This window comes from Hyperolius riggenbachi, chromosome 5 (genome assembly GCF_040937935.1).
Source record: "Hyperolius riggenbachi isolate aHypRig1 chromosome 5, aHypRig1.pri, whole genome shotgun sequence".
Classification (NCBI taxonomy): Eukaryota; Metazoa; Chordata; class Amphibia; order Anura; family Hyperoliidae; genus Hyperolius; species Hyperolius riggenbachi.
Genome location: NC_090650.1, coordinates 345,370,638 through 345,442,726, shown reverse-complemented (window position 1 = coordinate 345,442,726; position 72,089 = coordinate 345,370,638). Strand labels below are relative to the sequence as shown.

At 45.1% G+C, this 72,089-nt stretch overlaps 1 protein-coding gene and 1 long non-coding RNA gene across 4 annotated transcripts in view; both read right to left on the bottom strand.

Annotated features, from left to right (window-relative positions):
- The window catches only part of LOC137517750 (uncharacterized), a 7,472-nt gene extending 1,814 nt beyond the window's left edge, over positions 1-5,658 (bottom strand). Inside the window, exons 1-3 of one of the 3 annotated variants that reach the window (XR_011020648.1) lie at positions 5,443-5,658; positions 1,168-1,272; positions 800-908 (exon numbers count right to left, since the gene is read on the bottom strand). This is a non-coding gene — a long non-coding RNA (uncharacterized lncRNA). The remainder of the gene's footprint in view (positions 1-799; positions 909-1,167; positions 1,273-5,442) is intronic. The other 2 variants (XR_011020649.1, XR_011020650.1) reach the window with 2 other exon arrangements.
- Positions 5,659-27,263: 21,605 nt separating this feature from the next.
- Positions 27,264-29,639, bottom strand: LOC137517748 (uncharacterized). Its single transcript, XM_068234781.1, has 2 exons — positions 27,604-29,639; positions 27,264-27,366 (listed from the first exon to the last, which is right to left on the bottom strand). Exon 1 carries the CDS (start codon positions 29,511-29,513, stop codon positions 27,891-27,893), a length of 1,623 nt encoding a protein of 540 aa, XP_068090882.1. The 5' UTR covers positions 29,514-29,639; the 3' UTR covers positions 27,264-27,366; positions 27,604-27,890.
- Positions 29,640-72,089: the final 42,450 nt, after the last annotated feature.

Below are 72,089 nucleotides of genomic sequence, written 5' to 3'. Positions count from 1 at the left end.
GATATGGCTGCTGTACAAACTATGTAGATGAATTTAACCCCTGAATATGAAAATAAGAATAAGAGACACCAGGAAAGTTCTGTTTACCATTACTACCACACATCCAGTTAATTAACTAGAATTAAGAAAGTGTGGACTGATGTCAATATCAGTAGTGGGAAATATTATCAAACATAAATTGAACAGCACTTTAAAAGTATAGATGCCCTTCCCCACTTCTGAACAAAAGTAACTAATTGTATTTGAATCACACAATAATAAACAAGATATTTCAATTAATAGGATCATAAATATACGAAATCTAAAAAACTAAAAATACAAACAATACAAGCTCTGTCACTTATTCCAGTTCCTGGAGTATTGCAAAGTCCTATCTAGGAAAAACCTATCTAGGACAATAAATTGTATAGGGAGGTAGCTATATAGCATCAAGATGACTGCCAACACTGTTCAATACAATACGCTGGTGCTAGTATTAGACTGTCAAGATAGTCTCAGTCACGGGCCTATCACAGCCTGAGTAGTCTAAAGCACTGCAGATCTGTAAAGCACTCCAGATTGTGGCCTACTGTATGATTTCATGGTGACAGAATGAAAACAGACGTGTATATTATTATATTGTATATATGTACAGTGCTGTGGGTTTGGGGACACTCCACTCGCTTTTTGGAATCTGGAGAGTTGTTGCGGCTGCTGCATAAATGATCATTATGTGACAGCTACCAGAACCCTCCACATTGTGGAAAGCAAGTGAAATGACTTCCCAGCATAAACATTTTGCAATATGCTTCTTACTTACTTGTCTTGATGAGTAGCTTGGTTTGGTCTAGAAAAGTTGACTCTGTTATGGAGCATTAAAGGTTTATTAAGAAAGTTCCAGCCTTCTCATTGAATTTCTAAAAACACAACTGGTATAAGAAAATACTGTAAAACAAAACTTCAAAACTTTCAAGAAAAAAATGAAAAAAAAAATCTACATTATGGCTTTAATATATTATTTACTACTTAAAAGCAAGTTTACGTTCTTTATTTATGTGGGTCATTGCAGAATGTTAAAACGTCAGTTGCCTTATGATTCAACAACGTTTAATAGATGTATTCAACAGTGAGCATTTAGCAGGGCTTTTCAATATTTTAACAATCTTGCCATGTTTTCTTGCCACTTACAAACTTCAGTTTTTTGTTTTGCTCTTTGTTAACTTTAGAATTTTCTAATTTCCAAAGCATAAACCAGCTACTGCTACAGAAGACATCGGGCAGATTTGAGAAAACCTGGAAAGAAATAGAGGGGCGTAATTAGTCCAAAAGTGAAGTACTGATAGATGTCAGTATCAATAACTGTTTCCCCTTTGCTCCAGTATTACTCCAGTATTCATTGCATTGGTTTCATTATATCTGCCCCGCCCCAATGTTTTTTTAGTATTACATAAAAGGGGTCTTTAAAGGGGAACAGAAGTAAGAGGTATACGGAGGCTGCCATATTTATTTCCTTTTAATCAATGCCAGTTGCCTGGCAGCCCTGCTGGTCTATTTCTCTGCAGTAGTTTTTGAATAACACCAGAAACAAGCATGCAGCTAGTCTTGTCATATCTGACTTTAAAGTCTGAAACACCTGATCTGCTGCATGCTTGTTCAGGGGCTATGGCTAATAGTATAAGAGGCAGAGGATCAGCAGGGCTGCCAGGCAACTGGTATTGCTTGCTTAAAAGGAAATAAACATGGCAGCCTCCATATACCTCTCGCTTCAGTTCCCCTTTAAAATGACCGTTTAGTGAGAGAGAATAGGGAGGCTGCCATGTCTACTTCCATTTATAAAAGTGCCACTTGTTCAGACATCTGGCTGTACTGCAGAAAAGCAGAAAACCTTTGATCACTGTCAGACTCCACAAAAAAAGAATCATCCCTATTTACATGTCAAAAGGAAATAACTTCAAAAGTGATTAAGAATTCTTTAGTATTCCAAACTGTGTAATTGCCTGTGAACATGAACATTTAGTAATTCAGTAATCCCCAATTCTGTTTTTTTTTTCAGCCTGAGAGCCCTTAAAGTGAACCTAAAGTCACCCCAAAAAAATGAGATGAACTCACCTGGGGCTTCCCTCAGCCCCCTGCAGACGATCGGTGCCCTCGCAGCCCTGCTCCGATGGCCCAGGACCCGCCGGCGAGCACTTCCGGTTTGGCCGTCACCGGCCGACAGGCATGGGAACGCGAGTGATTGTTTGCATTCCCAGCCTGTATATCGCCCCCTATGCTGCTATTGCGGCCTCCTGGTTTCATGTCACAGTTATGTCTCAGCTCCTGCTCCAGCATGCAACTATGCTCCATTCCCTAGAACTCAACAGACCAATGTGAGAGCCTCAGTCACCATTAAAGGAGTTGGTATTGGGATTGTTGTCAGGATTCTCACTTCTGACAGATGGCAGAGGCTCAAGGAATCTAAGTGTTCCCCGGTTTTTACCAGAGCACACCATAAGGGATGATGGGCTGTTAACGTTCATGGCTACTAGACTACTTTTCATCAGAGAATCAGGAGGTAGCCAATCCAATAGGTATGGCAGAGGCTTAGAAAACTTCAATAGGGAGACAACTTGAAGCCTAGAACCCACCAGACATTGATGCAGTGCTTTAAAATCGCCATGGTCATAGGTGCTTCTTTGGGACCAATCAGAGAAGCGCTTGTGATCTCTTCTGCTAGGGGGTGGGGTTATGGACCGAACCTGGAAATACGGACACCCAGTAAGTATAAATAACTGTTTAAATTTTTAATTGCACCCCCAAATCACTGCAGAATCGCTTTTCAAATCGATTTTGCAGCTCTACTATACCTAGCATTTAGCGCGCCACTCACTTTCATTGGGAAACCATTTTTGGGAGTCACCCAGCGATTGTCGGCGATCCCAAAACGCTGCCAAAAAAACGCTCTAGTGTAGCCCAGCCCTGACTGAGTGGTCGAAGACTGAGTGGAATAAGAGGAAGGCAGCAAGCAACAGGCAGTCAAGTTCAAGCTGTGGTCAACCTTGGGGCTGGTTTACACCACCAGCACTTTTTAAAAGACAGTGATGTGAAAATCTCTTGCTAAAGCAATGCTATCAGTGGTTTTTATAAAATCGCATTGCTCAAGTGAGAACACACATAGCATTGCATTAGCAAGAGCTTTTAAAATCACAAGCACTTACGCCTGGAACCCACTAGGAGCGCTTTTCTGAGCGCTTTGTGATTAAAAAGCTCTTGCTAATGTAATGCTATGAGTGTCATCGCACTAGAGGTATGCGATTTTATAAAAATCCCCCATAGCATTGCATTAGCAAGAGCTTTTTCAAATCACTAGCGCTTAGAAAAGGTTTCTGGCCTTAGGAAGATTAGTTATTTATCATTGCTAAATGATATAAAATAAAAACAGTGGCCCGTATGCAATTCACTTTTTCTCCTGAGTTATCTTTCTAGGAGATAATTTTACTCCTTTAATTAATTTAAATTAACTTTTTAGCACCCTGCAATGGAAAAAGTAATAAAAAGTAGGTGAAAAAATTATGTCAAAATTATTTTGAGTATTTGTTTGCCGGCTGGTGGTGTAAAAGCCATTTTATTTACAAGTTGTGAAAATTATCACCTAGGAGAAAACTCAGGTGAAAAAGTGAATTGCCTATGGGCCAATGTCTCTTGGTCTTGCCATGGATTGTTGAATAGTTGAATAGCAGAAGCAGCCTGAACGGAAATAGAAAGAAAAAGATTTTGAGACTTGGGATGAAAAGGTTGTCAGGGAATTACTGTGGCAAATGCAGCTCTGTGTTTCTGCGCAGCTGGTTGAGCATATGTTAGACACCAGCCTTACTGGACAGACTACCACTTTTTGCATTGTTTGATTTGCTGAGTGCAGTGGCACAGGGGCATTCTGCTGGTGGTTCCCCTCATGGTAAAGTCAGTTATGCTGCGCTCTCCAATTCATGCAACCTATATAACGAGATGCAACTCCACATAGCGTTCAGGGCCGGTTTTAGCTACAAAGGGGCCCTGGGGCAAAAGTAACTTGAGGGCCCCCTTAGCAATGTCCCCCCTCCCCCCCCACAGCCTCCGAGCTGACTCCCAGGGGCCATCCCACCACACTCCTAGGCACACAAAATCATTAGGGGCTTGATTCACAAAGCGGTGCTAACTGTTAGCACGCCTGTGAAAACCCCCTTAGCACGTCTAAACAAGCTTTTCGCGCATAAAAATTTACGCGCGCAAAACTTTATGCGCGTAAAACTTTACGCGCGTACTGCACAGAGCGCAGGGCGCACCGCGCGAAGTGCCCATTAAAGCCTATGGGACTTAGCGCGCATAAAACTTTGCGCGCGTAAAACTTTACGCGCGCAAAGTTAGCGCGCGATCTGATTGAGAAATCCGGTGCTAACCTACTTAGCACCCTGGTTAGCGCGTCTAAAGATTTTAGACGTGCTAAGTAGGTTAGCACTGCTTTGTGAATCAAGCCCTAGGTGTCCATCATATGTCCCCAAAAGCATTGTTGAGGACACCAATATTCCCAATTGTCCTTTCCCTTCTCCAAATTCAGAGTGTACACACAATGGGCTTGATTCACAAAAGAGTGCTAACTGATAGCACGGCCGTTTTCGCGCGCATCTTCGCGGTGCGTGCGATCGCAAATTTTCACACGAAACGATGCCGGTTTTCGTGCACAAACGCGATTTTTCATGCAAAACCAATATCGTTTGTGTGCAAAAACGTTATCATTTCGTGAGAAAATTTGCGATCGCGCGCACAGCAAAAATTCGCACGAAAACGGCCGTGTTATCAGTTAGCACTCTTTTGTGAATCAAGCCCAATGTACCTAATCCAGGCAGGACACGGGAGGCAGCACTATGCTCCGGACTTCTCTTCCTCATTCCCTGCAGGCATATATGGGGTCACCATAGCTGCAGGGGAGGGGACACACACTTTGGGGGCCCCTACAGGCTCTGGGTCCCTGGGTAATTGCCCCCTTTGCCTCTATGGAAGTGCCGGCCCTGTTGCCACATACAAATGCAGTAATGTAGTCAAGAAAGTCAAAAGAAATAACCAAAAATCAATGCAATTGGCATAGTTTGAAGAAAAATATGTGTTGAGGAAAAAAAAAAAGCAAAAAAAAGTAGAATACAGTTTTGCTATAGATGCAGGATGCAGCGGATTGTGATGTCATCTGGAGAGAAAGCCTCTGGCTCATTCACAGCAGTGGCTCATTCACAGCAGTGGCTCATGCACAGCAGAGGCTCATGCACAGCATTGGCTTATGCACAGCAGAGGCTCATGCACAGCAGAGGCTTATGCACAGCATTAGCTCATGCACAGCATTGGCTCATGCACAGCAGTTACAGCCGTCGACTGAGAAAGACCTGTCTCTTGCTTACATTTGGTAAGTAGGCCTATTTTTCATGTAAAATGTGTATATATATTGAGGAAACTCACCATAATTGGTAGTATTAGTTGATCTGCTAGGCTTAATCCGGTTTCGGCTGGAGATTTTGGCTGGGAGAGATGTTAGGGCCGTCCGATGGCTGCAGATCAGGTTGGTGACATAAACAGGGCAGGAAATAATGAGAAATATTGTAGCAAATTGTAGAAATGCTGTTTTCTCATCATGTCCTGACTCTGTAAGTGAAATACAAACTGTTCCAAACTGATTTCAACTGATACCAGGGGCGGATGGCACAGGGATGACCAGTACTGGTTTATATAGGGCTACTGGGTTACATTATGAAAGGCATAGGAGTAGGTTTTTTTGTTTAAGCAAAATCATGTATATAGTTGATAAAGACAGCGATGAACCATATTTTATTAATAAATGGGTGTTAAATATCAGAATTTCAGCATGTTATGATATCAGGAGTAGCTGGTGGTATAGCTGCAGTCTGCTAGACTCTCCTATATCAGTTATATACACTGCTCTAAGTAACATTAGAGTGGATGCACAAAGTTGTAGTAATATTGTTGTGCACAGAGAGCGCACTGCAATATTACCATTACTACCAGCAGCTATTAGCACTACCCGCCATACTCTAGTACCGCGAGTGTTGCTATGGTAACACGCGTTAGTAATGTTAGTAACCTGCCTCTGGTAGTAATAGTAATATTGCTATGCGCTGTCTACGCACTGCAGGGGTGTCAAACTCAAATACAACGTGAGCCGAAATTGTACACTGGGACATAGTGGTGGGCCAACCCCAATGTCTACTGGCCACCTTCCTCTCTTATAAAATTCCCAGGGGTCTAATGGCCTCCCTTCAACCCATATACAATTCCCTGGTGTCTAGTGGTCCTCCCTCCCCTATACAGTTCCCTGGTGTCCAGTGGTCCTCCCTCCCCTATACAGTTACCTGGTGTCTAGAGGCCCCTACCCTTCCCTATATATACCTGTTCCATAGTGTTAAGTTATTTCGCCTATCTCTCTCATATGGCTTCCCTGGTGTAGTAGGGATTCACCTCCAATATAACTTTCCTAGGGGTCTAGAGTGGGCCAAACATAATGCAAAGTAAAGGACCCCTTGAGTGCCAAATTTGAGGGCTCAGAGGGCCAGATTTGGACTGCTGGCCGAAGTTTAACATGTATGACGTACAGCAATATTACAAGGGCTCAACAATATTACCAAAGCTTCATGCATCAGCTCCATTGTATTTTGCCTTCATTACTATTTACAAATATACACTATATTTCAATTAAATTTGTGATACTCACCACTCTGCCCTGGGTTCCGCCCCACATCCCATTTCCATATCCTTGGCACCACAACTGTGTTCCCTCCCCAGTTGTTCTCCCTTTTTAAGAATAGCATGGCTGTCAGGCTCCAGTTCCTCCTCTTCCAGTCTGCCACAGGACTAATGGGCAGATCTCTGCTTTCCACCTAACTCTGCTCTGCTGTCTGCCTGGCAATGTCTCTGCTTTCCACCTGACCTGCTCTGCTATCCATCAGTTCCTATCTCAGCTTTCAACCTAACCCTTTAGGGCAGCATGGTTGCAGAGTGGTTAGTGCTCTTGCCTTGCAGCGCTGGGTCCCCAGTTCAAATCCCAGCCAGGTCAACATCTGCAATGAGTTTGTATGTTCTCCCTTGGTCTGCATGGGTTTCCTCTGGGCACTCTGGTTTCCAGATAATTTAATTGGCTTTCCCCGTAAATAGACTATGATACATGCACTACATGATACATACATAGACATATGATTATGGTAGGGACTAGATTGTGAGGGACAGTTTGTGACAAGACAATCTACTTTGTACAGCTCTGTGTAATATGTTGGTGCTTTATAAATCCTTACATAAATAAAAAAAAAAACTACCCTCTGCTCATTTTTCACCCTCCTGTTCTTATTGTGTCTGGGGGAGGAGGGGAGTAACCCTAGAGGTAGCTAATGAATCTGCATCGATGTGGCAGGGATAGAACAATGTCATGTTAATTTGGACTGGGATTGTATCTAATAATTTTTCATTCACATTATTTACACATATTGGTCTCAGTTCACTAAGGGCAGTTTGGTAAAATAATTTACTTTTTTCCTGAATTCACTAAGATCTCCTGCATGCGGTATAAGTTTGGTAATTTACAAACATGCTTCAATCCACCAAGCCCTGCTGGTAAGTCTCACTCACCAGCTGTGGAGTAGGTCAGGCAGGAAGCTGTGAGTCTATGTGCATCAGTCAGGGTTTTTCTGTCCAGAGTATCTCTGGCATCCCTTTAGATGCACTGCAGCCACCTGAGGGAGCTCTTCTGTATTCCAGTATACAGATATTCACATCTAAAGGGACACGGAAAAGCCTTCTAAAATGTCTCCTTCCCCTGCTCTTTGTTCTGGAGCCCCTCCCCCTTCAGAGTATTAGACCAAATGGGGTGAGAAGTAGGGCTTTGTAGGGCTCTCCCTATTGGCTGCCTGGCTCTCCATATTAGCTGTCTGCTATATTATATATTAAAATTAATACAATATATTAATATTATATATTATTGTTTTTGCATGGAGAGTGTGAGTTAACGGCTGGTCAGATCTGGAGGTAAACAATGAACACTTTTACTTGATTTACAGAATGCTTTAATCTTTGTGAATTGCAAGTTCTTGACATTTCCTGGGGTATTTATCCCCTAGTGAGTAATTTACCTCCGAAGCCGGAAATTTGAGTTCACACATTACATTGGAAAAAGGGTAGTTAATGGCAATAAACAATTTGAGTTGCATGGTACCTTTTTAGTGGCTTGCGGTTTCCAAATAATGGTTTATATTTCATTTTGTGATTGACATTTCCCCACAACATCTCCCGTTAACACCATTTAGTGGCAAAACTCCCAACATACCATTTTCGGCGGGTAGCAGAGAAATTTGGGCGCCACTGACAGCGGTAAGCAAGCCTTCAGTTCTCAGTGATCAGCACCCCCCTCATAGCTGTGAAGTATTTGTGGAAAGCTTGTCCCCTAACAGGGGCAAACGCAGGATTTTTAAGGGGGGGGTTCCTGAAAGGTCCAGAAGCACGTATGTCCCGAGTGCTTCCGAATACAGGTGGCTCCCTACTGCCCATGCACAAAAGTGCGCTGGCGTATTACGGAGCTGCCTATCTTTGGAAGTACTCAAGGACACAAGTGTTTCTGAGGGCTTCTGGTAGCAGCAAATGTGAACGGGGGACAGCGCTGGAACAACTCCCCAAGAGAGGAACAGGAGATAGACTTAGTTTGGACAATTCAGTGGAATATGCTACATAGTTTCACATAGCGCAAGCGATACCCATATGATGCAGGGATATATGCATCTGCGGAAGATGTCGGCGCTACATAAATACTAAATAATATTATTTTGCCTCACCAGGATTGCACTTTTATTTAGCTTTCCTGTAAGACAAGAACACACAGTCAGCCAGCCAGCACTAGGGGAAGAGGGAAACAAAGGTGAATGAGGGAGGGCTGGTGCACACCACTGTTGATTTGAAAAACGCTCAGAAGCACTCTTGATTTGAAAAGCGCTTGGCTAATGTTACCCTATGTGGGTGTTCCCACAGCAGCGTTGTGATTTTTTCAAAATCGCAGGTATACTGCATGTAGCATGTTTTTGAGCAATTCATTCAAAAATCGCTCTGAAAATTACTTCACAAAATCACACTCACAAATTGCTAGCGATTGCTATTGTCATTTTGGCGTGCACTAGCCCAGAGAGAGGAGTGGAGAAATTGAGAATAGCCCCGGAGATGGAGCAGAGAACTTATCTGTATTGAAGTCCCACATCACACAGGCTACTTGCCTGTAATCGGACTCCTGTCCCTGTCAGTCTCTCACACAAGTCAGAAAGAAGCCCTCCTGGAGTCTAGGGACTGTCAAAAACTTTTCAGCTTGTTATCCACACCTTATCCACACATGCAGTCATTATAACAATGGGGAGAGACCAGACAGATGTTTGCCCACAGACCCTGAGTCCAGGCAAGCTCTGCATCATGCTGTGCATATTTACCAGCTTGCCTGCACTCTAATTTCATCATGTCTGACACTTCTGTGCTGTGGAGAGTCCAGGACTCCATAATCAACATTCTCTCACTGTAGGCTGCATCTTCTTGTGAGGGTTGTGAGGGAAGCTCGGCTGCCTCTCTCATTCTATTAGCTGGAGGGAAGCACCAGAAGTAAGAAAGGAGGGAGAATGAGGCTGTTTATATTATGCAGGCTTCCCTGGCTGAATACACAGCTCAGTGCAGGGGGGAGGTTCCAGACACCCGGAACAGCCCCCTGAGTTCGCCAGTGCCTAATAAGCCGAATGCAGTGAAGGCTCCCTTCCTGCTGTCAGTGGCGTCCACATTTCTCTGCTGGTATTAACCACGTTTCCAGATATGACCCAGGCACAAACATATTTCTCTATAATAGTAACCCTTAATTTACTGTTGAAACTACAAAGTAGATTTCTATTCCCCCTTTAGCTTCATACTGCCAGGGCCGGATTTGTACTCTTTACCACCCTAGGCCACTGTCACCCACCCGACCCCTTCAGTACCCCTTCCCTCTAGTAAAGGTAGCCTGATGACCCCCCAGTATAGGTAGTCAGATGACTCCTCCCTTCTTTCCCTCCAGTATAGGTAGCCAGATGCCCCCCTCCCCCTTCCCTCTAGTATAGGTAGCCAGATGACTCCCTTAATCCCTCCTTTTTTCCACCACCCATCTTTCAGTATACATAGCCAGCTCGCCTTCACACCTCGTCTCCACTGAAGAAGCTTCTTCTTCCTTTCCATCTCCAATGCTGCCCAAGTGCATAGCCACCGTCCACAATGCAAACATGCTCAGAGAGCAATGTGGCCGCTGTACAGGCAGCTAGCAGCAGAGTTCTGTGGTCAGGCACTCGCCTGATCTCCCTGTATTGCAGCATTTGCAAGTTTGCAAATGCTGCACCAGTTTAGCCTGCTGCTTTGGTGCCCTTCCTGCTGTGGTGCCCTAGGCCATGGCCTAGGTGGCCTTGGCCTAAATCCGGCCCTGCATACTGCACTGATGCTACGCACAACTCACATTATTAATAAGAAATGCTGTTAAATAAAGATCCTTTTCTAAAGAGGAAGTGTCCTTCGTTATACTCCGCTGCGCGCTGCCCATAAACTACATTCATTTTTGTACAAGTAGATTAAATACATCAAAAACAAGCAATGATGAAATGAATAACAAAAATGGAGAGCCACAATGATTGGCTGGAACAAAAAATCCATAGATACGTGGATAACAAAAGAACTCAACGCTACAGTGGAAAAACCACGAGGCATACCGTTAACTTTGTGGAAAGTTCTGATATGGACAGTATCCTGCACCGTTTTTCCCAGGCGCCTTTATTTCATGTATGCATTTACCTCACTAGTCAGTGATGTTACTTCTCAGTGCGGTAATAGGTTTAGTTCATCGGCATTTGGCAAGGTGATCGGTAAAATCAGCTGTTTTCTGCATTGCCAATTGCAGTAATGCTTAGGCTTTGTTCACATTAGCAAACGCGGATGGCTGTGCGTTCGGAACACAACTTGTACAAACGTATGCCATCCGCGTTTGTATGCGTTGTGTGGCTGATCCCATTCACTGAAAGTGAATGGGACAGCCGCGTGTTTTGTGAAAATATGCGTGCAGCGTGTGTTCCAGGACTGCACAGGTCCGTTCTGCTCGCAGTGTGAACATCAGACAGTGCACTCTATGCACTGTCTGATGTCGTGCGTGTCGGCCTCCTGCACACGTTCCCAAAATGCGGATGAGAACGCGTGCAGTGTTAACAGGGCCTTAGTGAATTGAGGCCATTTTCCTCAAAGTTCTGAAAGAAGCTGTTTTATTGTATTACTTTTAGTAGAACAGCAAAATTAGAATAGAATTGCTTGATGTGGACAACACCTATATTTTCCCCTTTCTCAAATGTGTGAATTTCCAAAACCTATATGTTATTGAGGCTGATTCACAAAGCTTTTTTGTTGAATTATCTCACCTGCTTATTAACTCACAATTCCTTATCTAACAACTCACAATTTATCTCTCATTATTTAACTTAACTCATTATTTATCTCTCTTTAAACTGACTCATTTCATGATTGATCTTTCCTTATCTCTTTATCTCATGAATGACTTCTCCTTGGAGCTGATGCACATGACAGCGGTAATACTGTTGTGTACTCTTCCTCGGCCTGCAGTACCGTGAGTTATGCTATTAGCCCGGATTGCGGTGCTTGAGTAGAGTGATCGTTGCTATGGTAACACATGTTACTACCAGTAGAGCTCGCTAGTAACACGTGTTGCAATAGCCACCGTTATACTACTTAAGTACTGTGAGTCGCACTAATAGCATAACTCACAGGACTGCAGGCAGAAGGAAGGGTAATATTGCAGTGAGCTGTGTGTGTATAGCAGTATTACCGCTGTTATGTGCATCAACCCCTTTATTTATCTCACCCATTAGCTCTCCTGTCACAGGTAAGCTGAAAAATAAGTAAGCTTTGGGAATCAACCACATTCTGATGTATCCTCATATTAATACATTATCTTTCTCATATATCTACAGTGACAAAGTCTAAAGTGAACAGAGAAAAATATGGCAGCTTGGAGGACCGACAGCAGGATGTGCAGCCAAGGCACCACCGAGATGGGCCTGCATGGACATGGACAGACGTAAGTACATCATTTTCCATTCTTCCTAAACTGAAGCCTCACTCTGTAAAATTGTTCCTTAATCCTATGACCCCTCTAACACACTAAGCATATCACCATCACTTCTCTACACAAACCTGTAAATACCATACAGAAGAAATCGAAGTATTAAATAAACATATTTACCAAGTTACATCAGTTATTGCAATTCATTTTTATTCATTTTTGTATGCTTATAACATGTATTTAAGATTATTTAAAGAAAAACCTAAACTGAGAAGGATATGGATTTTTCCTTTTAAAATAATACCAGTTGCCTGACTCTCCTGCTGATCCTGTGTCTTTATTACTTTTAGCCACAGCCCATCAACAAGCATGCAGATCAGGTGCTCTGACTGAAGTCAGACTGGATTAGTGGCATGCTTGTTTCAGGTGTGTGATTCAGCCACTACTGCAGCCAAAGAGTTCAGCAGGACTGCCAAGCAACGCAAGCAATAGCAGGAAGCTATCGCAGAGATTGACACGTACATTTTTACGCATTAAAAATGTATGCATTGCAACTCCAACGCGTAAAAGTGTATGTGTTAATCTCCGCGATAGCTTCGTGCACTAGCGAGAATGCGTGAAAAGGTACGCATGGCGGCCCGCCGACTCTGACGGCAGGGGATGAGAGCAGCAGTGAGTGACTGCGGGGGCACAGGATGGCTGCAGGGGGCTGGAATTCATTTTCTTTTTTAGGGTTAAGGTTCCCTTTAAATGTGCTTTATGTGTCCATGAAAACATACTGGCTGAAGCACAAAGCTTATCTTACCTTACTTATTATCTCATGATTTATCTCTCCTTAAATGACTTAACCTTTTGGGGACCAAGTACGTTGAATCAACATCCAGCAGGTGGTGCTACCGTTCTGACTGGACGTTGATTCAACGTCCGCACTAACGAACTGTTCCGACACGACCGTGCGCACTGGAGAGGGGAGATTAAGCTGTCATATGACAGCTGGCATCTCCCCTCAGTGATCAGCAGCCACTGATCATGTGATCACTACGATCGCCGGCGGATTTGACAGCTGCGGCGGTAGGGGGGAAAGAAGAGGATCCACTCACCTCCCTGCCGTTCCGGCGACAATCAGCTCCCCCCGCCGCTCTTGCCGGCATTTCTGCTCCTTCTGACGTCAGCACCGGGTCCCGGCTTGATGATGTCATCAAGCCGCGACCCAGGACTGAGCGGCAGTAGGAGCTGAGATGCTGGCCGAAGCAGAGGGATCCGCTGCGGCTCATCGCTGGAGCCTGGAAGGTGAGTGATTGCTGCTGACAAGGGGGGACACCTGGCCACACAGGGGGGAGGCAGCCCAGCCAGACCCTGCAGGGATCCGGCTGCCAGACCCCCCAAACGCGCCCCTCCCTTCTGCAAAAATGCCTGGTCCTGGAGGGGGGTTAGGCGGCTGGTCCCGAAAGGGTTAAGGTGCACATAGACCTGATGATTATGGGCAGATTCGACAAAGAGACAAATTTATCTCTAATCGAATCTAATTAGAGATAAAAGTGTCTCTTGTTGAAACTGCTCATACACTACAGGCCGATTCCCGTCTGATTTGAGCATGAAATCTTCAGGGAATCGGCTGAGCCCGCCACGTCCGCACCGCCGCTTCCCCAATGTATAAATTTGCACCCCCAGTGTGTGCATTTATATATTACCTGTCCTGTAGCAGCCTCTGCGCACTGATCATCCATGCCGGGTAACAGCTGCATACACACGTACACGCTAACAGTACATAGCGTCTTGGCGGCACCGATTTTCATCCAATTCCATTATAATAATTGAATTTGATGCCAAGTCAGCTGCCAAGTCGCCTGATGTATGGTCACCTTAAGCCCATGATTTATCTCTCCTTAAATGATTTAACCCATGCTTTAACTTGGTGGTAATGAGGAGCTCAGCTTGTCCATTACCGCCGCGGTGGATTTCTCAGGCCCTGGAGGGTCTTTTTTTTTTACCATATTTTCAGAGGGGGTGTAGCTAGCACGTGGCTAGCTACATCACCTCTCTGATCGCCGCCACCCACTCTAATCCCCCAATCGCTGCTGTTTTATACATACCCCCCGAGCCCGCGCCGCCCCAGCCTCTACATAGCCTCCAGGGGCCGCTACGGCGGCGATCGTAACTGTGCATGACGTCGATGACGTCAGACGTCATGCCCAATTGTCACCATAGCAACGCCTGAAGCTAAGTCTCAGAGGGTGGGGGAACAGTGCCGGGGGACTTAGGGGGAAAGTGTAGTTAGCCTAGCGCTAGCTACAATAATTTAAACCAATTTTTTTATTAAAAAAGCCACCCATGGCCGCTCGACCGCTATAAATAGAACGCCAGGGTGGTTAAATGATTAAACCGTGCTTTATCTCTCCTTAAATGATTAACCCATGCTTTATCTCTCCTTAAATGGCTTAGCCCATGATTTATCTCTCCTTATTTGATTTAACTGCTGATTATCTCTCCATGGGTCCATATGCAGTAATTGATTTCTCCTAAGTTTTCTTCTAAGAGATGATTTTTCATCTTCTTTTTAAAATAATTTTTCAGCACTTTGCAACTGACAAGGTACCAAACATAGGTGAAAAAGTACTATCATAATTATTATTATTATTGCCGCCAAGTGCATGCCCGACCCACGATGCGACCAATATCGGGCGCGTCGCATCTGTGTAAAAGGCCCCATAGACTTACATTGACGTAGCTCTGGCCTGCTGTAAAACAGGCCAATGCACCGTGCCAGTGTGAAAGGGGCCGCAAAATCATCATATTTATAAAGATGGACAGATGTAAGGAATTATTAAACTAAAAGAGTAAATATAAGTGATTTTATTTTGGAGAAAGAAAGAAAATAACCCCATGCAGCTGTCTCTAGTGCTACACTTACCACTGAGTTTCTACTGAAAATGTATTCAGGATCTTGAGTCCTGCAAGTGATTTCTTTTATTTGCACTAACAGTATGTTTCTTTGAATAGGCCCATCCGGAGAGTGTGGCAGGACCACCCAGAGCTCCTGGACATGCACAGATCACCCATCTACGTGTGAGTACAAGATTTGGGATGCATAAGAACAGAATGTGTCTATTGTTTGTAGAGGCCGCAGACAGGTCATGTATAGAGTGCACTGGGCACCGGGGGGGCACAATAAACATTAGGGGGGTACAGCATCGGGGTTTTGTCATGTTCATCCCTCCTCCCGATATCACTCACCATTACCGCCATGCACCTGAGCAAGTTGGTCCTACATCTTGCAGCATGTCCAACCGATTAATGCAACCAATTTCGTTCAGTAATTGTTCTCATTGTCAGTCTGGTATGCACTTGAAGGCACTGATTAAAAAAATTTAATTGGATGGTCGATTGGTCACCAAGTTGCCTGATGTATGGCCACCTTAAGAGTCACTGCCTCAGCAAAGATGGAGATATATGAAATCTTTGAGGGAAAAAAACATCACAGAACCCTTCTGTACTCAGGGGTTTCATGTCATCTGCACATTTGTAATGCAAATTTAAGCAGCTTAAAAAAAAGACCTGTTTGTTATTTTTCTGTTTTAGGATGCGTGAGATGTGTATCCAGGACCTTCTGGACGAGTGGGGAGTGTGGATTCCACCCGACATCTCCCTTGAGGACTTCCTGGACCTGCAGAGAGCGTGGCTTCCATCCAGTGGCGTAGCTAAGGAGCTGTGGGCCCCGATGCAGGTTTTACAATGGGGCCCCCCAAGCACTCTATACATAACAACTGATACGGCACACCAAAACCTGCCAATGGCAACTACAGTGTCAGAGGTGCAAGAAGGGGATGGGGAATGGTTTGTTAATGATTACTGCTATCCATAGCACCTATAGAAGTGATTATTATGAGCACATGACCAATAGAGAGCTAATACTGTAGTTGAGGGAGGGCCCCTCTGGCCCAAGGGCCCCGATGCGGTCGCTACCGCTGCACCCCCTATTGCTACGCCCCTGCTTCCATCCCACCCAACGGAGCAGCAGCTCCAAGGTAAGTGTCCCGCTCACGGAAATCTTCCCTGTTGGGTACACAGACAACAATAAGAACCTGACATATGTTTTAACCATTCCGTTTCTTTTTAAATAAATATAAATATTTTGCTAGACTTACTTTAACAGCTGATGTGTTCTCAGCAATATAGGCCTTTGTCTAATGGAGTGTTTATTGTCTGTTGTTCTGTTAGCAGACTCTGATGACAGCAGCCGCCGCCGCCGCCGATCCTGGGCTTCCCGCATCTGGAGCCTCCTCAGCTGCTGCTGGTGCAGCAAGGTAAGTGATGATGAATAAACATAGAGCTGTGTGGCCGCTGCGAGGGCCAGAGACATCCTGGGAGTGAAGCAGGCAATTTGGGTGCTGCATAGACTTCAATGTCAGATGCAGTTACAACAGCTTTCTGGCAATTTGAGCTCTAGAAGTGCTGGAGTTCGGCAAAGATCTTCGGTACCAGCAAGTGCCTCATGGAGTTTGGCTACTATGTAGCTTAACTCCAGGTAGCATCAAACATAGCAGTGGGGTGCACAGTACATGGTAGCCAATCTCCAAATTGCAGTAAAGGGGATTAGTGTAGGTAGGGTGGGGGGTTCCTGTTAGGCCTAGGTAGGGGGAATGCGGAGATTAGTGTAGGTAGGGCGGGGCAGTTAGTGATAGGCCTAGTTAGAGGACATGAGGGGATTAATGAAGGTAGAGGGTGGGGGTTCCTGTTAGGCCTCGGTAGGGGGGATGCAGAGATTAGTGTAGGTAGGGCGGGGCAGTTAGTGTTAGGTCTAGGTAGGTGGCATGAGGGAATTAGTGTGGGTAGAGGGTGGGGGGTTAGTGTTAGGCATAGGTAAGGTGGTAGGGTTAGTGTTAGGCGTAGGTACGGGATAGGGGTTTACTGTTGGGTGTAGGTGGGGGGATTAGGCTTAGGTAGGTGTGGGTTAGTGTTAGGGAAAGGTGGGAGGGAGGATTAGCGGGAGAGTTAGGTTAGGTAAAGCGATGATGGAATATCGGTAATATTAATAATATTCTATTTGCATTATCCAGTGCCGCAATAGTAGAATAATAGTAATGTTACCAAGAGTCTACTAGAGGCTTCATCCCAAATTGCCAGGCGCCTTTTTTGCATGTATGCTCTTGTTACTGCTCTCGCAGCTTTAATTCCAACAGGTCCACAAAAACCACCGGCTATGGCTTTACCCACCAATTATGACACCGAATGGATCTTCCGATGGAGGTGATGTGACCGATGCACGAAGACGTAGGGGCGCTTCCTGGATTAGGGCAGATGGCGAAACATCCACCCATACCGAGTGCATCTGGATTTCCCTCCTTGGATTTGCCATTCACAACCGGACATGACAATTTTTTACCGAATGGTCACGAGTGGCTTTCTAGCCCCGTGGCAGACATATTGTGGGGCTCAGACCCCCCTTGCATAGATCAGACCAGAATGTTCTGATCAGACAATATGAAGTCATTGGGATATTTTGTTGCTGCGGCTGCAGCTGCAAACGTTGCTTCTTTCACCTCAAAGAGCAATGCCCCGTGTGACGGTATGAGTGCTTCCTCCAATGAAGATGGCGTTCCAGCCACTCATACACAGTCCACACAATGACTTCATCACCGGACTTGGCATTTTACCCGTAGAGTCATGGCTGGCCATCCGGCCCCGTGGCAGACACATTGTGCAGCTTGTACCCCTAGGTGCAGCTGCACATATCTTTACTACAACATCCGACCGCCGTGGAAGACTGAAGAGATGAAAGCAGTATCACAGCAAAGCAACACCAGCATCATCTTCCACCGCCAGAAAGAGGAGCATCTACAAGGCTACAAGACCGCCTTTATACCTGATACACATAATGCAATTTTCCCAACAGATCAATGAGCATGTCGGATCTACTCTCAATCAAGAAAAGGATCAATTTTGTGCAGTACTGATCTGAAAATCGATCCATTTCTCAATCAGGAGCAGATTAAAAATGCCAAACATTGTCGATAGACCCATTGATCTGAAAATTGAATTGTGTGTATCAGCCTTTATGCCCGGAGAGGTGGGGCAGTGCACTAGCCATGGGCCCTCCAGAGGTTTCCTCCACAGGGGGTTTTTCCTCTCCTGCGTGCTACGTGCCATATTGGTGGCTCCTCTCCAACACAGGAGCACCACCAGCTCTGATAGCTTTATGTAACATCTTCAATAAAGCTCAGAAACCATCTACTCCACTGCATCTCTTTACTTTAGCTTTATGATATTACTTTAATGTGTGTTGTGATGTTTCTCACTGTGGGGGACTATTTTAGTCACTTTTCAGGTTGTAAAACAATTTGGCTTGGTGAAATTGGGTGTAATCTGCCCATTGATCGCCAAAACAGTAGTGGCATCTGGGCAAATTTTGGAGGGATTTATTCTTGTTTTTTTTATATTATGACCTAGTTTGTGAGCTTTGCAGTATTTGGCATCAATAATTTCTATTGAAATTAAACAAATCTGATTGGCTTTGGCTCCACCCCTTTTCTGAATTTCAACCCCAGTCACCCAGTGACCAGCTGTACCAGGTTTGAGGCTTGTGTCAATAACAGTGCAAGAATGATAGCAATTAAATAGTCCCCTTGAGAATCAATAGGTGAATTTTGATTGGCTTTTGTAGGCTCCACCCACTTTTCTGAATTTTAATCCCAGTCACCAACTGTACAAAGTTTGAGAACCCTACCATTAACAGTGTAAAAATAGCTGCAGTTTACATTTTCCCAGTGAAATTTGTCTCCGTCCACTTTTTGGTTATGGGGATAAACAGTATCCTATATGTTATTCCAATGAATGTGCTATGTGTGTGCCAAATTTCATTCAAATTCGTTCAGCCATTGTTGCGTGATTGAGTAACAAACATCCAAACATATAAACTTTTATGCTTATAATATTAGTCAGTTAAGCTCTACAGGGTTGAAAAATTAAAGCTGGAAAGAGGATGAAACTAAAAGGTAATTCACAGTAAATTAAGAAACAAACAGCAGTAAATACAGAAAAATAGCCTGGGGTAGAAGTCGAGGTTACAGGTAGTAGGAGGAAATGTTTGTACATGGATAGAAAATTAGCTATAGGACAGGAGGCAAAGAGTATTGGTAACCTGATTGTAATTAAAATGGGAAACTGTTAGCAGTGGAGTCCCTCAAGGCTCTGTACTAGGTCCAATTCTTTTTAATGTATTTGTTAATGACCCAGTGGAAGGAATACAAAGTAATATTGCTATCTATACAGATGATACAAAATTATCACCACTAAGCAGCATAGTGACATTACAGCAGGATCCTGACAGTATGGCTGTATGGACAGGTATATGGAAGATTACATTTTATGTTGTTAAATGTAAGGTCATACATCTTGGGAGTGGCAATGGCATAATTTCATATAAACGAAATGGCATACAGAAAATCAGGTGTGGGCAATATTGATCAATAAGGTAAGGAATCATATTCATTACCAAACAGCAGCAGCTAAATCAAATTAAATCCTCTGTAGAAATAGGCCAACAGTTCCTGGCGAATTGCGAACATTTGGAATGTTCGACCCGCCCCCTACACATCATGATTGAGCTAAACTTTGACCCCGTACCTCACATTCAGCAGACTCACGTGGCAGCCAATCAGCTAGCACACCTTCCTGGACCCCCCACCACCATATCAAAAAGCAGTTGCGGTGGCCATATTGGATCAGTTCTCTACTGGCTGCTGACTGTTAGTGAGAGCAGGGACAGACTTGCTGCAGATAGGTAGGAAAAGCATTAGCTAGGCCTGTGTTCTTATTCCTCACTTGCTGTGAAAGCACTTCAAACAGCAAACTCACATGGCTAGCACATCGGTCTCCTGTGGGTTTTTTTTGTGTGTGACACTCCACAGCCCACTAACACCCAGAGCTGTGTGCACACTACTGCTGTTGTCTCATTAAGTTATAGACACAGAACCACTCCAGTGCATTATTATTTCACTGTATTTTGATAGTACTATTGCATTGCTTTGTTTGTGACACTCCACAGCTCACTGAGTCTGACACCCAGAGCTGTGCATAATGTGATTTCTGGGGATTAAAACCCGACTTTGCATCATTTCTGTAATTCTTGGTTAGACTTTTAGCAGCCTGGCAATTTGCATTGTTTAAAATGAAATATAGATGTCAGCTTCCATATCCCTCTCACTTCAGGTGTGCTTTAAATATTTCTTTCTCAGTTATGCCATTTTATGTTCCACACAAATAAATCACGTCTATTGATCTGCATGCACCATCCAATATTCACTCCTGATATGGATTTTCCATGATATCCACTAAAATGAATAGACATAGATGCACTGATGTCCATGCCTGCATCATATCGGAAGGAGGAGCCCCGCTACGGCTGGCTGGTGGCATAGCATGTTGTAATGATCAGTGGCATATCTGATGATCAAAACATGCTCTAACAGAACGGTAGTCAGTATTTTATTCAGAGTGTGATCACACGTGATTAGTGCACAGTATAACACAGGAGTACTCCTATGTGATAGCCCTTAACAGCAGGGACTATCACTAACAGTAGATTGGTCGTACAGGCAATGTCGGTAACAGGTTGGTCAGGTGCGGTACAAGAACGTTAGGCAAAATCGTAGTGAGTAACAGGCCGGGGTCGTTAACAATTCAGATAGGCGAAAGTACAGAATCAGGAGGCTAAATCAGAGTAGAGGTCGGGCCGAGGTCGGCAGCAGATCAGATTGGCAAGGTACAGAATCGAAAGGCAGAGAGAGTAATCAGAGACAAAGGCAAAGAGTCATACACAGTAAATCAATAACAATGATATGTTTTTTCCTAAGCTAAGTGTGAATCCCCGGGGTCCTGCCGGATCAAACACACACAGATCTGACTAAGGTCTGAGAGCTTTCCCTGCAAAGTTTCAGCAACAGCAGACAATGAGCCACTGACAGCTCAGAACTTAAATACAGACAGGCAATTCCAAATCACCCGCCCAGCGAACCTCGACCAATCAGTGACAAGAGGTAAAACACAGCTGTCAGCTGACCAGCAGGTCAGCTGACCCGCCTCCTCAAAGCATAAAGGTCCTGTCTCCTAGTGCGCGTGTGCGCTAGCCTGCTAGTGTGTAAACTGGAGAGACCTGACCTGCCAGGAGGAGATGGCTGAGAGGACGCGGCGAGCTCTGCGCTGCCGCTCTCCGCTGCCGAGGTAACAGACTCACTCCTAACACATGTATGCAGCAGCGAGCCAGGAAAGGAACCATGGAGACCAGGATGCCACCACCACCAGGAGGAATCAGATGGTACGTATGATCCCAGTCTCTCCCTCCCTGGCTCAATCTCATCACCGCCCGCACTGGCACACAGTCAGACCACACACATCGAGCAGGCGGCAGCTTCCAAGGCATCCAGCGGCTGCCACTGCTGAGTCAGACAGGTAGACATTTTTTTGGGCTGGCAAAGGGGGGCCCCCAGGGACTCTGGGGCCCTTTGACTTACTTGTAGCTCCCGGCCCTGATAGCGTTATACTGTTTAGATTATTCAGAGCTTCCAAAGTGTCCCCCTGTGCTGTAAACAACCACACTTGGTGACCAGTGCGTGACCACACTCCCTCGTCCGTACAATAAAACTGCTCACCAAATCCACTCCACCATAGACTATTGGTGGGGTATACGCTTTGATCATACACTCTTCTCTTCAAACAGGCACGGCGTCCAGCTTTCCACAGTAACATTTTACTCTATCCAGAAAATATAAGACCATAAAAACATCATGGCACAGTATGCATTTAACACACAAGCCTTTGCCTGTGATTTAAAGAGGAACTCCAGTGAAAATAATGTAATAAAAAGAAATATTTTACAATAATTATGTATAAATGATTTAGTCAGTGTTTGCCCAATGTAAAATATTTTAAATCCCTGATTTACATTCTGACATTTATTACATGGTGACATTTTTACTGTTGGCAGGTGATGTAGCTGCTGCATGCTTTTTTGGCAGTTGGAAACAGCTGTAAACAGCTATTTCCCACAATGCACCAAAGTTCACACACAGGAAACTGCCAGGAGTACCACAGTCCTCAGAGTATCTTGTGGGAGTGGTTTCACCACAATATCAATCATACAGCGACCCCTGATGGGCTGTTTGTGGAAATGAATAGATTTCTTATGTAAAAGGGGGTATCAGCTACTGATTGGGATAAAGTTCAATTCTTGGTCGGAGTTTCTCTTTAAGTTACGCTTCCACAGCCCAGGGCTTGTAACGATACTGTGGCCTGGCTGGCTAGTGACATGGTAGGGGAATGTTAGCAAGTGGGTCTTGTGCTGGGCCCATGTCTATGAATGGCTAGTCTATACATCAGTTAACATGTAACGTAGCACCAGCAATGTTTCCATCACATATTCAGAAATACCTCACTCAGCTATTTTAGCATTGAAAATGCCAGCTGCAGTTGATTTGAACATTTCTAAATGTTTCTGAGGCTATTCTAATAACTAATGTCAAGTCCAGCATTTTATATGGATTTAAAATATAATATGCAATACATTGAATCAGCCCAAACACTGAACAGGAAGTTCTATGACTATGAGAAGGATTGTGTCTCTCTAGCTCCCGGCAAGTCTCACTCCAATGAAAAAATAGCACCATAAAGGAGAGTAGTAGACCAAACCTATCTACATCCAGGAGTAACGTCACAGCCACTTGGTTCTTAAATGTAAAATACTTTCAGGCGGTTAAACCAGGCCTGAATTACATTTATTTTAATCTTCTTGGTAAAGTGGGATTTCCTAAGCCGCTTTATTATAGTTTTGAAGAATGCTCAGCTTTAGGCTATTTCTGCGAATATTTGCCTCCGTTAATTTACTTCTGCATTTTAACAACAATAGAGCAGAATAATCACTATCAGCTCCCCAGCCTTATAAAGTCCTGCAGACGCTGTCCATTTTCATCTGCCACATTGTATGCGCCAATGACTGACTCATCCGAGTGCCTAAACATGTGACAGGACCAAATGATTCAGAAATGAATTATTTTAAAAAAATACATTTTAATATTTGAATTTCATTTTACAGTGCTACTTTGAAGTAATTCCAGGTTCCATTCTGTATGTATGTGTGTCACAGCTAGACTTAGGTTCCTATGTCAGTAATTTCAGTAATTTGTAGCATCCCCATCCCTGGGTCTGCTTCATACAATATGTTCAGAAATAATGTAATGTATGCCTTATTCCTGAACATACTAAGGGCCATAAGCAATTCTCCTTTTCACCTGTGTTTTCTCCTAGGAGATAATTTTTTATCTTCGATTTTAAATAACTTTACAGCAATTTTATACAGTACATTTTATTGAATGATAAAGTTTAAAGCTAATTTGAATTGAAAATTAAAAGTCGAAATGAACATACACACATCATACTTACCTCCCGTGTTGTCTACTCATCAATCTCTTTCCCCTGTCCCGCTTCCTGTTTGCCCACTGTGGTCAATGGAGTTCTCCAACCTCCATATTGAAAATGGCCATTACCCCATAACAGCTTCCTGGTCAGCACACTGTTAAACTGTAATATCGTCCACTTGAGCCATAGCGAAACATGAACATTACTTTACTCAGCAGTTGTCCTTTCAGTTATTACTGACAGCATCTGATACATTTCAGTTCTGACAAAGTCTTGTCAGAACTAGAAGGAATTGTTGTATGAAGAAAATCATGAGCTTCTGCGAGGTTTTGATGGCAAGGTAAGTATGTAATATTCATTAGCAGGTACATACTACACAATTTTACTTACGTATATCAAAACAATAAAATAGTAGTTATAACCTAGTGACTGTCCAGGCATCCTGTCTAGAGAACCATGCAACCTGCACAACATAACATTCTGTTCTAGTTGATCTGCGTCTCACCTCCTCTTCACCTTAGCCATGAGACACCCTGTCCATCCCCCCCCCCCCCTCAACCTACACGAGGAGGTGTGTTCCTGGTTCCACTTCCACTTTAGAAAAATTCTCCTTTTAGCAGATGTAGAAATTGTGGTGATAATGGCTTGTTTGGGGGTCTTGTTATTAACCACTAAAATTGTCACGAAATTGTGCAAAAATGCAAAATGATGGTTCCCAATTACAGTAACAAATGTAATACATTTTTCCCAAAACTATTTCCCCAAAATTTCCCACTACGATTTCACATCATATTTGTGAATTATAATGCAAAAATACGATTATGCAAAATTCGTAGTAATCACTAGGGTGTACCATGCCTTCGGTCTAACAGATGTAGGTTTGAGGCTGCACCATAAAACAGTAGTTGTAACCTAGTAACTGTCCAGGCCGCCTGTCTGGAACTGCAACTTGCATAGCATAACACAGCATTACATTCTAAAAGACAAAGACAAACACTTATATAGCGCTTTTCTCCTGGCGGACTCAAAGCGCCAGAGCTGCAGCCACTAGGACACGCTCTATAGGCAGTAGCAGTGTTAGGGAGACTTGCCTAAGGTCTCCTGCTGAATAGATGCTGGCTTACTGAACAGGCAGAGTCAAGATTTGAACTCAGGTCGCCTGTGTCAGAAGCAGAGCCCTTAACCATTACACTATCCAGCCACTATTCTAGTACAGGCATGGGCAAACTTGGCCCTCCAGCTGTTAAGAAACTACAAATCCCCCAGGCATTTGCCTTTATGAGTCATGACTGTGGCTGTCAGACTTCTGCAATGCATTGTGGAACTTGTAGTTCCTTAACAGCTGGAGGGCCAAGTTTGCCCATGCCTGTTCTAGTAGGTCAGCAGCATCTTGCCTCCTCTTCGCCTGAGCCATCCTGCTTCTCCCCTCCCCCCTCAGTCCATATTCAACCTAGTGGACTCCCATAAAGGTCTTTATTCATTCAGCTTGAGTTGATAATGAAAGATCCAAGAGTACCACACTATTTTAAATGTCCTTTAGCTCTTTGCACCCTGGTATGTCTATCACTTAATATAAGTCAGATCTTTATGGATACAGTATAATTAACCCAATTATTGCATGTGGAGGTGTGTACCTGGTTCCACTTCTTAACCACCAACATATAAGATTCTATTCATGTGGGTGGCAAACTATCAGACCTAATAAGCAGATACCTGTGGAGGAAGAGGTGATGGAATTTGTCAGAGGCATATTTAAGGAATGGCAGACATGGCACATACCCTGGGTACCATATGTGTCATACTACTAGGGACTAAGCTGTCACTTCTGAGATAGAGTGTAAAGGGGCCCAGGGACTGGAAGCTGTAATGTTTGCCATGAGGGGCTATCTGTTATTGAGGTCTGTACCATGGATGTAGCAATCACCCCTGAAACCCCTGCCATCGCAGGGGGGCCCAGAGGCTTGGTGCCCCTAAACCTCCATCTCCCCAACTGCAAGTTCTGCCAATTAGCAAATAAACCTCCCCCTTCACAAACAAAAACTGCATGCAGGAGAGTGTGTCATTTTTTCCTGCTTCCAGAGGCTGCTTCACAGCAAACCAGTCCCTGCTGCCATTCGCCGGCTCCTAATCCTGTGGGGTGTGGGGACAATGGGGGCAACATGAATTTTAGCAGGGGGGCCCTATTATGTCTCGTTACGCCCTTGGACTGTAGTCTTTTATTAGGAACATTCTGACCTATTATGTTATTTGGGGTGCTAATTTTATTTGGGGAGGTATACCAGTTTATAGTTATTTGTGGGAACTAGTAACTGCTGACCTGTCACTGTTTGTCTGACCTATTTTCCTTCCTTATTCTTGCTGACCTGCTCCTTCCTTATTCTTACTGGCCTGATCTTAGCCATGCCCACGTCAAAGCCCCAACATTTACACACATTGCCCATTTATACTTTGTGTGCCCCTAGGCCTATGTTGTGCCCCCCCTTTCATGTGCATCAGCTCCCATCCCATTCCATGTGTATGCCCCTCTTCCATGTGTGTCATCCACGTACTGTAGCCCCTCTCTTTCACAAACAGCTTCCTTGGGCATCAATTTCCCCTTTTCATGTGTTTCTCTCAAATTTCATCTTCCACCTTCATATGAAGCAACCTCTCAGTCATGTTCAGGTGCCCCCTCAGGCTGCAATCGCCCAAGGCCCGGGCCTTTGTGGCCTTCCCAGAAATCCGCCCTGCCCTTTCAGTTCTTGCCATAAGTGCTATTTTCCCTAGATACACCTCTGTGCTGGCTTTTGCTATTTAGCCTCTACCCTCTCTACCACAGATACATAACAAATTCCCATGTTTGGGACTAATCCAAATGATTTCATAATCATTTTTCAATGCAGACATTTTGCTTAGTGCCGTAAAACATACATTTAGCAGCTTTTATTTCCATTACTTTTTCCCTGCAGAATAGTACACAGTGAATGCAGATAATAGTTTGTTACACTCAACTGCTAGATTGACAAGCAGTGATTGATAAAGATTAGAAAACATAACAGCTCAGCCTGTGATCATACAGCATTAACATCTAGAGGAGCTTTATAGAACTATTGACTTTTCAGTTTCATTTCAGCTCTCAGGGGTAGAATTTCCACCCCATAAAACCATTGTTATTTCTGGATTAACCGAGTCTTGCTGATCGAAATAGGAACTGAAAACCAGCCTATGTATTTTCTATAAAGACAAATTGCCTTAGTGCCAAATGAGCACAAACAAATAATCTTTAATTTATAATATAATAGTTAGAATTGTATTAGCTATTATGATTCAACTGTCAAAATGGATAGATTACTTTTGATTACAATTGTGATTTCTGGATTCTTGTGAATTTCATGGTGTGGTCCATTTTTAGTCTGTAGTAGAGAGAGCTGGGGTGGATTTATCATAAGGCACTGTAGGCACATGCCTACAGGTGCCTGGTAATGGAAGGGTGGCTCACTCCCCTTTCCAAGCGCCTTCCTCCCTCCTTCCCTATGCAGGATCCGGATGAGAGTGTAAATGAGAAGTTACTCTCGGCATTCCACTGGCGAGATCTGCCTTCAGTCAGGAGCACCACTAGCTACTTAACACTGAGCTTCCTCTAGCTACCTAATACTTTGGGGCACCTCAAGCTACTCTCATATTGAGGGTTCTTCTGGCTACCTAATACTAAGGGGCACCTGTAGCTACCTGTGATGGGAAGTGTCCTGTCCTCACTACCACGTGTACCCCTGGGGCGTGTATGGAGCTTAGCAGGCAGATAAACACCCTCCTACTACTCAATAAATTGAGACCAGGTAATGATCTGTAGCTTTAATGAGCTGAAGTAAGTTGGTGTGAAACTGTAAACAAATAACAGAAAGGATGCAATAAGTACATGAACTGAAAATATACATATCACATATCAGCATACAATAGTGTAGTACATACAGGAACATGGCTGCATGGTTAGCTGACTAGGCCTCACTATACAGTTGAACTACTAACTAGCTGCCTACACAGAAATAACACATAATACATGGCTACAGCTAGTACTAGTCATGCAGATTCATAGAAAACAGTAAGAAAGAATTCCTTACCGGCTATGCAGCCTTTAGTAGAAGCATGGACAGGATTCCTCAGAGCATGTGAAAATGGCAGCTTCTAGCAAGACTACTTCCCTCTTGTCTGATACATGAGGTCACAGAGGAGGAGGAGTAACAGGAAGGCTGAACTAAACTGAGAACAATGTAATAGAGTGGTCAGTAGGTGGCGCTGTCCTACCTCATTCTAACACAGGATAAATCCTGTATGGATTAGCACCCATTTTAATGAAAGATGTCTGCAAGACATGACACTCCCCGTCTGGTATCAACAGATACCACTATCATTCAGTAGAGGATAATAGCAGGATGAGTTCACACACTGGTCTGAGAAACAATTTGGTCTCCTGCTGTCTGCAGACCTTTACTTCTACTTTGCGGACATTTCCGTCCTCACTTGGAAACGTCTTGGTGACAAGCCCTAGAGGCCACTCATTTCTCTGCAATTGGCAGTCTTTTAGAAGAACAACATCTCCAGGTTTCAGGTTGGGCCTGACTGTCTGCCACTTGTTCCGTGGTTGCAAAGTAGAGATATACTGTTTCTTCCATCTGTCCCAAAATGTGTCAGCAAGGCACTGCACTTGTTTCCATTGGCGCTTGTACATGTCTTTAGTGCTGAACTCACCAGGAGGAGGACTCACTTTCCCAGTCTTTTGGGTAAGGAGGGTTGCAGGAGTGAGAAGGAATGGTTCTTCTGGATCACTAAGAACTGGAGTCAGAGGTCTAGAATTGATGATAGCTGTGACTTCAGCCATGAAGGTTACCAGGCTCTCGTGAGTGAGTCTTGCAGTTCCTACTTGTAGAAAGATGGAATCCAAGATTCTTCGGGCTATGCCGATCATCCTTTCCCAAGCTCCACCCATGTGAGAGGAGTGAGGTGGTTTGAAAGTCCAAGTGCAGTCCTGATCACTCAGGTATCTTTCCACAATCTTGGCATCAATATTGGAAGAGATCTGTAGTTCTTTAGCAGCTCCAATGAAATTGGTGCCTCTGTCAGATCGAATATGCTTCACAGGACCTCTGATTGCAATAAAACGTCTAAGGGCGTTGATAAAGCTTGAAGTATCCATAGATTCGATGACTTCAATGTGAACAGCTCTGATGGTCATACAGGTGAATATGACTGCCCAGCGTTTACTGTTTGCTTGACCTCCTCTAGTTTGACGTGCTGTGACGGACCAAGGCCCAAATACATCAAGTCCAATGTTGGTGAAAGGAGGATCCATACTGAGTCTATCAGCAGGCAGATTAGCCATCTTCTGTGTTTGAAGCATACCACGAAGTTTACGGCATGTGATGCAACTGAAGATGATGCTACTCACACATCTCTTTGCCCCGACTATCCACAATCCAGCAGTATGTAAAGCTCCTTCTGTAAAGAGTCTTCCTTGATGCTTGACTTGAATGTGGTAGTGTTGTACAATTAATGTTGTAACATGATGATGACTAGGAATTATTAGAGGATTTCTTTCATCAGGCTCCAAACTTGCATGCTTAAGACGACCTCCTACTCTCAGTAGACCGTCCTTGTCAAGGAAAGGGTCAAGTTTCTTTAAAGAGCTGTCTTTAGGGATAGACTTGCTGTTAGTGATATAGTCAATCTCTTTGGCATAGATTTCATGCTGTACGGTGCGAATGATGACGTTCTTGGAGTGCTGGAGTTCTGCTATGGTGTAAACCTCTTGACAGTGATGCCAACCTTTGCACTTCCTAGCATCATTAGAATTGGGTTCTTGAAAAGATCGGGCTATGTGAGCTAGACAGGTAATGCCTCTAACAAGTGATTTCCAGGTAGAGAATCTCTTGAAGCGATGAGATCCAAAGGACTTGAAGAGTGTCACTGTGTGAAGTGCAGACACTTGTGGACGGATTTCAGTGTCTGAGTCTTCATCCACTAGTTCAAACATGTTGTTCTGGTGAACTGCTGGAGTGGAATTACACAAGAATGCAGGACCTGTGAACCAAGTTGTATTCTTGAGATGACTTGCTGCAACAGCTCTTGTAGCGTGGTCTGCAGGATTACTGTCGGTGGGCACATAGTGCCACTGTTCTGGACGGGTAGATTTCCTAATCTGCAGCACCCTGTTGTTGACATAAACATAGAATCGTCTGGACTCGTTATAGATGTAGCCTAAGACTATTTTGCTGTCTGTGTAGAATTCAGCTTTTTTAAGGTCAATGTCAATCTCGGATGTGATTAGCTCAGCCATTTCAACAGCTAGGACTGCTGCGCATAGTTCAAGTCTGGGTATCGTGTGCTCAGGCTGTGGTGCAAGTTTTGCTTTGCCCATGACAAAGCCAATGTGGCATTGTCCTTTAGTGTCTATGGTTCTAAGATAGGCAACAGCAGATATGGCTTTAACCGAAGCATCAGAAAATACACAAAGTGTATGATCTTGGACATCTGTAGATGGCACAGGAGCATATGTGCGTGCAACTTTAAGGCTAGACAGAGCTGTTAGAGAGTTACTCCATTCTACCCACAGATTCTTCTTGTCAGGGGGCAATGGAACATCCCAGTCAGTAGTTTCACGGGTTAAATCTCTGAGCAAGGCCTTACCCTGGATAGTGACAGGAGCCACGAATCCCAAAGGGTCATAGAGGCTGTTGATTGCAGATAGGACACCTCTGCGAGTGAAAGGTTTCTCTTCCTTGCTAACTTGAAAGGTGAAGGTGTCAGATTTTAAGTCCCAGAGAAGTCCAAGGCTACGTTGGACTGGTAAAGCTTCTGACCCCAGATCCAAGTCCCTTAGGTCATTAGAATGATCTTCAAAAGGGAAGGCTTCCATAACTTCTTTGCTGTTTGAAGCAATCTTGTGAAGTCTCAAGTTGGAGCAGGCAAGCATGTCTTGGGCTCTTTTGAGGAGACTGATTGCAGAGTCATTGGAAGGTAATGATGTCAAACAGTCATCTACATAGAAGTCTCTTTCTACAAACTGTCTTGTGTCCGACCCATATTCTCTCTCTCCTTCTTGAGCAGAACGTCTGAGTCCATAGATAGAAACTGCAGGTGAGGGGCTGTTCCCAAAGATGTGTACTCTCATGCGGTACTCTATGATGTCCTCTGAAGGGTCATTGTCTTTAAACCAGAGGAATCTGAGGAAGTTTCTATCCTTCTCCTTAACAAGGAAGCAATGAAACATCTGTTGGATGTCGGCAATCAGAGCGACAGTGTCCTTGCGGAAACGGAGGAGTACCCCCAGTAGCTTGTTGTTCAGGTCAGGGCCTGTCAGGAGCACATCGTTTAGGGAGATGCCTTCAAATTTGGCGCTAGAGTCAAACACTACTCTGATCTGACCCGGCTTCTTTGGATGGTATACTCCGAAAATTGGCAGGTACCAGCATTCTTCTGGACCTTTAAGGGTTGGGGCAATCTCTGCATGATTGTTCTCAAATATTTTCTGCATGAAAGAAAAGAAGTGTTCTCTCATTTCTGGCTTTCTTTGGAAGTTACGTCTGAGAGAAGAGAAACGTTTAAGCACTTGTACTTTGTTGTTAGGTAGGCGTCTTCTCTGAGTTCTGAAAGGAAGGGGTGCAACCCAACTGTTAGTGCTGTCCTTTACAAAGTCTTGTTCCATTATTTCCAAGAACTTCTTGTCTTCAATAGATAGTGCCACCCGATTATCATCTTTTGACCTCCTGAAGACTGTGCACCCTAAGTGGTCTTGGTCACTATCACAGGCATCATTGTCACTAGAGACATCTGTGAAGGAACAAGGTAGATGGGAGGCACACGGTAGCTCCTTTATAAGAAAGTTGTTGACACATGGTTGGAAAAGTGAGGGGCGTCCACTTGCAAGTGTACTTGTGAACATACTATGAACTGAATCTGGCTTGTGCTACAGGCACGTGCACAGGGGGGTGCTCTGGGTGCCCAGGCACCCCCTTTTGAAAATCTTCAAAAAAAGCCCCTCTCGCGCGCAAAATAAGCTCCGCCCCCGGTCGCGATAAGCTCCGCCCACCCGCGGGAAGCTCCGCCCCCGCCTGGGACACTTTCAAAGTGAAGAGGCCCAGACAGAAATCCTAGTGTGGCATACTGACCTCTCCCTCCACCTAGGACCCATACTGACCTCTCCCTCCCCCAGCACCCATAGTGACCTCTCCCTCCACCTAGTACCCATATTGACATTTCCCTCCCCAGTACCCATAGTGACCTCTCCCTCCACCTAGTACCCAGTGACCACTCCCTCCCCCAGCACTCACAGTGACCTCTCCCTCCACCTAGGACCCATAGTGACCTCTTTCTCCACCTAGTACCCAGTGACCTCTCCCTCCACCTAGGACCCATATTGACCTCTCCCTCCCCAGTACCCATAGTGACCACTCCCTCCACCTAGTACCCAGTGACCTCTCCCTCCACCTAGGACCCATACTGACCTCTCCCTCCCCAGTACCCACAGTGACATCTCCCTTCACCTAGCAATCACAGTGACCTCTCCCTCCACCTAGGACCCATACTGACCTCTCCCTCCCCCAGCACCCATAATGACCTCTCCCTCCACCTAGTACCCATATTGACCTCTCCACCCTCAGTACCCATAGTGACCTCTCCCTCCACCTAGTACCCAGTGACCACTCCCTCCCCCAGCACTCACAGTGACCTCTCCCTCCACCTAGGACCCATAGTGACCTCTTTCTCCACCTAGTACCCAGTGACCTCTCCCTCCACCTAGGACCCATATTGACCTCTCCCTCCCCAGTACCCATAGTGACCACTCCCTCCACCTAGTACCCAGTGACCTCTCCCTCCACCTAGGACCCATACTGACCTCTCCCTCCCCAGTACCCACAGTGACATCTCCCTTCACCTAGCAATCACAGTGACCTCTCCCTCCACCTAGGACCCATACTGACCTCTCCCTCCCCCAGCACCCATAATGACCTCTCCCTCCACCTAGTACCCATATTGACCTCTCCACCCTCAGTACCCATAGTGACCTCTTCCTCCACCTAGTACCCATTGACCACTCTCTCCCCTAGCACTCACAGTGACCTCTCCCTCCACCTAGGACCCAGTGACCTCTCCCTCCACCTAGGACCCATATTGACCTCTCTCTCCCCAGTGCCCATAGTGGCCTCTCCCTCCACCTAGTACCCAGTGACCTCTCCCTCCACCTAGGACCCATACTGACCTCTCCCTCCCCAGTACCCACAGTAACATCTCCCTTCACTTAGCAATCACAGTGACCTCTCCCACCACCTAGGACCCATTCTGACCTCTCCCTCCCCAGTACCCACAGTGACATCTCCCCTACCCAGCACCCACAGTGACCTTTCCCTCCATCTAGCACCCACAGTGACCTCTCCCTCCCCAGCACCCACAGTGACTTCTTCCTCCACCTAGCACCCACAGTGACCTCTCCCTGCCCCAGCACCCACAGTGACCTCTCCCTCCACCTAGCACCCACAGTGACTTCTCCCTCCCCAGCACCCATAGTGACCTCTCCCTCCACCTAGCACCCACAGTGACCTCTCCCTCCCCCAGCACCCACAGTGACCTCTCCCTCCACCTAGCACCCACAGTGACCTCTCCAGCTCCAGCAGTGATCCTGCCTACCCCAGCACCCACACTGACCTATCCCTCCCCCAGCACCCACAGTGATTTTTCCCTCCCCCAGTGGCTACCCTCCTGTCCCCTGCAGCTCCCACAGGGACATTCCATCCCAAAAGCAGCACCTACAGTGACCTCTCCCATTGCCAGCTCCCACAGTGGCCTTTCCCAACACCCAGCATCCACTCCTTCCTCCAGCAACCACACTGACTTCTTCCAGCACCCACAGTGACCTCCCCTTCCTCCAGCACCCATACTGATCTCTTCCTTCCACAGCACCCACAGTAGCCTACCCTTCCCCCAGCACCCACACTGACCTCTACCTCCCTTAGCAGCAAATATGCCATTCATAGCAGCACCCAAAGTGACCTCCCACCCCCTGCACCCACAATGACCTCTACCTCCCGAGACCCACAGTGATCTCCCCCAAGGGACCCACAGCGACCTCCCTTTCCTCCAGCACTCATACTGACCTCTACCTTTCACAGCGCCCACAGTTCTCCCCCCAGCACCCACAGTGACCTACCCTTCCCCCAGCAACCACACTGACCTCTACCTCCCTTAGCAGCAACTATGCCATTCATAGCAGTACCCACAGTGATCTCCCACCCCTTGCACCCACAACAATCCCACCATATATTCAGCTCCCACATACATTACACTCAAGCAGTAACCCCTACTATTGCAAGCACCCAGTACTTGTACCGAGCACCCTGCACCCAATACTCACATCCGGCCTCAACATGGCACTGAGTACTTGCATCAAACAGCCACATGACACCCAATACCTGCACCCCTTCACCCTATAGCTGGCACCCAGTACTCACGCCTACATGGCACAGTACTTGCACCCAGCCCCAACATGGCACCCACTACGCACACCTGCACACAGCCTCCACATGGCACCCACTATCTGCACCCACATAACTAGTACTAGCACCCAAAGTACCTGCACTCAGAACCCATATGACACAATGCCCAACCATAGCTAGCACCCAGGCATGGCATCAAGTTTTTGCACCTATGTGATACCCAGTACCTGCACCCAACACCCACATGTTTCATCTGCAGTAGTTCCAGTTGCACTAAGCCTCCACTTGGTGCCCAGCACCCACACCAAGCACTCACATATGACATCCAGTACTTGCACCCAGAACTCACAGGGGACTGAGTACCTGCAATAAACACCTACATGATAGTTGATACACACCCATACAGCCAGAATCCACATGACACCCTGTGCCAGCACCCAGAACCCACATGGCACCCAGCATCTGCCTTTAGCACCCACATGACAACAAATACCCCACTAGCCAGCACCCATTACCCAGATGTTACCATGTACTCGCTCCCAGTACCCACTTGGCACTCACTATTTGCACCTAAGACCCACATGACACCCTATAACCCCCATAATCAACACCCACATGGCACAGTACTCAAACGTCACCAAGTTCCAAAGCCATTATATGCACCTAGTACCCGTCCATGGCCAGCACCCAAATAGCACCCAGTACCCATCCTTGGTCCGAACCCATATGAGACTTAGTACTCTCTCATGGCACACATCCAGACCACACATGGCACTCCCTACTCACTCATGTCCAACACTCACATGGCTCCCTGTACCAATTAGCACTCACATGGCACCCACTATTGTTTATCACCATCTGCTACTCATTCAGCACTCAATACTGCATAGCACCCACTGCAAATATACACCCAATACAAACTAGACCTTGGTATCCAAAGCAGCTTGATACAGACTTTACTGCTAACTTGCTAACACTTAGCGCCGGTTAGTGAATCAAGCCCCAAGTATCTGCACCCAGGCCTAAAATTGCACCCAGTACTCACACCTGCACACAACTTCCACATGGCACCCGCTATCTGCACCAAGCACCTACTTAACCTGTACCCGCACCCAAAGTACCTGCATTCAAAACCCATGTGATGCCCAAAGCCCACCCATAGCCAGCACCCAGTACAGGCATGGCGACAAGTATTCACACCCATGTCACATCCAGTATCTGCACCCAGCACCCACATGACATCCAGTACATGCACCCAGATCTTACATGACACTAAGTTCTTGCAATCAACACCGGCATGAAACTCGATACCCAATCATAGCCAGAACCCACATGACACTCAGTACTTACACCCAGAACTCACATGGCACTAAGTACTTTCAATCAACACCCGCATGGCACTTGATACCCAACCATAGCCAGAACCCACATGACACTCTGTACTCACACCCAGAACCCACATGGCACCCGGGCATCTGCATTCAGCAGCATGACAATCAATACCCCCTAGCCAAAAACGAGGTGGGGGGCATGCGGGGGAAGGCATTGCCAGGTCCCTTTTTTAAATTTGAGCACCCCCCACTTAAGGACCCTCTGCACGGCCCTGCTTGTGCACACGCCCAAGGCAGACCTCTCCTATTATGACCCATCCTAGGTCTAGCTTCTGAGCATAAGGAGCATCGTGGGAAACATCTATTTGTTTTCTCACTTTATGGATTCGTAGGATATCCCTCCCAAGTAGCAAGATTATCTTAGCCTGTGGATCAAGTTCTGGGATCAGGTGGGCTATACGCTTCAAGTGTGCATGATGTAATGCGACATCTGGAGTAGGAATTTCAGATCTATGAACAGGAATCTGATTGCACTCTATTAGAGTTGGTAAGGGCAAGCAGATGCTTTCATCTATAGCTTCGATCTGGAAGCCGGATGCTCTTCTCCCCGCCGTCTCCACAATTCCTGCACAAGTCCTTAGTGAGTATGGAGAGCTGGGGCCTTTAACGTTGAATATATCAAAGAAGGTTGAGTGGGCTAGAGACCCATTGCTTTGATCATCTAGAATGGCATACATTTTGACTGCTTTGTCCCTTTGTTCTGCTGTGTAGACTCGGACTAGACACATTTTGGAGCAGGATCTTCCACCTGTGGTTCCTTTGCAGACCTCTGTACACTGAGGAGTAACCTCTAATGTAGCTGTAGGAGTGTCACCCTCCTCCCCGCCATGCTCGGTGCTGCTGTGAGTATGTTGTAAAGTCCACGGAGCTGGTCCAGGATGTAATGCTGTGTTGTGATCTGTGCTATCACATTCTTTACAATTTTCACTAAACTTGCAGTTTTTGGCAAAGTGAGTGGTGGATGAGCAGCACTTATAGCAGATGCTATTTTCTCTAAGGAAGGATTTACGTTCCTCAATGGGTTTCTCTCTAAAGCCTCTACATTTCAGCAGAGAATGTGGCCTTCGGTGTATAGGACACTGCTTACCAGGGTCTCTAACTTTATTTGCTGCATGAGGGGAGGCAGCAAACCTGTGGGGAGCGTCTGAGGGAGACAGCTCAGTCTTGTGAACTGCCACTAAAGCTTTGTGTGAAGGCAGACCTGGAACAGAAGTACATGTTAGTGTAAAATCAAAACTAGGATCATTTCTCATCTTAGCCTGATCACGTATAAAGTCTACAAACACAGAAAATGGAGTAAATGAAACATGGTGTTTTTTCTTATAGTTAGAACCACATTTAACCCACTCATTTTGTAAGCCAGGGGTTACCTTCTGTACTATGAGGTTAACACCTCTGGCAGTGTCAAAGTATGCAAGTCCTGACAGATCACCTTCAGATTTGGCTACCTGAAGTTCCATTAACAAGTCACTAAGTTCCCTGAGTTTCTGCAAGCCTTTGGAAGCTATTTTAGGGAAATCTTCTATCCTCTTAAACAAAGAATTTTCTATAGCCTCCACTGAACCATAACATTCATCAAGTCTGTCCCAAACCATTTTTAGTCCAGCTGCTGGGTTTCTTATGTTAATGGACCTGATTCTTTTTACATGCTCAGCAGATGCAGTCCCTAGCCACTTAGCTAAGAGGTCCATCTCCTCGCTAGGGGACAGTTTAACATCTTTAATAGTGTTCTTAAAGGAAGACCGCCAGGCCCTATAACTCTCAGGGTGATCATCAAACTTCACAAGTCCCTTGGCAACCAGCTCACGCCGTGTGAGGAACTTAACAATGTCCATGCTGGTTTGAGCAGGAGCAGGGAAAGTTGGTGGTGTGTTGCCATAGTGAGAAAGTGGTGTGTAATCATACCTGTCAGTAGTCTCTCGTTTTGGTCGAAATGTCTCATACCTATTTGGCGTGTAAGGAGAAGTTCCTGGTACGTTATGTGCCGGCTGAAGTTCCTGACGTGGCGACAGGTGCTCTGAAATCAGTTCATTTTCTATATTGACTTCTGGCTTGCTGGCTGGAGACTTATTCTGGACTTCTGTGTGTGCTGTGAAGTGAGTTTGATGAGATCTGTCGATGAGGTCTCGTTGAACATCTTCCACTGACAGGAAAGAGTCGATCATTCTGGAATGTCGATGGACATAATCTGAAGTGCGCTGCAGGGGATCCTGATGGGCGAGATCAAGGCTGGGTGGCCTGCTGTGCCTTTCGTCGTCTGGATGGACGAGTGCTTCTAAGGCTTCTGCTTTGGCAATAGCTGCAGCAGCTTCTTTCTGTGCTGAGAGCTTCTCTAGTGCTGCTTGTTGTTTTGCTCTCTCAGCTTCAAACGCAGCTTGTTGTCTTGTCTTCTCAGCTTGATATGCAGCTTCTTGTGTTGCCTTATCAGCTTGATATGTAGCTTCTTGTGTTGCCTTCTCAGCTTCAAGCTTTGCTTGTTGCAGCTTTAGTTGCATCTCTTCCTCTGCGAAGGCAGCACGTGCTTTTGCAGCTTCAGCTTCTGCGCGAGCAATGGCGGCCGCATTGCTGACTGACGAGGATCTTGTAGAGCGACTGACTTTAGACCTTGTCTTGTAAGAAGAAGTTTGGCTGTCTGACATGACGCTGCTGTTAAGGATCTTGGCTGTGTAGAGACTGCTGCGTACTGATATGCAGGTAGCTGCGTGGTAGTATAACTGTCTCTGTAGTCAGTATCTTATTTTCCACTCACTGGGTAGCAGCGTTTCACTGGCTGGGAAGCTAACCGGTCCAGTTCCACTCGCGGGTAGCAGCCGTTTCACTGTCCTGTCCTCACTACCACGTGTACCCCTGGGGCGTGTATGGAGCTTAGCAGGCAGATAAACACCCTTCTACTACTCAATAAATTGAGACAAGGTAATGATCTGTAGCTTTAATGAGCTGAAGTAAGTTGGTGTGAAACTGTAAACAAATAACAAAAAGGATGCAATAAGTACATGAACTGAAAATATACATATCACATATCAGCATACAATAGTGTAGTACATACAGGAACATGGCTGCATGGTTAGTTGACTAGGCCTCACTATACAGTTGAACTACTAACTAGCTGCCTACACAGAAATAACACATAATACATGGCTACAGCTAGTACTAGTCATGCAGATTCATAGAAAACAGTAAGAAAGAATTCCTTACCGGCTATGCAGCCTTTAGTAGAAGCATGGACAGGATTCCTCAGAGCATGTGAAAATGGCAGCTTCTAGCAAGACTACTTCCCTCTTGTCTGATACATGAGGTCACAGAGGAGGAGGAGTAACAGGAAGGCTGAACTAAACTGAGAACAATGTAATAGAGTGGTCAGTAGGTGGCGCTGTCCTACCTCATTCTAACACAGGATAAATCCTGTATGGATTAGCACCCATTTTAATGAAAGATGTCTGCAAGACATGACAGGAAGGGAAGTAAGGGAGAAGTGGCAGCCATCACACTTGTACACAGGGCCGGATTTCTGGAAAGGCCACAAAGGTCAAGGCCTAGGGCGATAAAATTCAGCAGGGCGCAGGACTTGGAGAGATAAGAGGTCACATGTCAAAGTAAATCACTTCTGCTTTGCTCTGTTCTGACTGAATTCCAGAGATCCCTGCATCTCTCTCACCGCAGAGTGTGTGTGATGACAGCATCTGTTGTCATCTGAGGATCTTGTCCTTAGTATAATGAGTGGGGACATACAAGCTGCTGTGAGAAAAAAAAATATATGGGCTCAAGTAGTAGAACTTTTGAGTTCAGATTAGTTTCTTTATGCACGCATTCAAGGATAGGAATTATCAGCTCTCCTCTCCCCCAGACTGATGTTTTATTACTTGGTCAGAGCTGTTAAAGACCTGAGACCTGTTAGGAAATAAAAACAAACCATAAATCTAAGGAATGACAGCAACATTCTCTCTGTGCTAGTACAGTTTAACTCTTTTCTGACATGTTTTACAAGCAGCAAAACATTGTTCTGTGTTAGCCATCAGTGAAAGCAGGATGTTTTGAAACAGAATGACAACTGTATTACATTTATTTATATTTACAAAACAATGTATACATCTCCTGCTGACTGTATATATAACTGTATGTCCTAACATCTTGTATACAGGAACAAACTCTGAAGATGGCTCATTAGCCAAAGGCTCACTATTTTCTTTTGGTTAGCCAATAAATATTATCATTCTATTACAAAACTTAAAAACTTCCTGCTGACTGATTAAGATCTGTCTTCACTTGCCCCAAGTGCTAAATTGTCACTGTGTAAAGTACACCAAAGCTTATGCTAGGTACACATGATGCAATTTTCTGACAGATTTATTGTCAGATCGACTATTTCCAACATGTCCGATCTGCTTTCCAATCAATTTTCTGAATTATTTTTTTCATAGAAATGAACAGAAAATCGATTGAAAAATTGATCGGAAATCAGACATTGGAAATAATCGATCTGACAGTAAATCTGTCAGAATTGCATCGTGTGTACCTAGCATTACACTACATCTATGCCAGCGTATGTAGTGTTGGATCCTTCTACTTACCTGTTCTGTTTTGGATGGGTTTCTCTCCTTTGCGCTGCACCATCACCTGTTTGTGGCTCTGACTGAAGCAAGTCGCACAAAGGACAAAGAAGCAGTGCATGCTCTGTCCTCTCGGGCTTCTTGTTATTATGCACTCCTGTCCTGTATGCATGTGCACAGCAGCCGAGGCTTGGAGTGTTATGGGTATGTGTACTTGACAAATGCTGCTCATATATGAGCATCATTTCTGAATTATGCAAGCCTTGAACACTATTGCCTGCTGTGCATCCAGGCTGGAGTGCAAAATTACATGGAGTGGACAGAGCATGCACTGCTTCTTTGAACAGGGGGGGGCAAAGCAGCAAAACAGACAGGAGCCCATGTAACCCAGTGAACACCAGTCAGAGTTGGACAGAATAGGCGGGGGGGGGGGGGGCGGTTGGTGACAGCCGGCCTAGGGCGCTGGAAAGTACAAATCCGGCCCTGCTTGTACAGTTTGGTGGGGGTTTGTTAGCTTCATGGAGCGTTAAGTCGATTTCCGAGCATTTTCCGATCAATTTCCTATTACAGTTAACAGAAATCAATCTGAAAATGCTCGGAAATCGATCGGAAAACAAATCGAACATGTTGGAAATAATCGATCTGAGAGTAAATCAACCATAAAATCTCATAGTGTGTACCCAGCATAAGGTGCCAGGAGATCTGTGCCTACAGGCTTCTGTGAGGTAAATCCTGGCCTGAGAGAGGGAAGTTTATTTTCTTGTTTTTTTTCCCCCTGTCATAGAGCACCGCCTCGCTTGCATGTCAACCACTTATCACCCTATTATTGCCCTATATTGACACACACTGGTTTGACATTTACTTGCAGAGTTGGCAGTTTGCCACTGTGGAGTTCTATTGCAAATGCAAGCCCTGAATCAAACAACAGTGACTCTAAAAATCATTTTCCCATTCATCAGATATTTTTATTATTAAATATACACACTCTACCATTTCTAAATAACAAACTTAATAGTTTTATGTACATGCACCAAGTTAAGGGCTCTTCTTTAACTTTTTTATGTAACTACAAACTGGCTAGCAAATGTCTTAAAGGACAACTGAAGTGAGAGGGATATGGAGGCTGCCATGTTTATTTCCTTTTAAACAATACCAGTTGCCTGCTTGCCCTGCTGGTCTTTTTGGCTTCAGTAGTATCTGAATCACAATAGAAACAAGCATGCAGCTAATCAGTCAGATCTGACAATAATGTCAAAAACACCTGATCTGCTGCATGCTTGTTCAGGGTCTATGGCTGAAAGTATTAGAGACAGAGGGTCAGCAGGGCTGCCAGGCAACTGGTATTGCTGAAAAAGAAATAAACATGGCAGCCTCCATATACCTCTCTCTTCAGATTTCCTTTAAGTTTGTTAAAGGGAATCTGAAGTGAAAAATTAACTTATTAGATAATGAATTGTATGTGTAGTACTGCTAAGAAATAGAACATTAGTAGCACAGATACGTCTTATATTGTTTCCAGTACAGGAAGACAGGCCTGGATTTACATCACAAGAGGCTATAGGCACAGATGTCCTGGCACCCTAGACTTCGCCCTCCATGAACCTACAAACTCCTGCTGAACCGCACTGCAAGTGTGCTGACTGACCCAGCTGTCACTGCTCCATTACGTACCTTGCCAGTCAAAGCATAAGATAGCCAGAGCTATCATCAGCAGGGGTAATGTATTTAGCGGCGATCGGGGGGGATCAAACGTAATCTAAGGTTGCCGACCACCACTGCTAGTTTAGGTTAGATAGGTAGGTTCCCGCAGTATAGGTTAGTTAGGTAGGTTTCCCGCAGTATAGGTTAGTTAGGTAGGTTGCCGCAGTATAGGTTAGTTAGGTAGGTGCCCGCAGTATAGGTTAGTTAGGTAGGTTCCCCCAGTATAGGTTAGTTAGGTAGGTTCCCGCAGTATAGGTTAGTTAGGTAGGTTCCCGCAGTATCTGTTAGATAGACAGGATCCCGCAATATAGGTTAGTTAGGTAGGTTCCGGCAGTTTAGGTTAGTTAGGTAGGTTCTTGCAGTTTAGGTCAGTTAGGTAGGTTCCAGCAGTTTAGGTCAGTTAGGTAGGTTCCCGCAGTTTAGGTTAGTTAGGTAGGTTCCCGCAGTTTAGGCTAGATCGGTAGGTTCCCGCAGTTTAGGTTAGTTAAGTAGGTTCCCGCAGTTTAGGTTAGTTAGGTAGGTTCGCGCAGTTTAGGTCAGTTAGGTAGGTGCCCGCAGTTTAGGTCAGTTAGGTAGGTTCCCGCATTTTAGGTTAGTTAGGTAGGTTCCAGCAGTTTAGGTCAGTTAGGTAGGTTCCCGCAGTTTAGGTTAGTTAGGTAGGTTCACGCAGTTTAGGTTAGTTAAGTAGGTTCCAGCAGTTTAGGTCAGTTAGGTAGGTGACCGCAGTTTAGGTTAGTAAGGTAGGTTCGCGCAGTTTAGGTCAGTTAGGTAGGTTCACGCAGTTTAGGTTAGTTAGGTAGGTTCCTGCAGTTTAGGTCAGTTAGGTAGGTTCCAGCAGTTTAGGTCAGTTAGGTAGGTTCCCGCAGTTTAGGTTAGTTAGGTAGGTTCCCGCAGTTTAGGTCAGTTAGGTAGGTTTCCCGCAGTTTAGGTCAGTTAGGTAGGTTCCGCAGTTTAGGTTAGTTAGGTAGGTTCCAGCAGTTGTGTGGCAGGCTGGGGGAGCGGACATAATAGTTACAACTCACCTCCTTCCGCCGAACCCGCGCTGCTTCAATGTCCTTCCTTTCCCGGCATCTGTCTCAGTAATACGCGAAACGTCATCACAGGGGGCACTGTTACCAGGCGACGGACGCCGGGAGAGAAAAGACATTGAAGCTGCGGGGGAAAGGCTGGAGAAGGTGAGTTGTAACTATTATGTCTGTTCCCCCGGCCCCGGCGCCCCCCTCCTGCCGCAAAATAAAGCGCCCCGGGCGATGGCACTAGTGTTGGGCGAACAGTGTTCGCCACTGTTCGGGTTCTGCAGAACATCACCCTGTTCGGGTGATGTTCGAGTTCGGCCGAACACCTGACGGTGCTCGGCCAAACCGTTCGGCCATATGGCCGAACTAAGAGCGCATGGCCGAACGTTCCCCGAACGTTCGGCTAGCGCTGTGATTGGCCGAACGGGTCACGTGGTTCGGACCCGAACGCGCTCTGATTGGCCGAACTGTCACGTGGTTCGGGTAAATAAATACCCGAACCACGTCATATCTCCGCCATTTGTCTGTGGGTTTAGCTTTGGGTAGGCAGGCAGGGTAGTTCGCGCTCCAGCCACGCTAGCCAGGGTCCCCCCCAGTCATTGTGTGTCGCTGCTGGGAACAGTAGTACACCGCTCGTTCAGCCACACTATATAGCATTCTGTGTACTGTTCTGTGTCTGCTGGGAACAGTAGTACACCGCTCGTTCAGCCACACTATATAGCATTCTGTGTACTGTTCTGTGTCTGCTGGGAACAGTAGTACACCGCTCGTTCAGCCACACTATATAGCATTCTGTGTACTGTTCTGTGTCTGCTGGGAACAGTGGTACACCGCTCGTTCAGCCACACTATATAGCATTCTGTGTACTGTTCTGTGTCTGCTGGGAACAGTGGTACACCGCTCGTTCAGCCACACTATATAGCATTCTGTGTACTGTTCTGTGTCTGCTGGGAACAGTAGTACACCGCTCGTTCAGCCACACTATATAGCATTCTGTGTACTGTTCTGTGTCTGCTGGGAACAGTGGTACACCGCTCGTTCAGCCACACTATATAGCATTCTGTGTACTGTTCTGTGTCTGCTGGGAACAGTGGTACACCGCTCGTTCAGCCACACTATATAGCATTCTGTGTACTGTTCTGTGTCTGCTGGGAACAGTAGTACACCGCTCGTTCAGCCAGACTATATACCATTGTTTACTGACACTATATAGCAGACTATATAGCATTGTGTGTACACCGCTCAGCCAGACTATATACCATTGTTTACTGACACTCTGTGTACACCGCTCAGCCAGACTATATACCATTGTTTACTGCCACTCTGATTCTGCTGGGAACAGTAGTACACCGCTCGCTCAGCCAGACTATATACCATTGTTTACTGACACTATATAGCAGACTATATAGCATTGTGTGTACACCGCTCAGCCAGACTATATACCATTGTTTACTGACACTCTGTGTACACCGCTCAGCCAGACTATATACCATTGTTTACTGCCACTCTGATTCTGCTGGGAACAGTAGTACACCGCTCACCCGCCACTGTATAGCATTGTGCTCTGTGTCACTGCTGACAATAGTGGTACACCGCTCACCCACCACTGTATAGCATTTCTGTACTGCCACTGTACTGCTGCCAGTCAGCGTGTACTTTAAGTGAAATGAGGAAGAAATCCGGTGAAAGAGGGAGGGGCAAGGGAAGAGGTGTTTCCCCTGACGGTTCACGTACAGGCCACAGGGGAGCACCCAAGAAAACCCACTCAATACTGCCCATGTTGTCCAGGACAACAACCCTCACAGATCCAAAAGAACAGGACCAGATAATTACTTGGATGACCTCTCAAGCGTCCAGCAGTGGGTTAAGCAGCACCAGCACATCACGCACGAGGTCCGAGTCCTCAGCCAGTTAAAGTCTGGGCTTTCTTTGAAGACTGCACTGAGGATGTTACCATGGCGATTTGCAAGGTGTGCAAGACCCGCCTGAGCAGGGGGAAAAGTATTAACAACCTCTCCACCACCAGCATGAGCCGCCACATTCTATCCAAACATCCCACTCTGTGGGCAAACGCGGCAGGACAGGGTACCACCGTACCACCAGCAACACTGCCTCCCTTGGGTTCACCAGACTCACCACCAGACCCGCCTCAGCAGCAGCAGTAGCCCAGCCATTGCGTGGTTCACAACATTCACAAACATCAGACGATGCTGACACTGTCACTTTCCGGACTAGTGCTCTTGAGGTCTCCCAGTGTTCATCAAACACAACAACCAACAGCCCTTCGGTGTGCAGTGCTACGGTTGAGTTGTCTGTCTCTGAGATGTTTGAGCACAAGAGGAAATTGCCAGCAAATGACCCGCGGGCCGTGGCAGTAACAGCCAGCCAGCATAGCCAAGCTTCTGGCCTGCGAAATGCTGCCATATCGAGTGGTGGAGACAAACAGCTTCAAGGGCATGATGTCAGTGGCCATCCCACGTTACGTGGTTCCCAGCCGCTACCACTTTGCGCGCTCTGCAGTGCCTGAGTTGCATGAGCACGTGGTCAGCTAAATAACCCGAAGCTTGAAGAATGCCGTTGCCTGCAAGGTTCACCTCACCACTGACACCTGGACAAGTGCGTTCGGCCAGGGTCGATACATCTCCCTTACCGCGCACTGGGTGAACCTTGTGGAGCCTGGCAGTGATTCCTCACCTGCTACGGCGCGGGTGTTGCCCACGCCGCAAACAGCTGCACCGCCGTCCCTCCCACTGGATAACAACAGCAGCACCTACCTCTCTGACTCCTTCTCCTCCAACGCATCTCAAAGCTGTACCTCATCCGGAAACGCTAACCCAGCACCAGCAGCAGTAGGATCGTGGAAGCAGTGCAGCACAGCTGTTGGCATGCGTCAGCAAGCGTTGCTGAAGCTGATCTGCCTTGGGGATAAGCAGCACACAGGGGAGGAAATTTGGAGGGGAATAAAGGAACAGACGGATTTGTGGCTGGCACCGCTGGACCTGAAACCGGGCATGAAGCTAGACACCTGGCACGAACTGGCAATGTACGCAATAGAGGTGCTGGCTTGCCCGGCAGCCAGCGTTATGTCGGAACGCTGTTTCAGTGCTGCCGGAGGCATCATCACAGATCGGCGTATCCGCCTCTCCACAGAAAATGCAGACCGTCTGACTCAAATTAAAATGAATCAATCCTGGATTGGAAACGACTACGCAACACTCCTGGACCCCAACCAAGTAACATGACCGATGAACATCTGGGATGGTTTAGCGTTTCCGGTCCCTGTTTATTGAACCTCTCATCTGTATTACATTTATGACTGCATGGCGGCAAAAAGCATTGCTGCTATATCCGCACGCTTTTTGTCCTCATGCAAGGCCTGGGTTGTTGTGTCTCACAAAGCGTGGCCTTCTCCTCCTGCGCCTCCTCCTGTTCCATCACGTGTGCTGCTGCTGCTGCTGGGTTACCGTTGCCGGTCCCTGTTTATGGAACCTCTTATCTTTATTACATTTATGACTACATGGCGGTACAAAGCATGCTATCCGCACGCTTTTTGTCCTCATGCAAGGCCTGGGTTGTTGTGTCTCACAAAGCGTGGCCTTCTCCTCCTGCGCCTCCTCCTGTTCCATCACGTGTGCTGCTGCTGCTGCTGCTGCTGGGTTAGCGTTGCCGCGTGGTCCCTGTTTATTGAACCTCTTATCTTTATTACATTTATGACTACATGGCGGTACAAAGCATGCTCTCCGCACGCTTTTTGTCCTCATGCAAGGCCTGGGTTGTTGTGTCTCACAAAGCGTGGCCTTCTCCTCCTGCGCCTCCTGTTCCATCACGTGTGCTGCTGCTGGGTTAGCGTTGCCGCGTGGTCCCTGTTTATTGAACCACTTATCTTTATTACATTTATGACTGCATGGTGGTACAAAGCATGCTATCCGCACGCTTCTTGTCCTCATGCAAGGCCTGGGTTGTTGTGTCTCAAAGCGTGGCCTTCTCCTCCTGCGCCACCCTCCTCCTGTTCCATCACGTGTGCTGCTGCTGGGTTAGCATTACCGGTCCCTTTTCCTGGAACCTCTTATATGTATTACATTTATGACTGCATGCCGACAAAAAGCATGTTACCTGTGCAAAGAAAACAGACATTTCCCGCATTTAAAAGACAGTTTTCCCTTTGAAACTTTAAAATCGATTTTCTCAAAAACTATAAGCTCTTTTTGCTAATTTTTTTTTTCCTCTTGTACCCACTCCCAAGGTGCACATACCCTGTAAATTTGGGGTATGTAGCATGTAAGGAGGCTTTACAAACCACAAAAGTTCGGGTCCCCATTGACTTCCATTATGTTCGGAGTTCGGGTCGAACACCCGAACATCGCGGACATGTTCGGCCTGTTCGGCCCGAACCCGAACATCTAGATGTTCGCCCAACACTAGATGGCACGTGTCGCACGCCCATAGAAACAGGGCTGGGTGGCAGCTACCGAGCCGGAGGTGATGCGACAACCAGAATGGAAAAACAGGATGAAAAACTGATGCCATTGTACCAAACTGATCCATTGAAATTTCACCTAGCCGATAGGGCTCACAGCTTCCCCACTTCTTTGCAGTATTTTGGAATCTCACATAATTTGCGTAATCAGCATTAATAAGATAAGTTATCATTTCTATGAGCTCAGTGATACCTCTGATGTGACAGCAGTAGAAATGCAGACTCGAAAACTTAGATGCAGAAGACTTGCTTTTAGAATCCCCCTCCCCCCTCAAGATGTAACAGAAGCCAGAATATGGTTCATCCGCTGCTACCTACCCTTTCACGACTGCGAAGCAAGGTTAATATCTGGTGCCATACAGTCATGCATCCACTTGTGATACAAACGAACAAAAAAAGCGAAAGACTTTGAAGAAGAAATAGTTAAACAATTTCAGGAGCCCACTTCTATCACACGATGGATAGACAATTCTCTTGTTCCCATTTCTTGTCTTTGATGTGGTTTCAGGAGAAAATTGCCATGCTATTTACACAAATTAGCAAACGGGGTTTCCAGCGAATTGAATTGTTCTAAATAAGGACTATTAGAGTAACAGATCTACGGATAATAAGACATCTTTCTTTCATCTTATGCTCGGCTTCAACAAAAAGGCACATTATACCATGAGGCAAGATGAGCTGCACTTATGGCAGCTGTAATTAGGAAGAGTACTGGTAATTTGTTAAGGAAATTATCCAACAGTTCTGGCAGCTAATGCAGTAAATAATACAATTATTCTATTTGTTACCAAAACAACAATGATCTACTTGGGTATCTTTAATGACCTTTGTTTTGGAGAGCAGCGCAGTTGTAAGTAGTATTGAAATATGCAGATTCTGGTATTTTTCTCCCGTTCCCCCCCCCCCCCCCACCCTCTTTTTTACAACAAATTTAATTAGTAATAATAGCTGAAACAGACCAGCGCTACAAGTTTGGAAACATTTTTTATATAAGGCTTTAATGCTGTAATGTGTCCTGTTACCGCGCCCAAGGAAAAGAGTCATTACATGTTCTACCACCCCGCAGTCATTTCATTCTGACCTTGCTTTCTAATGCAAAGTGGCATTTTTTTCCCTGTGAAATTACTAATCATTTCTAGTGTATAGAAGGAATATGGCTTGCCAAGCTTCCCTAGAGAATACACAGAGACAACACGTGTGGGCAGCTAGGACTTCAGGAGAAAGTGTATTAATCTACTTCAATAATTGTCATCCTGTGTAATGTTGAGAACACCACAGATGTTTGGGCTGTAAAAATGACAGACACCCAAATAAAAAAAACAAAACTTCATTTTCTTGATCAACATACTGTATTATAAACATTTTTTTTACTTTGGAGTTCTTTTCGGATATGAATATGATCTCTTAAGTAAACTTCTCATGAAGGGAGCAAGAGGATTTATACTTACCTGGGGCTTCTTCTATCCCCCTTTAGTTTGTTCCCTTGGTGTCCGCCTGGTCCCCTGTGTTTTCCTACTGTCAGCCACAGTAGTCACTGACTACTGCACATGGCGTAGCCTCAGCCGCGTACCTCCTCGATGATGTTGTCATGGGCAGAAATATTCTGCGCCTGGGCAGTTAAACTTGTAACTGCGATGGTGCAAAAGGCTCCTGGCTACGAGAGCATGACCAAGGAGGTGGCGGCCAGGGCCACACATGTGGCTCAATCGGGGACTTTATGGGGGCTGACTGTTGGAAAAAGGAGGAGACCAGAAGGAGCTGACAAACTACAGGGGACTGGAAGAAACCTAACGTAAGTTAAAACCCTCTACCCTCACTCATTTCAGGTATACTTTACAGGATACCAGAACTGACATGTGACATGATGAGATAGACATGTGTATGTACAATGCCTAGCACACAAATAACTAGGCTGTGTTCCTTTTTTTCTTTCTCTGCCTGAAAGAGTTAAATATCAGGTATGTAAGTGGCTGACTCAGTCCTGCCTCAGACAGGAAGTGACTACAGTGTGACCCTCACAAATTTCAATTCTAAAACACTTTCCTAGCAGAAAACGGCTTCTGAGAGCAAGAAAGAGATAAAAGGGGAATTTCTTATGGGTGAGGGTCACACTGTAGTCACTTCCTGTCTGAGTCAGAACTGAGTACATACCTGATATTTAACTCTTTCAGGCTGAGAAAAAAAAAAAAAAGGAACACAGGATAGTTATTTGTGTGCTAGGCACTGTACATACCCTTGTCTATCTCATCATGTCACATGTCACTTCGGGTATCTTTTAAGGGTAACTCCACTTGCTACCCTCAACATTAGTTAACCTCCTAACCATTAGTTTTATATACAATGTCCCCAACACTATCCCTTAACCCTACCCCTCCTAAAAAGTGCCTAATCCTATCCTCTAACAGATACTCACTTTAGTTATCTTTATTTTAAGGTATTTAACCCTCCTGGCGGTATAAAAAAATCCGCCAGGAGGGAGCGCAGCAGTTTTTTTTAAAAAAAAAATTTCTATATCATGTAGCGAGCCCAGGGCTCGCTACATGATAGCCGCTGCTCAGCGGCATCCCCCCGCCCTCTTCGATCGCCTTCGGCGATCTCCGATCAGGAAATCCCGTTCAAAGAACGGGATTTCCTGGAGGGCTTCCCCCGTCGCCATGGCGACGGGCGGGATGACGTCGGGACGTCATTGGGAGTCCCGGGCCACCCCTCGGCGCTGCCTGGCACTGATTGGCCAGGCAGCGCACGGGGTCTGGGGGGGGGGGGGGGGCGGCCGCGCGCCGCACCGGATAGCGGCGATCGGGCGCACGGCGGCGGCGATCGGGGTGCTGGCGCAGCTAGCAAAGTGCTAGCTGCGTCCAGCAAAAAAAAATTAAACAAATCGGCCCAGCAGGGCCTGAGCGGCACCCTCCGGCGGCTTACCCCGAACTACGTTCGGGGTTACCGCCAAGGAGGTTAATATGGACATTGGCATTTAACTATTGTGTTGCCAAATATTGGTGCTCAGCTACAGTAAATCCATACTGTGATGATGTTTAGCTATTTTATATAATATATTATAGCCAAAGGCCAGTACCCAAGTGTTGTACTATGGCCAAGTGCCAACACTTGTCTGCAGAATAACTGTGAGAGAGCATCGGTGGCTAGACTGGGGTGTACCCAGATTAACAGGCGCTGTATTCACCTTCTTCATCCTACACCTGTAACATTTCTCCCAAAAAGTTAGAAACTTATCTAAGTAGAAAGAAGCCTCTGGATGATCCAGAGGCCTCCCCGATCCTCCGCCACCCCTCTGTTGCGCTGTCCTGGGATTCTTTGAACAATCTTCGACAATCAAGTTGAAGATTGTTCACGGCCCGCTCCACTCCACATACAACACAGAGTATGGTCTGTGCCTGCTCACAAGCACAAAGCCGCTCATACACAGTTTTTTCTCTGCATAGGTGCAAACCCACCTGTGCTTACCCAGAGCGGTTATGGCCATACACAAAGGGGAACATGAGCATGAAGATCCTGGACTGCAGCACAGGGGTTGCAGTTTCCCCTACTAAGGTAAGTATCTACCTTTTGGGGGAAACGTTACAGGTGCACTTTAAGATGGTTTCAATAACCATAGTTAGTATTTCAAAACTCATATCTTGATTATTTTGCATGAATACTGTAAACACAGTATTATTTTGCATCAAGATAAAAATAGGCAATAACATTTTTGTGAATGATTTCTTACATTTTAGAATTATTTTCTGAACTACAGTCTTCTTTCACAACCTCTTGGGACGCCACTTCAACTGTACATTTTATATATAAAATATAGAAACATATGGCGAGTGATTTGAGAGGGCGCCCGGGGAGAAAATGCAATGAACTGCTCTCTTTAACAGTAATTGGCTATCCCAGCCCACTTGAAATTTTAATGCTGCACCTCATACGTGTAAATTATATCTAATACAAAATCTCGCAAAATACACCGGGTTTTCTGAGGTGTAAATAAAATTAATTTTAAGTGCCTTTAGTTTAAATAAGTAAATATAATTACAGAGGCAATTAGTGATTACAGCTCCAATTTCCACTTTTCGCAAATGAATGCTTATTTCATATTTTAAGCATTCTCAGCTTGGATGAAAGATTGAATTACATACTTACCATAAAAACAATCCACAATTATCCGCTCCATGATACCTGCAGTCGATGCTCGCTAATGCTATTTTGGATCGCATATTTAATCAACTTGCAGTGCCACAAATGATATGATATTGTTATTGTGGAAGACCAGTTACAAATAAATGCAATAATTGTGTGGTGCAATATGATAATTTATTTACTAGTTAGCTACATTTTCAATTTGGAAATGTTTGTTTTTTTCAAAATTCAAAACATAAGAGCTATAACACAGTGCATAAACCACGTGTGCAAACCAAAGGAATAGTGAAGAATATAAATGCTTGATATACCAACTTCATACATAAATGCGGTGCAAAATCCAGATTAGAAATTACAAATCATTTACTTTGCTCAAAGAGCAGTATTATTCAGAAGGAACATACTATATAAGTATAGCACACGTCTCAAAACTTTAATAACTTCTTCACAAAGGCATAACAGCAGTTAGAAAACATATACTTATCGTCACATGTAGCTTTGAGAGAGGTGCAGAGGATGATCGTTTCGGCCTGCAATGTGGGCTTTGGTGAAACGATCGTCGACCATCCTCCGCACCTCTCTTAACTACCTTAAGACCACTCCACGCCCATGGGCGTGGCCCCAGGACCACCTAATGCCGATTGGCGTCAAGTGCTGGGGCTGCAGTTTGCAGGAGATCGCGCGCAGGCGATTGCTGCTCGGAAGACTGTTAGACGGCATAATCGCCGTCTATTTACATGTACAGCGCTGCAATCGGCAGCAGCGCTGTACTGGGGACAGCCATGTGACACGGCTTTCCCCTCCTGAGGCTGGGGAGTGATCGGCTGCCTATGACAGCTGATCACCCTGATTGGCTGGCGGGGGGAGGGAGGGAGGGAGCAAGAAGGATTCAAAATTAAAAAAAAAAAAAAATGTATTCAAAAATAAATAACATAAATATTTATAAAAATAAATAAATAAACAAATGTGGAGTGATCCGACCCCCCCCAACAGAGAGCTCTGTTGGTGGGGGGAAAAGGGGGGATCACTTTTGTGCTGTGTTGCATGGCCTTGAAGCTTGGCCTTAAAGCTGCAGCTTTTTTATTTGCTGTTATGCCTTTATGAAGAAGTTATTAAAGTTTTGAGAAGTGTGCTATACTTATATAGCGTGTTACTACCGGATGTTGCTTTTCTTTGAGCAAAGCATGAACCATGTGTACTTTGGTTAGCAAAGCTGAGAGGAGAGATTTGTCATGTTTAAAATTGGGGTGATTTGTGGCTGAAAGAGAAATTCAGGATCACCTGATATGCTAGCTTCACCTCCTAGATCTGGTCCATGGCTTTTTTTAAACAAAACATGCGTGTTTCCACTGAGGAATAATCCAAGCTATTGTGGTAGTGCACCCTGCAGAATAAGTTAAAGTGTACCTGTAGTGTATTTTTCAGGATAAAGTTAACATTTACCTTACCTCCGGATCCTATCAAGGCTTCCCCCATTCTCCTGTGTCCCACGGTGGCAGCGATAAAGCTCTTCAAACAGCGGGGATGTAAATATTTACCTTCCCGACTCCAGCGCAGGCGCAGTATCGGCTCTCCGCTCGGAGATAGGCGGAAATAGCTGATCGCTGTCGGTTTGCTCTACTGCGCAGGCGCAAGTCTCCTGCGTCTGTGTAGTAGAACGGACCCGACAGACATAGGCTATTTCCACCTATTTCAGAGAGGAGTGCCGCAACATCGCCCCCGCTGGAGCCAGAAAAGGTAAATATTGCACAGCCTGACAAATTGTCGGATGTCCGTTCCGTGGGCTGCAGCGAGACTGCCATGGGACACAGGAGGATGGGGAAGCCTCAATAGGATCCAAAGGCTCCCCCCTACCGAGGTGAGTACCCCCCCAGGGGAACTTTTTTTCTTTACAGGGTCTCTTGAAGCTTAATCATGCATATATTTACAAGAGGTACTATAAATATATCCTATCAAGCCAGCATTTGTAACCATATACACTACCTAATATGTGTGTCTGTTACTATAAGAAACATGCTACTAGGGTTATCCCAGTAGCCAAAATTTTGCTTTAGTGCCCCTTTAAAAAATAGAGGAGAGATCACAAAATGATTAATATATGTAATAATGTATAGTGTATAATGTAATAATGTAATTTGTTGATATTGTTTGATCCACAGTGAGCCTGCACGTCATCATATTTACTACTGGCAGACATAAAAAAGATAAACAGCACCAACCACCATTATAATCACACCAATTATTTATAACCACACCCACTAACATTGCGATAGGCTAACATTTTTTTAAATAGATATACATATGCACAGAGAGAGATAGTGGTTGCTTGGCAGTTGGAAACAGCTGTTATTTCCCACAATACAACAAGACTCACAGACAGGAAACTGTCAGGACCGTGGTCCTGACATCACACTGTGGGAGGGGTTTCACCACAATATCATCCATACAGACCCCCCTGATGATCTATTCAAGAAAAGCTAGATAGTTCTCCTAGGAAAGAGGGACATCAGCTACTGGTTGGAATGAAGTTTAATCCTTGGTTACAGTTCCTCTTTCATATGTGTATGATAATGAGGTAAGCCACCTCTCCCTTTATTATTTTAGCTGTTATTAAGTTTTACCTATCATTAGGCGCCTCTTCCTCCTTTGTGCTTTTCACCTTTCGTTGGAGGGGTGTACTCCGGTAACCAGTGGCTCTGCCACGGATAGGTGCTTTGTTGATTTGCCAAGAGTGCGACTGCATCCAGTTCGAGCTGGTCACCCGAGTGGAGTTGGGTTTATAAATCTCCACCTGCCTTTAGTGGCTGGTTGCCCCCTGTGCAACCTTCCTTTGTGAGTACTGCAACCTTTTTGTACATTTGCCATTTAATTTTGGACATACTGCACCATTTGGGCTCTCATTGTTTCTGTGTTCTTTTTTTGGGTGTTGATCACCCCCTACCACAGTCTGCTTTAACTCAAATACGTGTACATGACAAGCTTAAAAAGTACTACCAACTATAAAACGACTGTTAGCACCCCTCCCTCAGCACTGCTTCTTAATTTATTTAAGTCCCAGCAGATAGAGCACAACTGCCCTTGTTTGTATGTTTCAGCAGCCATTGTGGTCTGGCTGCAAGCTGCAGCTCTCTGTCTTCCCCCTATATCAGCACAGCCCATTTGTTTAATGGTGGGAGTGGTACAATTTATCACTCCAAGGATAGAGAAACTTATGCATGTATGTGATCTCTTTCTTTAGGTTAAGAACCAGAATTGCCTGAGCTTAAAACTCAGGTGCTACTACAGCATGAAATGTTCAGTTGTGTGCTGACTGGCATAGTTAAAGTAGGGACCAGTTCTAAGGAGGGAACTGCGAAAATGTGAACTGGCCTAGGACAAAAGATATTACACTTCATTCCGGAAGTTTAATTTGCTTTTTTCAAATGAAAACTCAAAGAAGGCCACTTTGAAATAGCCCAACTTTGTTATTTACAAAGTGTTTTGTTTATCATGTTGGATGATCCAATGATCCATGTGTAATTCTGGGAGGCATGACCCTCCCAGTGATATCTAGCATCAGCTGATTAGCTGTGTGGAATTCAATAACCCCCCCCCCCCCCCCTGAGCATTCTGGAAGACCAGTTATGTCTATGTACTGAGTTTGAAAAAAATAAGCAATTTTATTCATTACTTGGTTTTCACAGTTCCTCTTTAAAGAAAATTGTCATTTAAAAAAATAGTCTTATTTGCATGTGGTCTTTTTTTTACGGTTGCCAACAGATGTATGCAGGTCATCTGGCATATCTTTATGTACAACAAGCAATACATTGTCTCTTTTCCCTTTTCATTTCTTTACTGGATGATGTCAGTACCATGTATTGTACGTATAATAGGGGACTTCATTTTTATGAACATTTTTATGAACTCATTTTTCAGGAACTATAGCATGTTTGATGAGCAGAAAGATAGGTTTGCCTTTTTAAAGTGGACCTGAACTCTTGCACAGGACAAAAGGAAAACAGAGAAATGCACCCTGTATGTATTTAGAGAGTTTAGCCTGCCTAAATCCCCCTCACTTGTGACTTATCACCACCATGACAGAGTAGGTGAATTGTAAACACAATTCACTAAGACAAATAACATGCCTTATCAAAGTTAACATGCCTTATCAGAGTAGCATACGAACCGGCAGGGGCTCAGGGCAGGACGAGAGGAGCTCTTGTCATTGCCAATTATCAGACAAGTTTGTAGCGCTCGATATGCTACTCTGATAAGGCATGTTAACTTTGATAAGGCATGCCAACTCTGATAAGGCACGCTATCTGTCTTAGTGAATCAAGCCCTATGTCTGTTTCCATGAAAGCAGAATACAATAAAGGACACGGCACTCAGTAGGCTGTGACAGCAACAAGCTGTATTGAAGCTCAGTGAATACACAACATGTTTCGGGCAGAGCCCTTCCTCAGGTGAGTAAGGGCTCCACCCAAAACATGTGGTGTATTCACTGAGCTTCAATACAGCTTGTTGCTGTCACAGCCTACTGAGTGCTGTGTCCTTTATTGTATTCTGTGGATTGGCTCGATAGAAGTGGTGTACCTGTCGAACACTAGGCACCGGCTGGCCGGTTACTGTCCGTTTTTTCTTTCCAAGTCTGCAGTTGTTTGACTTATATTTTTTCCATGAAAGCAGGAAGTAGGCACACTGCAGATTTATTGCAAATAAATGTTTTTTAAATGGTTATTATGTTGTTGCTTATCTTTTAGAGCAAAGAGGAAGTTCTTAGTTCAGGTCTGCTTTAAGAGAAGAGGTGGAAACAAACCTGTTTGTTGCAGTACCTATAGTTGTACCATGGCCCCTATATACATCCTTTAAATAATTGACCCAGCATTGAAGAATATAAGAAAATAAACCCAGTACATTGCATTTATAAACTACCATTCCATATGTAAGTTGTGTTCATTTTGATTTACATAAAAGTGACACTTTCACTATTGGCTGCCACTGAAATAATACTAATGTCTAATCATCTGCTGCAACTTTGGAAATTATCTATGAAAAGAAACTTAGTAAGTTTGATCCATTATTTAATCCCCTCATTTAATTAGGTCATGGAAATGTGCCGCTGGGTGTTTCCTCATATATGGGACATGTAGATATCATATTCAATTTCATCACATTACAATGAGGAAAACATTTCATGTGTTTTAGAGGAAAACCGGACAATGGCAGCTTCCATTGTCAGAAGAGACAAAGTGTTCAGTGGAGATAATTACATTTATTTAAACTTAAAATACCACCCTCATTAAACGAATGGCCTCTGATTTGTGTTTTTCAGTAAACTAAATGTGCGCTAATTAATTTGATGATATTGCTAATTAAATGTCAGCAGTATTATGTGCGTTGCGTCTCAAAGCTGGAATATGGAAATGTCCTGCTTTTCGGAAACTCTGCCCTTTATGTAATGCAAACACTGCATCATTTATCAGAATATTGTGTAAATCTGTATCCTTTTTTTCAGAAATAAGATTTTTTTTCATTATTAAGCAGTCCACTGTTTTTTTGTTGTTGTTTTTAAGTCCTTTTAACCCTTAGACTGCCAGCTATTTTTTTTTTTTATTATTTTTTTTACCAAAAGAACACGCCAGTGCTTGTAGTTTGTATTGTGTTTAGTAAAAGACAACTGAAGTGAGAAGAATATGGAGGCTGCCATATTTATTTCCTTTTAAACAATACCAGTTGCCTGGCAGTCCTGCTGATCTATTTGGCTACAGTAGTGTGTGCATCACACTAGGAACATGCATGGAGCTAATCTTGTCAGATTTGACAATAATGTCAGAAACACCTGATCTGCTGCATGCTTGTTCAGGGTCTATGGCTGAAATTATTAGAGGCAGAGGATCAGCAGGACAGCCAGGCAACTGGTATTGCTTAAAAGGCTTAAAAGGAAATACATATGGCAGCCTCCACATCCCTCTCACTTCAGTTTTCCTTTCAATGTCTTGCCCAAATGTACATGTACCAAATTCAAAATTAGTCAGGATTGTTATTGAGTTGCAAATACATTTGATATGATTGAGAATTATGATGATTATTATGATACAGAATTATACTTATTATTATAAAGATCTATTGTAAAATGGACCAATCAAATCTTGCAGTGAATGCATTCCACTGGTCCATATTCATGCTGCACATATTTGCAGTAACATTTGCATATTTCTGCCTCAACATAGAATTATTTGAATAATTCAAGCAAAGTAAAAGTAGGCACCGAGCCAAAACTTTGTATTACATGCCTTTTAATCAGTGGCATAACTAGACTTAATAGCCTCAACCCCCCCTCCCCCCCCCCCCCCCCGAAAAAATGATATCATTTTATCTCTTAAAAACACGAACTAATTCCAGATTTATTATAATTAAATTATATCAAAAGAAAGCCCTATTTTTCCTGAATAAAACAATACTGAGTACCGTATATACTTGCAACGTCGTCGTCGACGTCGCCGTTACCAGGGGAACCGCTCTTTCCTGCCCCCTGCATCGTCACATCAGCAGCGCCGGGTGCGCTGCTGTGATACGCTTACGGCGTCCGCATGATGAAGAGGGGAACCTGGATTAGGAAGCGGCCGCTGCCTAAGCCAGGTAATAGCAGCGGCGGCCGTGGAGGGAGCGAGCGGGGGGGGGGGGGCGCATACTGGGCACTATACTGGCTATACTGGGCACTTTACTGGCTATACTGGGCACTATACTGGGCACTATACTGGCTTTACTGGGCACTTTACTGGCTATACTGGGCACTATACTGGCTATACTTGGCACTATACTAGGCACTATACTGGCTATACTGGGCACTATACTGGCTATACTGGGCACTATACTGGCTATACTGGGCATTATACTGGCTATACTGGGCACTTTACTGGCTATACTGGGCACTTTACTGGCTATACTGGGCACTATACTGGCTATACTGGGCACTATACTGGGCACTATACTGGCTATACTGGGCACTATACTGGCTATACTGGCCACTTTACTGGCTATACTGGGCACTATACTGGCTATACTGGGCACTATACTGGGCACTATACTGGCTATACTGGGCACTATACTAGCTATACTGGGCACTATACTGGGCACTATACTGGCTATACTGGGCACTTTACTGGCTATACTGGGCACTATACTGGCTATACTGGGCACTATACTGGCTATACTGGGCACTATACTGGCTATACTGGGCACTTTACTAGCTATACTGGGCATTTTACTAGTTATACTGGGCACTATACTAGCTATACTGGGACGCACTGGGGGGATCACGCGCCTGCACCAATCCAGCATTTCCTACCCCCGGCTTATATGGGGGTCAATCATTTCCCCCTGGTTTTTCAGGTAAAAGTTGGGGGGTCGGCTTATATGCGGGTCGGCTTATATGCGAGTATATACGGTATGTTTGGGTAGACTAAAAATTGCCCAAGATCTATCAGCTTAAGCAAAGGCATAGCAAAATTGTGAAAATTGGCTTGGTCCTGAAGTGGTTAAGGACTCTTACACAAGGTCTACTACTGAATAGGTGCTGGCTTACTGAAAAGGAAGAGCGGAGATTCGAAACCCAGGTCTCCTGTGGCAGAGGAAGAGCCCTTAACCCAGTGTTTCTCGAACCTGTCCTTGTGACTCCCCAACGGTGCATTGTTTACAGGCAACCTCACTTATGCACGGGTGGGATAATTAGTGTCTCAGCTATATGGAATCCACCTAGCTGAGACACTAATTACCCCCACTGCATCACTGCCCTTTTCTCCTAACTTTTTCCTTGGAGATAATTTTTAATCTTCTGTTTAGAATAACATTTCAGCACTCTGCAATTAAAAAAAGAACCAACAATTAAATGGGAAAGTGCTGTCAAAACTTAGAATTTAAGTAAGAAAAAGTATTTTCATGCTTGCTGGTGATTTAACATGCATTTTATTGAGAAGTTTGAAAATATCACTTAGGAGAAAACTAAGGAGAAAAAGTTAATTGCATATGGGCCATTAGAGATGGCCCGAATGGTGAGCCGGTGAACGGTGAGCCGGCGAACTTTGGTGGTTCGCGTTCGCTGGTGAACTGCCTTTTTCTCCTAACTTTTTCCTAGGAGATAATTTTTCATCTTCTGTTTAGAATTACATTTCAGCACTCTGCAATTAAAAAAAGAACCAAAAAGTAAATGGGAAAGTGCTGTCAAACTATCCTAAGTATTTTTATGCTTGCTGGTGATTTAACATGCATTTTATATCAACAAAGGAAAGGAAACCAGCTATGGCCTCAAAAAACCGCACCAGATCAGCAAAATAATTGTAATACAAAGATCCATCCTTTATTGAAATTACACACAAATTCATAAAAACATTTAAAACAAGGTGGGGAAATGAATGTAAACCCCAAATATCAGAGAACCAGAGGAATGGTAAAGTGCTAATAGTAATAATGACACACCACTAGGGTGTGAAAGAACCGTAAAGCGGGAGTGCACAATATAGAATACTGACTGCAAAAAAACAATGCACAGCAATAAATATACTGGATGAAAAAATTATATAAATAACAATGTATAACCAACAATACAGGCAAAAATACAGTGTAATATGAAAGCGACAAGTGTCTAAAGTGACAACAAGATAGTGCAGGAAAGTAGAAACCAGTCACAAGGAGTGACCAAGTACAAAGTGTAAAAGTCAGTGCTAAAGCTGTGTAAGCACTCGTGCGTAGAGAGTAAACGCAGTAAAAATAAAATGACAGTCCAAAGTGTGGATCAGGAAAGTGAGTGAAGTACTACCGGTTAAGAGTGTCTCCCCACCGCTGCTATTGCGATTCGCCACTATCCCATGGCTTTCTCAAAGCACAAAAAAAAATATTAACATGCATTTTATTATCAAATTTTAAGTTTGAAAATATCACTTAGGAGAAAACGTAGGAGAAAAAGTGAATTGCATATGGGCCATTAGAGATGGCCCGAACGGTTCCCGGCGAACTTTGGTGGTTCGTGTTCGCCAGCGAACGCAAACTTTTCCGGAAGTTCAGTTTGCCCCCATAGTGCAGCATTAGGGTCAACTTTGACCCTCTACATCACAGTCAGCAGGCACATTGTAGCCAATCAGGCTACACTCCCTCCTGGAGCCACTCCCCCCCTATAAAAGGCACGGCAGGCCATTTTACTCACTTGTGTGGCTGCAGACTCTCATAGGGAAAGATTAGTTAGGCTCTTGTAGGCTTGTTAGCTATTAAATAGCACTCCACAACAGCTCTTTTGAGAGCTAATCTTGTTCTTGTGATCTATTTTTTTTCCTGTGTGTCCCACTGACACTTGATAATTCATACTGTGTGTGCCACTGTCTTGGTCTTTCCACGGCTCAATTTTCGGTGGCAGAGAGTACAGATGGCATTGACCTCTTCTGAGGCAGACACACAAAAAAATTTCCACACCGCTGAGCCCTGGGGTGATGGCACTTTGGTGGTGGCGGCCGACTGAGTGTTAAGTGGGGTGCCAGAATCAGAGCAGGAGGAGGAAGATATGCACGCTCCCGTGCGGAAGCTGAGAAAGGCTTTGCTTTTGTGTGCTGCTTTTCCTTAGGTGGTCATCCCATTGCAGTTTGTGCTTTGTAATCATGTACCTTCGTAAGGTAGTTGTCCCTACGGTGGTAGTGCAGAGAATACATGGGAACGGCAGCACTTGGATCCATTATTAGGTGAGGCAGACATAGGGTTAACATCCTGTGATTACAAATTAACTGCTCTGCCGGGGCAGCCATTTGACACAGCTAAGAGATCAAATTACAGTTGTGATTAGTTACAGATAAAGGGGAATTAGACAGGCTAAACTTTATAAATAAATACATACAGGGTGCATTTCTCTATGTTTTCCTTCTGTTTTTTGCAAGAGTTCAGGTACACTTTTAAGTTTAACGTTGTGGGAGAGTTAGCGGGCACTCGGGCTAGGCTGATATTAGCTGACACTGAATCTTAAGAGGGTCACCCAAAGACCATGTGCTCAAGACCATTAGAAGAAAAAAAGTCTTTGTAATAACAATGGAGATGGAAACAAGTCTGGCACTATGGTTTAATGTAGCAACTTTGACACTACAGGTGATGGATAAAGTGCATTCACAAACTGTGACTTAGCAGTGAAACATCAAAAACGTAAGTCATACCATGGTGTCTAGATGGGTGCCCTGGTGTAGTAAGGAGGCAGCAGCTGTGGGTGCCGGTTGGTGCACGGCCTTACGACCGTTTCGTGTGGCAAACGCCAAACTTCTTCTGAGGCTGAAATGTGCAGTAGGTGCAGGATACATTGTGCGGAATAAATGGAGGTGCGTGGTGACGCACTTCCGTGCCGCTCGCAATGACCCACCACTTCCGGGAATCCCAGACCCTGATCCCTGCTGACTCCACCCTCTGACAAGCTGGTGACACGCACGGCCATAGCGGCGGAGGCGCGTGAACGCGTCATGGATGACGCCGCTATGTGCTGGCCATGGGTGTAATGCGGATATCCTGCTACATACGGGACTGCTATACAAACGTTCACGTAATGTAACTAAGCGGTTGCCATGGAAGCTTCGGTCAGATCATGCACGATATGTATGTGCAAGAGGAGACAGAAGCATACATACCAGGCTGTACCACAAAGGCAAACACATTTAAGTTTCGTGTGTGTAACGCAGGAAAAACGTATAGAGGCATTCTCATATACATATAAGCTATATTAGCTCAAGTTCCAGCCCGTTGGAGGGATAAATAGATATATGATGGGCAAGGGAGGGAAAATGGGAAAATAAGACCCCGGTTGGAGTGGGAAAAGAGGAGAAAACGTGTACCAACAGTGTGGAAAAAGTGATAGGTGGAAGAAAAGAAAGGGAAAAAAAAGGGGGGAAAGAGGAAAAGGTGTAGAATGGTGATACACATAGTGAGAGAGCCGATGGGGGCTCAGGAGCGGCCCCAAGATGAAGAGGCCCAACATGGAAGCCCAGCATGGAAAGTCTCCTTAAACACAAAAATTAATTAATAAAATACGGATCATTTATTATGCAAAAGGGAAATATAATTAATTAAAATATAGGAGACAACAAAAAAAGCCATGCTGGGAATGAGTGGGCAACAGGAAGAGGCCAAAGGGCAAAGATAGGAATATCAGGAGTGATTTAGGGATCGAGGAAGCAAGCAAGGTCGACATAGTCGTTAAGACCCAGAGGGCCCATAGCATCAGTGCGTAAAATCCAATGCGCTTCTTGTCTGAGTAAAAGTTTTTTCTTATCACCACCTCGACGAGGGGTTTTGCATAAGTCGATGCACGTGAAAGAAAGAAGATTAGGGTTGCTCTGATGAGCAGCCGACATATGTTCAACAATCCTAGGACAACCTTTGTTTTTGGGGAGCAAGCGAGCATGCTCCAAAACGCGCTCTTTTACCATCCTGGTGGTTTTGCCAATGTAAAAACGTTGGCACGGGCACCACAAAGCATAAACCACGTATTTGGTTCTGCAGGTGGCGAAAAAAGGTACACTACATTGGACAGGACCTAAAGAAAAGGTTCTGCCTGTCTTCATCAAGTGACATGCCTTGCAAAAACCACATTTGTGGTTGCCTGTAGATACAAAATCATTTAGCCAAGTGCGCTGTGGATGTTCGCAAAAGTCGCTATGCACCAAAAGATCACCAATAGTGGGTGCTCTTTTAAAAGTAATTAACGGCTGTGAGGGTAAAGTATTTTTTAGTATGGGATCTTCAAGCAAGAGAGACCAGTTTTTACTAAAAGCCCATTTGATTTGGCTAGCCATTGGGGAGAAATCAAATGAAAAGACTCCTGATCTATTGGGCGATCTGTCCCAGTTTCTCCTTTTGATCAAGTCAGGCCTATCTTTGTCCAGTGCTCTTTTAATGGCTAGATCCAGGTTATGTTCTTCATATCCCCGGGCGAGGAGTCTCTGTTTGAGCTCCTCTGCCTGGTGAAGAAAATCCTGGAGCTTGGTATTATTTCTGCGCAAGCGCAAGAATTGGCCATATGGAAGGGATTCTGTCACATGTCGGGGATGGTAACTCCTGCAGTGTAGAAGGGTATTAGAGGCAGTCGGTTTGCGATAGCCCTTAGTGATAATGCCTTCTTGTGTGATGGCCAGTTCTAAATCAAGAAAGCAAATGCTTATTGCTGACCATTCCATAGTGAAGAGCATATTAACGTCATTGTGATTAAGATACTCCAAAAAACACTGCAAGAGTGAAGCATCCCCTGACCAAAAGGCCAAGACATCATCCACATATCTGGACCACATCCTCAAGGCCGAGCGAAATGGATTGTTAGGAGAGTGTATGTAGATCTCTTCCCATGCACCTAGGAACAAATTTGCATATGTGCAAGCGACCGGGGTCCCCATTGCGGTACCAGAGATCTGCTGGTACCAAGCGTTCCCGAATAAGAAGGCATTATGGGTAAGGACAAACTCCAAACATTCACAAACAAAAGCATTATATGAGGCATCCTTGTTAGTGTTTCTGTCCAGAAACATCCTAACAGCACTAATGCCATCAACATGTGGGATTCTGCTGTATAAACTTGTAACATCAATAGTCACCAGCAGATCTCCCTTGCACCACGATGAGGACCCCAGGCCCCCCAAGACATCAATGGTGTCGCCAAGGTGTGATGGTATATAAGACAGCAGAGGCCGGAGAATGTGGTCCAGATATCTGGAGAGTCTTTCCGTGACCGACCCCATGCCAGACACAATCGGTCGGCCCGGTGGGTCGGTCAGGGATTTGTGGATCTTTGGGAGACAATACCACACGGGTTTTACCGGGTGGAGGGGAAGGAGGTTGTTGGCTAAGGTTGAAGTCAAAAACCCATTTTCTACCCCTCTTCTAAGCAGTGACCTTAAAGCAGAATGGTAATTAACAGTGGGATCTCTTTGTAATAATCTATAGGTGGAAGTGTCCGACAATTGTCTCATCGCTTCCATCCTATATTTATCGGTTGAAAGAATTACAACCGATCCTCCTTTGTCAGCTTTGCGGATGGTGAGGTCAGGACGATCCCTCAACCACCTCAAAGCTCTATTTTCTGTTGGAGATAAATTTGAGGTTATTTCAGGATAGAGGAGGGCCTTGATTTCACTATCGACTTGTTTTTCAAAAAGGTCAATACAGGAGCCTGTCTGTGTAGGAAATGGCATAACGGATCTACATGGCCTGAATTTGGTGTCGTCAGTCGCCGATACATCAATCGACGCTGATTCTGCCAAAAGTTCATTCAAGGCAGTAATTTCTCCGAGTTTTATCTCATTCCAAGAGCCAGTGGGACTGAAACCCAGAGCGCCCACGGAAGTTAAGTCAAAGTTCTCAGGACCTCTTAGGGACGCGGTTTCTTCTTTTTCCATTTTTCCAAAGTGATGTTGTATATTAAGTTTCCTGACTCCTTTGTAAAGATCAATTTTGAATTGAGAATAGTGAAACTGTTGAACTAGTGAGAAATTGAGTCCTTTGTTCAGGAGGCTCTCTACTCCATCTGGTAATTCCACTGTAGTTAAGTTCACTAAGCTTGTCTTGATGTTAGAAGGCATTTCTGCTAATGGATTGTTTTCCTTTTCTTGCCCCTCCCTTTCGGTTTGTCTTCCCAAGTGACTCTTTTGTCTTTTTCTTCCTCTCCCTCGCCTGATGCGCCGCCTAAAGGGGCACCAGTAGGATTGTTAGGGGGTTGCTTTTTAGGAGTGCGTTTTGGACGTTGTTTTGGTGCGTCCTCCCCACTAGACTCGGAATCAGTGGTCCAGTATCCTCTGGGCCTTCTAGGTACGGCTGGTCTCGATCTTGGGGTAGGGCCAGAAACTTGTACCCAAGAAAAAATTCTCCCAAACTTGTAATCCTCTTTGTCACGGAGGAATTTATGTAATTTGCGTGCTTTTATGTTGTCTTGGACTGGCACTAGCTTCTTATCAATTTTGTCAACTGTGGTTTTAAATTGCTCTTCAGTTACTAGTTTTTTAAGTTCGACCTTGTTCTCAGAAATTGCGCTGGTGAGTAAATCCAGTTCAATCTTGCTTCTGTTTAGAACGATCTCTTGTAAACGAGCCGAATGCTCTAAAAATTCCTGCTTCCAAGTTTCAACGAATTTTGGATCTTGCTTATACTCGGATGGCTCCTGATATCTCCTAAAGCCCCTGGCCACTAACTGCTCTCCCTTGTACCTCTCCAAGGTGGTGACCGTCCAGAAGACACCCACCTCTCTCTCACATAATCTCCTCAGATTCTGCTCCAGCACCTTGGCACCCACAGAGCTGTTAGAGCTGCTAGACCCACCAGTGTTCGTAAAAAAGTTGGTAAGGTCAGACCTCCCTGCTGTGACGTGGTCACCATGTACAGAGGCCAGCTGTTCAGCAATGTCCAGATCCTCAAGGGGACTGTCCTCATCGGAATTGGGCATGTCCGGTGCTCACGCTGCAAGAAGTAAGGCAGTACAACGTTGTGGGAGAGTTAGCGGGCACTCGGGCTAGGCTGATATTAGCTGACACTGAATCTTAAGAGGGTCACCCAAAGACCATGTGCTCAAGACCATTAGAAGAAAAAAAGTCTTTGTAATAACAATGGAGATGGAAACAAGTCTGGCACTATGGTTTAATGTAGCAACTTTGACACTACAGGTGATGGATAAAGTGCATTCACAAACTGTGACTTAGCAGTGAAACATCAAAAACGTAAGTCATACCATGGTGTCTAGATGGGTGCCCTGGTGTAGTAAGGAGGCAGCAGCTGTGGGTGCCGGTTGGTGCACGGCCTTACGACCGTTTCGTGTGGCAAACGCCAAACTTCTTCTGAGGCTGAAATGTGCAGTAGGTGCAGGATACATTGTGCGGAATAAATGGAGGTGCGTGGTGACGCACTTCCGTGCCGCTCGCAATGACCCACCACTTCCGGGAATCCCAGACCCTGATCCCTGCTGACTCCACCCTCTGACAAGCTGGTGACACGCACGGCCATAGCGGCGGAGGCGCGTGAACGCGTCATGGATGACGCCGCTATGTGCTGGCCATGGGTGTAATGCGGATATCCTGCTACATACGGGACTGCTATACAAACGTTCACGTAATGTAACTAAGCGGTTGCCATGGAAGCTTCGGTCAGATCATGCACGATATGTATGTGCAAGAGGAGACAGAAGCATACATACCAGGCTGTACCACAAAGGCAAACACATTTAAGTTTCGTGTGTGTAACGCAGGAAAAACGTATAGAGGCATTCTCATATACATATAAGCTATATTAGCTCAAGTTCCAGCCCGTTGGAGGGATAAATAGATATATGATGGGCAAGGGAGGGAAAATGGGAAAATAAGACCCCGGTTGGAGTGGGAAAAGAGGAGAAAACGTGTACCAACAGTGTGGAAAAAGTGATAGGTGGAAGAAAAGAAAGGGAAAAAAAAGGGGGGAAAGAGGAAAAGGTGTAGAATGGTGATACACATAGTGAGAGAGCCGATGGGGGCTCAGGAGCGGCCCCAAGATGAAGAGGCCCAACATGGAAGCCCAGCATGGAAAGTCTCCTTAAACACAAAAATTAATTAATAAAATACGGATCATTTATTATGCAAAAGGGAAATATAATTAATTAAAATATAGGAGACAACAAAAAAAGCCATGCTGGGAATGAGTGGGCAACAGGAAGAGGCCAAAGGGCAAAGATAGGAATATCAGGAGTGATTTAGGGATCGAGGAAGCAAGCAAGGTCGACATAGTCGTTAAGACCCAGAGGGCCCATAGCATCAGTGCGTAAAATCCAATGCGCTTCTTGTCTGAGTAAAAGTTTTTTCTTATCACCACCTCGACGAGGGGTTTTGCATAAGTCGATGCACGTGAAAGAAAGAAGATTAGGGTTGCTCTGATGAGCAGCCGACATATGTTCAACAATCCTAGGACAACCTTTGTTTTTGGGGAGCAAGCGAGCATGCTCCAAAACGCGCTCTTTTACCATCCTGGTGGTTTTGCCAATGTAAAAACGTTGGCACGGGCACCACAAAGCATAAACCACGTATTTGGTTCTGCAGGTGGCGAAAAAAGGTACACTACATTGGACAGGACCTAAAGAAAAGGTTCTGCCTGTCTTCATCAAGTGACATGCCTTGCAAAAACCACATTTGTGGTTGCCTGTAGATACAAAATCATTTAGCCAAGTGCGCTGTGGATGTTCGCAAAAGTCGCTATGCACCAAAAGATCACCAATAGTGGGTGCTCTTTTAAAAGTAATTAACGGCTGTGAGGGTAAAGTATTTTTTAGTATGGGATCTTCAAGCAAGAGAGACCAGTTTTTACTAAAAGCCCATTTGATTTGGCTAGCCATTGGGGAGAAATCAAATGAAAAGACTCCTGATCTATTGGGCGATCTGTCCCAGTTTCTCCTTTTGATCAAGTCAGGCCTATCTTTGTCCAGTGCTCTTTTAATGGCTAGATCCAGGTTATGTTCTTCATATCCCCGGGCGAGGAGTCTCTGTTTGAGCTCCTCTGCCTGGTGAAGAAAATCCTGGAGCTTGGTATTATTTCTGCGCAAGCGCAAGAATTGGCCATATGGAAGGGATTCTGTCACATGTCGGGGATGGTAACTCCTGCAGTGTAGAAGGGTATTAGAGGCAGTCGGTTTGCGATAGCCCTTAGTGATAATGCCTTCTTGTGTGATGGCCAGTTCTAAATCAAGAAAGCAAATGCTTATTGCTGACCATTCCATAGTGAAGAGCATATTAACGTCATTGTGATTAAGATACTCCAAAAAACACTGCAAGAGTGAAGCATCCCCTGACCAAAAGGCCAAGACATCATCCACATATCTGGACCACATCCTCAAGGCCGAGCGAAATGGATTGTTAGGTAGTTAGTAAAAACTGGTCTCTCTTGCTTGAAGATCCCATACTAAAAAATACTTTACCCTCACAGCCGTTAATTACTTTTAAAAGAGCACCCACTATTGGTGATCTTTTGGTGCATAGCGACTTTTGCGAACATCCACAGCGCACTTGGCTAAATGATTTTGTATCTACAGGCAACCACAAATGTGGTTTTTGCAAGGCATGTCACTTGATGAAGACAGGCAGAACCTTTTCTTTAGGTCCTGTCCAATGTAGTGTACCTTTTTTCGCCACCTGCAGAACCAAATACGTGGTTTATGCTTTGTGGTGCCCGTGCCAACGTTTTTACATTGGCAAAACCACCAGGATGGTAAAAGAGCGCGTTTTGGAGCATGCTCGCTTGCTCCCCAAAAACAAAGGTTGTCCTAGGATTGTTGAACATATGTCGGCTGCTCATCAGAGCAACCCTAATCTTCTTTCTTTCACGTGCATCGACTTATGCAAAACCCCTCGTCGAGGTGGTGATAAGAAAAAACTTTTACTCAGACAAGAAGCGCATTGGATTTTACGCACTGATGCTATGGGCCCTCTGGGTCTTAACGACTATGTCGACCTTGCTTGCTTCCTCGATCCCTAAATCACTCCTGATATTCCTATCTTTGCCCTTTGGCCTCTTCCTGTTGCCCACTCATTCCCAGCATGGCTTTTTTTGTTGTCTCCTATATTTTAATTAATTATATTTCCCTTTTGCATAATAAATGATCCGTATTTTATTAATTAATTTTTGTGTTTAAGGAGACTTTCCATGCTGGGCTTCCATGTTGGGCCTCTTCATCTTGGGGCCGCTCCTGAGCCCCCATCGGCTCTCTCACTATGTGTATCACCATTCTACACCTTTTCCTCTTTCCCCCCTTTTTTTTCCCTTTCTTTTCTTCCACCTATCACTTTTTCCACACTGTTGGTACACGTTTTCTCCTCTTTTCCCACTCCAACCGGGGTCTTATTTTCCCATTTTCCCTCCCTTGCCCATCATATATCTATTTATCCCTCCAACGGGCTGGAACTTGAGCTAATATAGCTTATATGTATATGAGAATGCCTCTATACGTTTTTCCTGCGTTACACACACGAAACTTAAATGTGTTTGCCTTTGTGGTACAGCCTGGTATGTATGCTTCTGTCTCCTCTTGCACATACATATCGTGCATGATCTGACCGAAGCTTCCATGGCAACCGCTTAGTTACATTACGTGAACGTTTGTATAGCAGTCCCGTATGTAGCAGGATATCCGCATTACACCCATGGCCAGCACATAGCGGCGTCATCCATGACGCGTTCACGCGCCTCCGCCGCTATGGCCGTGCGTGTCACCAGCTTGTCAGAGGGTGGAGTCAGCAGGGATCAGGGTCTGGGATTCCCGGAAGTGGTGGGTCATTGCGAGCGGCACGGAAGTGCGTCACCACGCACCTCCATTTATTCCGCACAATGTATCCTGCACCTACTGCACATTTCAGCCTCAGAAGAAGTTTGGCGTTTGCCACACGAAACGGTCGTAAGGCCGTGCACCAACCGGCACCCACAGCTGCTGCCTCCTTACTACACCAGGGCACCCATCTAGACACCATGGTATGACTTACGTTTTTGATGTTTCACTGCTAAGTCACAGTTTGTGAATGCACTTTATCCATCACCTGTAGTGTCAAAGTTGCTACATTAAACCATAGTGCCAGACTTGTTTCCATCTCCATTGTTATTACAAACACTTTTAAGTTTGACTGCAGTTGCAGCCACGGATGTCCGCACGTTGGGCGAAATGGGGCGGACGCCCCCCCCCGGACATCATCTGCCCCCCCTTGCCTCCCTGTCGGAATGCTGGGACAGGAAGGAGATTGAGGCTGCATGAGACGGTGGCGAAAGGGGAGTTATAATAACTACTATACCCGCTCCTCCCGATGCAGGGCACCTACCTATCTAACCTATACAGCGGGCACCTACCTATTTAACCGATACTGGAGGCACCTACCTATCTAACCTATACTAGAGGCACTAAACAATGGGGGGTCCCTGTCACTATGTAAACTGGGGGGGCACCTGTGTCAGAGGCGCTCTCGATCTAATTCCTACTATAGTTCTAATCTAATGTCCCACCATAGCTAAGTTCATGTAAATTTCGCTCCACTGGTACCCACACCCACGTCCTGGTCTATGGCCACACCCAATCGCTTTACACTATTACCCCCACAGCTTTCCCCCCTGTGATTCAGACACTATTGATGTATTAAAGACCAGCAGGACTGCCAGGCAACTGGTATTCTTTAAAAATAAATAAATATGGCAACCTCCATATACCTCTCACTTCAGGTGTCCTTTAATGTTGGAATAAATGTTTATTTTGAATGTAGTAGATTTATCATACATGCCAAAATTATATAATTAAATAAGAGTTTGTAAACCTACATATTTCCAAAAACAGAAAAAGTAAAATGACCCCCAAAGCATGATTGCCTTACTGGGCATAAACCTGTCCGTTTGAATAGAGATTAGCAAGAAGTTTTGAATCAGGATGATACTAGGATGATACCAGGGCCCTTATGCAATTCACTTTATCTCCTGAGTTTTCTCCTAGGTGATATTTTTAAACTTGTCAATAAAATGCCTTTTAAGCCACCAGAAAGCAAGAAAATATGCAAAATAATTTTTTGATAGTACTTTTCCACCAAGATTTTGGTAATTTTTAAGTTGAAAAGTGTTGGAAAGTTATTTTAAATCCAAAATGCAAAATTATCTCCTAGGAGAAAACTCAGGTGAAAAAGTGAATTGCATATGGCCCCATCTGGCATTCCTGATCTTGGTCACAAAGTACTCCAAAGAAATTTATGACGGAGAAACAAGCAAACTCTGCCTAAGAGTATGAACACACACAGGTACACGATTAACAAAAAAGACACTGATCTCCCAGTGCCTGCACTTTTCTGTTCCCATTGACACAGTTTAAGTGACCTTCTGTTTATTGTTCTAATAGGTGATTTCAAGTTACACAGAGACAAAGTAATGTGGCAAACAAGTAGCTCTGTTTTCTGAGTTATCTTAAAAACTCTGGATTTAAGATCTCTCCAGGTCCTAGGCCCGTAAGAAGTAAACAAGGTGACTAACACAGTACAATACTGTTACCGAATAGAGACTAAAAAGAAAATTATTTTAATAATTATTATTGCCACTGTTGTTTCTCAAAAGAACTCACAATCTAATGTCTACAATAGTCAATGTCTTAAAGGGACTCTGACCTCTACGTAAAATAAAAAGTTTCACTTACCTTGGGCCTCCTCCAGCCCACTGTAGGCGGCTAGGTCCCCCGGCGTCCTCCTGGCTCCTCTCTGCGTGCGTCCGCCGGGTTTTGGGCCAGGTTTCAGGCCGGCTCTTCCTGGTTAATGACGCACGCGTCATCTCGCCGGCCACGCATGCGCGGAAAATGCACACGGGGAGGAGCCAGGAGGACGCCGGGGGACCTAGCCGCCTACAGTGGGTTGGAGGAGAGCCAAGGTAAGTGACACTTTTTATTTTTAGTAGAGCTCGGAGTCCCTGTAAGCCCCTACCATAGTCTAAGGCAGGGCTGGTTCAAGTAACAATTGGGCCCTAGGGCAAAATTAGCCTGGGGGCCCCCCAACAGACATCCCCCGACCAAAAAGCATCATTAGGGGCCCTTTGATGCAGCCAAATTTTCCTCCTGGGCCCCTGAGCTGGCTGCTGACCCTCCCCCAATCACCTCCCAACTTAACTGTGCTCCCTGGGGCCCTGCAGAGTCTAGTGTAGTGCCTCACCTCATCGCAAGCACAGATGAGATACTCTGCCAAAGACTGTGCAGAGGCTTCGTTAAGATGGGGGAGGGACACCTTGGGGGCCCCTACAGGCTCTGGGGCCCTGGGGCAATTGCCTAATTTTTCCTATGGTAACTCCGGCCCTGGTCCAAGGGGAAGTTTGGGGACAAACAGATAACTTACCAGTAAGTTTTGGGAAT

What these genes read in the sequence shown, in the direction of transcription:
- LOC137517748 (XM_068234781.1), bottom strand. Translation starts at nt 29,513, where the DNA reads ATGTTTGAACTAGTGGATGAAGACTCAGACACTGAAATCCGTCCACAA.